At 41.0% G+C, this 60,948-nt stretch overlaps 3 protein-coding genes across 5 annotated transcripts; all 3 read right to left on the bottom strand.

Annotated features, from left to right (window-relative positions):
* Positions 1 to 3,783: 3,783 nt before the first annotated feature.
* Positions 3,784 to 6,147, bottom strand: LOC119649712 (putative serine protease K12H4.7). Its single transcript, XM_038051986.1, has 9 exons — positions 5,714 to 6,147; positions 5,481 to 5,662; positions 5,058 to 5,290; positions 4,866 to 5,001; positions 4,668 to 4,806; positions 4,440 to 4,608; positions 4,251 to 4,383; positions 4,025 to 4,194; positions 3,784 to 3,969 (listed from the first exon to the last, which is right to left on the bottom strand). Exons 1-9 carry the CDS (start codon positions 5,927 to 5,929, stop codon positions 3,860 to 3,862), a joined length of 1,488 nt encoding a protein of 495 aa, XP_037907914.1. The 5' UTR covers positions 5,930 to 6,147; the 3' UTR covers positions 3,784 to 3,859.
* Positions 6,148 to 12,885: 6,738 nt separating this feature from the next.
* Positions 12,886 to 13,702, bottom strand: LOC119649200. Of its 3 annotated transcripts, XM_038051244.1 has the most exons (3): positions 13,417 to 13,702; positions 13,309 to 13,328; positions 12,886 to 13,241 (listed from the first exon to the last, which is right to left on the bottom strand). In XM_038051244.1, the coding sequence occupies exons 1-3, from the start codon at positions 13,538 to 13,540 to the stop codon at positions 13,191 to 13,193; spliced, it is 195 nt and encodes a 64-aa protein (XP_037907172.1). In that variant the 5' UTR covers positions 13,541 to 13,702; the 3' UTR covers positions 12,886 to 13,190. The 3 variants fall into 3 exon arrangements, with proteins under 3 accessions (XP_037907172.1, XP_037907170.1, XP_037907171.1); XM_038051242.1 differs by having other exon boundaries at positions 12,886 to 13,328; positions 13,417 to 13,696; XM_038051243.1 differs by lacking the exon at positions 13,309 to 13,328 and having other exon boundaries at positions 13,417 to 13,692.
* A 5,502-nt stretch (positions 13,703 to 19,204) lies between these two features.
* Positions 19,205 to 50,958, bottom strand: LOC119648874 (G protein alpha i subunit). Its single transcript, XM_038050765.1, has 7 exons — positions 50,653 to 50,958; positions 26,483 to 26,667; positions 26,270 to 26,391; positions 26,028 to 26,192; positions 25,869 to 25,963; positions 19,741 to 19,929; positions 19,205 to 19,676 (listed from the first exon to the last, which is right to left on the bottom strand). Exons 1-7 carry the CDS (start codon positions 50,771 to 50,773, stop codon positions 19,486 to 19,488), a joined length of 1,068 nt encoding a protein of 355 aa, XP_037906693.1. The 5' UTR covers positions 50,774 to 50,958; the 3' UTR covers positions 19,205 to 19,485.
* Between the last annotated feature and the right edge of the window lie 9,990 nt (positions 50,959 to 60,948).

The following is a 60,948-nucleotide window of genomic DNA, read 5'->3' as shown; positions in this document are numbered from 1 at the left end:
TTATTTCTATCTTCAAATCCAGAGACATTTAGCCATGATCCAATGACGAGAAGGAGATTCCTCCGAAATTTTACCTCAATACTTTATGTGGCATGTTGCGCCGCCATATATAACTTTCATATAATATCTACTAGATTCTCCGAAGTGCCCCTACCGCGCAGAGCATTCTAGATACACCCTTGTTGATGCTATCAGAAGCCTCCTTAAATCTATTCAGTTGGGAATGTAAGCTCCACACACACAGCTCCAAAAAGATCCGCAAGGTATTTATATGGCCAGTATAGGATAATGGGGAATAGAAAACAGCCTTTCAATGTGTTCTCTGACATGTTTCAAGATAATTTTACATATTATCTTTGTGACAGCACCTTATTGACTTTGGAAGTAGCAGAAATTTGATGAGAAAATCGACATACTTCCCACACAAGCGTATTTACCAAAGGACTTAGGCGTCTCCACATGGAATTACCTTTAACCAGATAGACCACATTCTCATCACCAAAAAGGTTGCCATCCACCATCTTCGGCATGAGATCATATCAAGGAGCAAATTGTGACGACTACTACATGGTAAAAAACATTCAGAGCTGCCCAATCACAAGGACCCACGGAACAAAAAACCAATCCACTTCGAAAATTCCAGGTTGGGAAACTGGTGGTGAATAGCGGGAGACTAGAAAGCAAAACTGGAGCAAGGATTAGGTTCTATTATTCTTTAGAATTTCACTAGGAAGCTCATAGATAATATCTGGTTTGACAAAAAACGCGCCGAAGAACAACAGTGGATGAAATGGTTGAATATGAATCCCAATGCCGGAGAAATGGCTGATGGTCAATACCAGGAAATGCTTGACAAGAAAATGAGGCATGCAGGCAACATATATAGCAAAACCTAGGTAAAAACAACGAAAAAAATTTGACGGCGAATTAAAGAAAAAAAACCCTCTGTAATATCAAAAACGAGCAATCATTGGCGTCTTATTTCAAAGCATTGTTCACGAGAACCTACAAAAATTTTGGTCGAATGAAGTGCTCTAACACACTTCAAGGCCTTGATCCAATATGGATTGTTACGACAACGATTATTATTATTATTATAATCGGAACATTGAACCGCCAACATTGGAAGAAATAAGAGTCAACAATCAAATTCCAAAAATTAAACAGGGCGTCAGGCATAGATGACATCCCTGCTGACAAATCGAGCGGTCCATGGACCATAAAAATTCTCTCCACTTGAATTCAATGAAAGATTCCGCAAGAGTGGCCAAAAAGTGTGATATGTCCTATCCACAAAAAAGCTGACAAGTTGGCATATGATAATTACAGAGGTATTTCACTGCTTTGTACTATGAAATCTTTACAAAAACTTTAGAGACGCTAATTAGACTGTAATCCGATAAAATATTTGATGAATATCAAGGAGGTTTTCGGACTGGCAGATTGACAACAGTCCAGCTATTTACGTTCAAATAATAATAATAATCGTTGGCGCAACAATCCATATTTGGATCAGGGTCTTGAAGTGTGTTAGAGCACTTCATTCAAGTCCGTAACGATACATTACACAACACTAGAGGAGACAACGTGGTCTGCATTGCGCTCGCCCAAGATAATTACCCTAATTTGACTCAAGTACTCATTCACTTCGACTTGTATCCGACGTCAAATTACGATACAAATCCCACTGCCACCAGTGAGATTTGAATCGCGACCTTCCGTACGACATCCTTGTGTTCTAACCACTCAGCTATCCGGACACACATATTCAAATATGTACTAGAAAAATAGTGGAAGTCAACATCGACGTCCATCAAATATTCGTTGACTTCGTACCATAGTATTAATAATAATAATAATAAGTAATAATCTCGCAATGCTGCCAATGCCGAATCAGACACCTCCATGAGTTGTATCAAATATTTGACGAACCTGCAGTCTGTTGGATGATGCATTCGGAATTTGAACATAGTAATCCGCATCCGCCGCTGGACGTTTTTCAGATCTGTTTCGTCCACGGCAATATTCCGAATGCATAAGACAGTGAAGGGATAACGAATACATTCAATACGCTTATTTTATTCTTTCCCGAGAGATGCGATTTCAGTACCGGTTTTATAAGTCGTAGGGATTCAGACAGCAAGACATCTTTCAGAACTTCAACTCGAGCATCGGTTCCTTGTAGAATGCCTAAGTACATGTAGAGGGCTGTCTCAGTCATAGCTTCAATGTGGAAGTCACCAATGCTATGTCCGCCATGCGGCTAGTGATAACCTTTACGGCTTGGATTCAACATTTGTCTAATCTAAATTCCATTCGACATACGACATTCAACATACAGGTTGATGTCATCTAAGTACATCAAGTGTGTCAACTTACATTTAGCAAATCATGTCCTCTAGCATCATTCAGTAGCCATGAAAAGGGGTTCAGCGCCATGCAAAGCTAAAAGAGACCCAACGAATCCCCCTTCGTATACGGGTTCTGAGGTATTGACACCCTCAGATGAACGCACTGATAAGGCTGTATGCCACCCTTCCATGACTGCCGTCGAACTTCATTAGTGTCGGATTAATACGATACAGATGTAGGACCTCGATTAGCCCGGTATTCAGTACACCGTCGAAAGCCCTGGGATAACCGATATAGCAACTAAAGAGGATTCTTTGGCCTCTAGTTGCTTGTCCTACAACTACCGAATCGATAATGAGTTGCTCTCTGCAACCTCTTGAACCAGCTCGACTGCCCTTCTGCTCCTCGGACAGGATGTTGTTGGTCTGTTGTTAGGCCAGGCCTGGGCTCCTCCAGTTCTTCGAGCTGTTTATGGCTCGTCGAACTTCCTCTTCGGTAACATCCGCAAAATTCATGCTAGGCGTATTGGCATGGCGGTTACCTTCGGCGGTGGTCCACTCAGCATGCTGGGCGGGTAACCTCCAAAGTCCACCCCAATACTTTTTCTCTTCCGTCACCGAAAACCGTACTGTCGGGACGCTCTGTTGGGATTCGTTGAGAAACTTGAAAAAGCTCCGCTGGTTGCATTCCGGACACGTCTGGAATGACTTTCACCATACCGTCGCAACCGACTGCATATGACGGAAAGTTTCTGCTTTAATATGTCCAGAAATTCAACTGGGGATGGCATAGTTTCTTTAAAACTTCTGCACTTTATTTCTCACCAGTCTGCGGGCATTGCCAGTGCAGATTTGAATCAGTCTAGCAATGTCCTGTCTTAGTAAGTCCCGCCGACGTTCCCGACGAATTTTCATGGTGGATCTCTTCGGTCACTCAATACCGTGAACGCGAATTTTCTGACCGTGCAATCTGATAGCCGTAACTGGACCACAATACACAAGTGATTGTAGTTGCATCAGCGACATATCAGCACATAGTCGAGATGCAATCTCATTATTGATTTGAGATAGAATTCCCAGAGTTGCTGGAGATGCATAGAGCCTGGGAATACCTGGTCTATGCAAAGGATCCATTTCCGAGAATTCTATACACGCTCTTTGTTGTTCGTCCCGAACCGCAGCGGAAACCTCAGCTGGACCATGGAGAAGAGTGCTTCGGCGAGTACTGAAACTGTTTTTCGAAAAACTTGTTAGCACTGATGAAGGGAACAAGTGGTTCCCGAAATATCGGTATTTGCAAGATAAAATATTCACGAACGAAAAAGAAGCAACAAGTTTTTATTATTTCAGATAATTAATCGTTGGAAACACCGCATAATTTCACTCAGATAGTAAAATAACCTTCAAATGGCGATAATAGAAACAGTGAATACTATGAATAGTGAAACACTTTATTACTAACTATTTCCAATGTGTCACAGCATAAAGATCAACTTCTACATACAAATTCAATTTGTCAATAATGTCCCAATGTACAGTTCAATTTTCTTACGGGCTTCAACAAGTTCCGGTAGATCAGTTGGCGCCGGTTCGTACATATTTGCGCAATGTGCGGTACCTGCAAGTGAAAATTGTTGTAACACAATCCAAAAATTTGGAAAAATCCAGCAAACCTTTGATGAAGATTGTCGGGGTGTTGGGATTTTTCGACTCAGTCAGCCCCAAAGCATGCCAAGGGTCAATTGATCCGTGCACATACAAAACATTGGTGGTCTCGGGATCAAGAGCGCCATAATCGTTATTGGTTCTGTTCACGCCTGTTTCCAACACTTTTTTCGTAAATCTGGAAATATTTTGCGTAAATATGTCAAACATTTTGAATGAAGCCATTAATCGTACATTGGCGAGTAGACATCCGCGCATTGACGGATAAAGAAGTCTGCATTGAACCTGTTTCCAAAGATCGACTTATCGTTTTCCGAAGTTTGATAGAATCCGAACTCGGTGCATGTTTGGTAGACCCATTGGCGACCTAAATTGAAATCAAGGTTGAGGTAAATGGTTCGAATTCATTTGGAAGTTACAAACCTCCTTCTGACATTTCAGAGTCCCACGAGATGTCGACCATCTCTTTAATCATTTTGTCATATTTAAAGTCCAAACAGGACTCATTGTGCTTTTTCAGTATCACAGAATTTACTGCCGCGAGCCTGTCGATTTGGGGCCCGATTGTAGTGTTTGTTAGGATGTCGCATACCTGAGAGAGATTCGTTAGAATTATTTCTTTTGGGTACATTCTAAGTTCTAGTTGTTTACCGTATCAATGGTAACATTATTTTCTGCTCGATTGTCCTTATTATATTGGACGACATCTGCGAAATTATCCGCCAAGGTCTCGAATAAGTTGGATATGTCTAAAGCGTTCTCAATTGACTTCTCCAAGGGGTCGCAAAGCCTATAAGTTAGTAAGCATGAAGCATGTCCCAATTATTAGAACTGCCAGAGGAAACCTACTTGAATTTCTCAGTCAAACTGCGCTGCCCGATCATATGCTTGAGTAATATCTCGATTTGTGCAAAAGCCTGTTGCACGGCCTCTACGCAGTTGTCCGAATACGTTGCTAGCGATGTAGTCACTACTTCGAAATATTCTGAAAGGAATCGATAGCATAATCACTTTGCCAAACGAAATTTTGCAAACATTTACCAGTGAAGTCTATTTTGGCGAGCAATGGGCCGCTGGAGCTGATCGAGCCATGAATAAGGTGGGGATATTTCTTCCGTAGCCAAGCGGCTAACGACCCTGGGTACGATCCACCGAAAGCAATCCATTTTGCATCCGTTACGTTGTAAGAACTTTTCATCGCGCTGATAAAGCTCGCCAAGTCAGCCAGCGCTTGCTCAGACGAGAGGTATTTCAAGTTCTTTGTGGAGAGATCACTGCGCGATGACGAATCGTCATTTTATCTTTATATACACCCATAAATGTAACATAATACGCTTCCAAAGATTCAATCGTTTCAACAACACGCTTAACCGCAGTCGCAAAAGATTTATTGAAGTTCTTTGAATCAGAAATGATAAAACGAGAGAATCTTTGAAAGTGAAGGGTGGTTGCTAAGTTGATCACCTGGTCGGACGACTTTTTCCGTAGAATCGATGCTCCAGCTGGAAGCACAAAGCGTTGAAATTCTTGGCGTAGTGGATCCAGGCTCCTACTTCCATCCACTTCTTGTTAGCTTCCCCTTCACCTCCGATCATGAGGAAGACAGGGCCTCCCGCTTTGTAGTGTTCCTTATTTACGAAGTATCTCTAGGAAGGGCGTTTCGTAAAACTGTGCTATGAATAAGTAAAGAATCTTACCTGAGACCATTTTGCATCATTTGTAGGATCGAAGTGGTCCAACGTCTGGTTGAACCAGAGCTCCTCCACAGACCCTAGCGAAGATGTCTCTGTTTTGTTACTTGGGTTGCCTAAATTACCTCCGCGTTGCCGCCCTCTTAGGAAAAATTTCCAGCCCATGCATTGCGGGAGAATGCAAAGCAACGCAATTGCACACAAATTTGCAATCAAACGCATTTCGGGGTTACGTCCTTAGCGCCGATTCTTCCTTACTAACTACGTACTTTTGCGATTATGTGAAAGCAGAACTACACGGCAACTACCCCTCGACCGGGCTTAAGAGAAATCTTCGATCAACTGACCCTACTTCGATAGAATCTAAACTTAGAAAAAAAGCCGACAAAAACCAACTAGTGCGGGACAATGTCAAAGGCCACCAACTTGTGCTCGTAAACAAAGTGTTGACGGCTGATAATCAGATTTCCCGGTATCGAGTCTCGAAGAGTGTTCGAAATAGAATGGAATAGAACACTGGTCCTCAAACTGTCGTTATCATATTGGATTCTTCATCCACTGTTCTGACTTCAAATTTGAATGTAAGGCACTCGGCGCAGAACAGTAAAGAAGGAGTGCAGGGAGCTCAGGAAATCGGTGGGAGAGCTGAAATGCATTTCAGTTAGCCGCGAACAATGACGCGCAAGTGTGGTTGACACACTATATCCCGCCAAGGGGTAAATGGCAACCAATATTAACAGTACCGGAAAAAACCGTGTTCAAAGTTTTTAAAGATGTTTTTCGTTCAAGAACGAATGTATTTTTAATCTTTATATTATATCTTTATATGTATCTCCCCTTCGGACACCACCATGTCCTGGTGGGAGAGCAAAAACACATGAAGATGGAAACAAAGGATTGTAACTCTTCAAGTTGTAAGAAGTCACAGATTTCGAATCTACCCGCGACTTTGAGAAATCAGGTCGTGGCCGGGGTACGGATTTTGGAGGCCTCATCTAATTCATGTTCGCCCACGGAAAAACTAGCGAAGGCGAAGTTTCTTCATCATCATCAGCAACGGCGCAACAACCGGCGTCCGGTCTCGGTTTTGCGCCGAGATCCACCAATTCAATATCCCTAAAAGTTTCTTGGGAATGAGGATATGAACGTTGCTGCGCCACCAAGTGGGGCGATATCCAGAGAAATCGGAAGAAAGCGGAATTTTCGGCGAAAGGTGAGGACAAGCTCGTAATCCCTGTGAGATCCACATTGAAGCGAGCAGACCTTTCAGTTAGTGGCGATTTTTATATTAGACTGCACAAACTGGCTACAAACATAAGAGTTAATCAAATTAACTTGCAGCATGCTTAAACTTCTTCCTATCTGCTGGCGGCAAGGCTGGCAAAGTTGCACTGTTGACTGTTGTTATATATTTTTGGTTCAAGAGTCATGGGTTCATTTTAACAAGGGGACTAGGATCTTCTTCGATGAAAAATCCTCGAAACCGAGGACCTGCGTTCTGACGTCAAAATTGTTAGAGGCAACCATGCTGAGACAATTCTGTTCCCGGGACCTTGTTGCAGTCAACTTACAATACCAGGTTAATGGTAAGACGTCATAGTCGCCTTTGCTTACTTATCCTATGCTTCTTGGTGTCCTCCGCCGAAGCAAGAACTAAGGGATCTGCTAGTGTATGCACGCCTATGGCCGCATCAGACATCAGATTTTTGGTGCTGATGTGCTCCAACTGCAGCGGGTAGCATCACATCCACTAACGGAAATCTTGCGTAAGTCTTGTCTTTTTAAACATACAGCAACATATTGTAACATAAACTAGATATAAAAGAAAACAAATTTCATTGTTCACCGTAAAATATTTCTAGCCATACCTGTCGTGACTTCCAAATTCCACGAGTTGTCCACACAACGTGCAACATGAAGATGCCATTTTAAACGGATATTTTCACACAATACGGAAAAGCAGATGATCCTGGACGGCGTTGGTTTCCTCTGACTTCCGCTACCCCTCTTTCTTGCAACAAAGACGATCCTGGACCCCGGTTGATTTTCTTGGACCCCTGCTACCTTTTTTCTTGCAACAGGATTCGTATTGTCAAATCGAACTGCGAATTCCCTCCCTGACTAGGGCTTTTTGTGCGACTTTAAGGATAAATGGCCTCAGTTTCTCGGCAATTGTTCTCTACCAACACAATAAATTTGCAATAAACAAAGAAAATTATTTTGAGCACAATTTTTCTCCGATAAATCAACCATAAATTGGAAAAATTAGTTTGAGCAAGTTCATTGGAGGCATAGCGGTATAGGAGTTCTGTTGCAGCGCTGACTTATTCCCCATTACTCGTGGGAATCAAATCGGGGGCATTTTTTTAAATAATATTGATGGGATTCCACTAAGTCATGTTTTAGGACAGAACGTCGTCAATTTATACCGGGTGACAGTGAAAAATAATCGAGTTACTCTATCAATTACCACATGAGTTCGATGTGGAGTCTTTAACAAATCGGCCTGAACAAAGCAGCAACTCGAATACTTCACCTGTAAGGAACTCCATGAACTCAGTGGTGAGGAGAGGCTCAGATACTTTGGATATCGACGCAATTTATAATGAGGCTTTGACCGCATTACATATGATGAGATTCTCCTAGACGTTAGACCAAAGAACCCAAAACTAAAGTTTACTTCGGTAACTACCAACATCATTACTGCCGTTGACAGAATAATCAACATAAAGAGTCGAACAGTTAAGAAAGGAGATTGGTCGCGTCACGCAAACACTTCTTGGAAATCTATCACCAATTAAACTACCATCTCGTCAATAACGTGCCAATCAAAGAAATCCTGGAAGTGCTGCACTTCACTTTCAACGGAGGACATACAACACCTGGTTCTTCCAGAACCAAAGGGAATTTTATTAAAATATCAGCAACTCAGGTCAGGGGAAAGTAACCTCTATCTGGATCGGGCAGAAGACTTCTGGAAAAGTGTTTAGAGCCAACCCAGCCATTGGAATTTAGAAGCAGCGTGGCTCCTTATGCGTTCATGCGAGGCCCTCTCCGAAGTAATCATGTGTGATTTAACTGAAGTTTACATTGAAGCAGCCCTTGAAAAGGTACGTAGTTGGAAGGCACTAGGAGCTGATAAGATTCAAAATTTCTGGCTAAAGCAGTTCAAGAGCACCTACAGGATATTGGCAAATCATTGCAATCAAATGATTGCCAAGACGGAACTACTTCAACCATTTTTCACCAAGCGGGTGATTTTTTTCATCTTCAAGGAACATGGTGCCTCTGTCGATCAATTACTGGTCTTCCTACCATCGACAAGGTTCTTATTTCAGATCCCCGCCAACATTCCAAAATATTTTGATGTGCACAAATTGATAGCCAAGGAGCATCCAGCGGTGCTAAAGCCGGGTATAGGGGTATATACCGAAGGTGGGAAAGATGAAAATTTTAATTCTAACCCAAAGAACTTCAAACAAATTAGCTTAACATCATTTCCGCTTAAATGCTTGGAGAGAATGGTTGAGCGCCACACTCATGGGACGGCGTTAAGGTTGCATCCACTAAATGAGAATCAACATGTGTGAGTCTGCTTTTTATTCTTTGGTTTCAATCTAAAAGAGAGAACTATGAGAGACGAGTAGGTGATTGGAGTGTTCCTGGATATTGAAGCGGCTTTTAACTATGTTCTCTTCCAAAAACTTTTTGATGCCCCCAGAGGGCATAGTGTCGATGATATTTTAATTAAGTGTATCTAGACTATCCTAATTCAGAGATTACTGTGTACTCTGACAACAAAAGCAACAAAATGTTATCCTTACTTTTGTGGAATATTTTGATCGACTCACTACTACATGCACAGCAAAATCGTAGCAGTTGACCGAGATCTTGAGTTGTTGCCTCAGGCATCGGCTTTCAGTAATCCCAAATAAAACCACAATTATAATACAAAAAGGAAGAAACTAAATGGTCTTTTCAGAGATGAGGGGTACAGCTCTCCGAAGAAGTGAAATATCTGGGAATTATTTTAAGTAAGAAACTTCTTTGCAACAAACATGTAGAGGTAAAGATGAAGCAAGCTGTCACAATTTATGGGTTGTGTAGGCGCACAAGCGGTAGTAATGTGGATAAATGTTCTTAACGTAAAGCCATGCAATGAGGGCATATTCTTCTGTTTGTTAGCAGATATAAAGTTATCCTCAAACTTAAAGAAAACTGGGATGAACCAAAAGAATGTCCGACTGAGTATACTGAGGTCATCTACATCAATGGCCCAAAAAACAGAACAGAGCTCTGTAGCAAAAATCTACTTTCCGGATAATAATACTTTCACGTTGAAATGCAGCATTCGGGATGATTGACGCACGTTTGAAGGATACGCGGATTTTAATCTGCTGCAATAGTCAAGGTGCTCCAATGGCGTTGAGCAGTGGTTTGATTACCTCAAAAATACCTCAGAAATGAGGAAGCCTTTTGAGCTCTATATATATAGATTCAATACGGTGATACTACTCTGGGTGCTTGGACACTGTGGTGTAGAGGAAAGTGAAATCTCCTGTGCCTTAGCAATTTCTAAATTTGAAAATTATTAGAGAAGAAAAAGGGGTTTTCCTTGGCATTTGTAGGAAACCCCAACAAACAACGGACGAATCCTTAAATTTCGAATAATGATACACAGATTGTTCTCAGTTCAGAAAGATTTATAAAGGTGAAGGAATATGCCATCGCCACCGGAGTTGGGAACGGCTTCCATCGATCATTTAAAACCTCATAAAGAAAAGAATAAGTCCGGGCTTCGACAAAATTCGTCAACAACAACCTACTCAGCGGCTGCGTCAACAATTAAAAGACTAAAGAAAAGGTTGTAAAACGACTATTGAATAGGCTGCACTCAAATAAAACCAGGCTGGGATCCCCACAGAGCGAAAATCGAAAACTGAAACATGAATCCTGCGCAATGCAATATACAAAGTAACGTGTCCAGAATGTGCAAAAAGTTACATAGGACAAACTAAAAGGCTGATTTCAGCATCGGCGAAGGAAAGCAAAAGGAAGAGCACATCTCTGGAGCTACCTGTATGTAGTTAAGAAATACATTAGCAGCAGGAAATTAGGTGTACAAGAGACCATGGCAATCATACAAGAGCCAACATATGGTTCTCGAACATTTATTGGCCAATATTCGCCTTAGGAAAATTATTAAAGCAAATCCTTTCAAAATCACACATCATAATCAACCTCCCGATCTATCCCAGTTCCTTCTCTAAACTAAATCCCGTAGTCCACAGGTGGCAAATTTAGAAAAGATTTGCTGGAAGAACCGAGTAGGACATGAAACGGTTCATGTAACCGCGACAGCAGCGGGCAGACAGGCATCGAAACTGACTGTGCAGATTTGCCTATTACCGGTATGGCTAATATAATTAACAATCAATCAAGGTTCCACGTATATATGCCTACACTTATTAATCAAATCGCAGCCGATAGCCACTCAGATTCCCAAGAAGAAGTCTCTCACTGCACTTCCGAAACTAATCCTGTAGTAGGGATCATACGATTCAAACTTATTTTCAAATAAAGTTTCAATAAATAAATATTTTCAAAAAACTTTCCGTTAACGAAAGAAGCTAATTTACGAAGCTATGGCAGACTTGTTTGTCACACACCGGACATAGGAAATAGGAATCCCGCATCTAATATAACAAACACTATATTTTGCTCCCTTACAAGGTCGGTGTAGAGGCCAATGCCGTAAGTAAACAACAGCCGCAGGCATGTTATTAGCGACAGCGCTGATAAAGCCCACCGGCCAAGGTGGTAAAATGGTTATACTTCGTGCTTTGATGTACCCGGGATCGTAAAGCTCGTTTGGTTCTTTTATTTCCTCAAAAGCAACTAATAATCTGGGCCTGAATAAAATCAACACAGCCTAAGTCATGGATTCACTAACGACAATTCTATCGAATGCGGAATTTACGATTAGCAAGTTCAAATGAGCAGATAAAGCTGATCGATCCGTTGTTTAACTTGGCGAAGCATTCGAGAATATTTTCGGTTATCATGTCCGAAGGCGTAATCCTTTATTGGATGGATACTCTCCGACAAGGTGCCACTTAAATCAACTAAGGTCAAGACAGGTCAAAGATATCTACAGCAGACTTCCAAAGCTTTTTTCCAGCGATTTTTCAATGCGGATAATCCATATGGGGAAGTGGTTTACCCCAATAAGTTTGAGATACTATACCAAGGTTCTGTGATTCGTGATGTAAACAGAGGGTTTGCCGTAACACTGCCCGTTAAGGGCGAAGCTATCATACCACCCTTAAGGAACACCAGAAATTGGATATTTTTTGCTTCATAAAATTGGAGCGGCGCGTGGACAGAGATCCTGAAATAGGTAAGACGCATCACAATGCTATGAAAGAATACATTTACTTTCATTGGATAGGATACGGGCGTTTATTACCTTCCTCATCATCCTATGATTAAGCAATACCGGCCGGTGTAAGCCCAAGTGGCAAACTACATAATGTACCCAAATTGCTGGACGATTTTGCTCAGATTCTCCAGTTAAGATGGAGAAAATATTAGTTGCCGGTCTTAGCAGAAAAAGAAACGATGTGCCGAATAGTTGCCACAGAAATTTTCAGCGTATTTCGTAGAGCCTAGCTAAAGATAGGATTCAAGAGTACGTTCTCACGATCCTATCGTTCGGCGAAAGCTAGGCATTTGTTCATCAGAACGCTCTACCAGTTGATCAATTTTGGAAAGATAAAGAATTTAAAGGAAGATTTCTGCATAGACCACTTATTGAGCTGGGTTGAGACGACTGTAGAAGCAAAGACCATGATCAAACAAATAACGAAAACGTTGAGGTTAGCTTATTTCAAGGTGTGGTATGAGCCTGTTACCAAGAAGATACTAAGGAAGTAGGTTTGTACGAAATCAAGCAGGATTTTATCTTTTGGAAGCCCAAAATGCAAACTTCAATAAAAAAAGGAATAAGGGATTTCTCCGGTCCACAGAGAAGTCAGTACTATAAGGAGATCACTTCGCCTATATGGGGGTGAATCTGGTAGATCAAGGAAAGACAGTTAAAAATACTTACCCATCCGCTATCTATCTATTGTATATGGCGTATATGTATATATATGTGGAGTAATAAAACTTCAAGGTAACCATTTCTCTGGAGTCTATTAGACGAAACAATCAAATTTACATTCAGGTAAAGCTCGTACTTTAATGAAATAACGCCAATTGTTGACAATTCAATTTCGCTTCTCTTCCTCTCGGGCCTGGTCCAACTTCTGCTTGAAATCATTCTTCATAGCAACCACTCGTTCGTTCTCCGCCACATTCTTTCTGAAAGCGTTACTTGCCAGGTGCCAAATCTTGCGACCACCCGCCTTCAAAACACTAACTTCATTGGATGTCCGAATTGTTTCAAATACATTTAAACTTTTTGCTAGAACCTTGAAACCTAAACGGTTAACTTTTTGGGAGGCGCTCTCCTCGCCGCCTTGAGACGTGCCTGAAAAGAATTTTTTCATGTTCACCATGTCGTTATTGTGCACGTGATTGTTTCTAAGAAAATTTACGCTTTCATTTGCTGTTCTCCCTATACATTTTTCCAGGGATTTGTAGAAGAGAAAGCAAAAGGTTACACGGTCCGTATCGTGGAAAATCTATTTATCATCCCAACTTACCAAATATTTCAGCTTTACCGTCGTGAAGGTTGCGAATTTGATAGGTATTTGTGATTTTCATTGACTTAAGGCACTGTCGTCCTAGCAAAAAGTTTTTAGGTATTAACAATGGAGTTTGAGACATTTTAACTTAAAAAGAATGACAGCATAAATATGTGTAACTGTTTTTCACGTGCACGGACTGCTGGGAAACAAGGCCAAGCGATGTAAAATTTAATTTGACTAGTAACCACAAAACAAATTTAGTCTTTGCCTACTTTGTGAGTCAACTTTGAGTGTGATAATGCAAAGCTCTCTTGGTTCCCCCTCTCAAAAATCGTTGCTTTTCACTAAACGGTTCGGCGTAGCCAAAGCAGGCAGGGGCAGTCCCATCAGCCCTAGCCGAAAGGCGTAATAAGTGGAGTAGTCACGCTTATCTGTGAGTGCCACTGCGTTAGCTAAGAAGGAACCTTTGATTACTTTCGTCACAGAAAAATATTTACCGAGTTTTTACCAACTTGGAATTTTTAATGTGAAGTTTTAAAATGCGCTGAATAGCTTCATGTAAGCAGATATTGGGATCTCTCTTCTTTATAATTTATTTATGCCCCCTCATATCTTTTTAGCACTCAGTAATGAAAATAGAATTCGTCTAGATTCTAGACGACTTGAATTTAATTAGAACAAAAAATATCGTTGCTGTTCTGGGGTGGTAGCGAGGAGGACGGGGCAGCCACCCAGTTGGCCGGGCCAAAATCGAGTGGCCGAAGAGGACCTCCACGTGGTGGTACCGGGAAACGCTGTACTCACTATTTTTTGCTGACCGCGATACAGTGGCGAATGCTGCAAAGTCCTAATTAGGGCGATTAAACACGAGTCTGCACGGGAACTCATATCAAAGGTCAGGAAACCTTATCAGTACTCATGTAAAACCACAGAGACGTGGCTGTTGCTTTCGTAGCCAAACTACTCTTACATATGAAGAATATTAGCAGACGTGGGTTACGCAATTTTCAAAATTTATCAATATCTGCAACAATGAAGACATGTTTGCCTACTGCCAACATTCCAAAAACCTTCACAGTGATTTCATAGAACGATTCCAAAACATTTTTAATTCGGAATACCAGATTGGATGTTGGATCCTTTTTCAAAAGTCAACACAACAACATCATCCCAGCTGGAAGGAGAACTTATATAACTGACGACAAACCAGGAAATAAAGATGAGATTCAAAAGCGGTTACCAAGAATTTTGGCTACAAAAGCCACTCCCGCAGTTGTACCCTGGGCTGTGGTCGATCGTTCAACTATTTTTGATAGAATTTCCATCGTCATATTTGTGTGAACATGGATTTAGTGCTGTGGCAACGTTGCTTACTAAAAATAAAAATCGTTTACATGTTAGCGAACACGACGACTTTCGATTGTTTTTGAGTAAATTTGAACTTGACATCAACAAACTTGTTAAAAATCGTCAGATTCATCATTCACATTAAATTAGTTTTAGCATTAAAATTGGTAGTGTTTATTTTAATTTGAATAAAAGATACTCTAAAACTATAAAGTTAGGTTCCAATTGGAGGCTGCTGAAAAATAATCGATTATCAAAGTGGACGTTAGACGAAATTAGTTTCACAACCTTCTTAGACTCTAGAGACTGTGGTTTTAAACTTAACCTCAATATATTGAATTCATTGCAAATCATCCAAGTTATTAGATGTTTCGGACGCAAAACTTTTATGTTAATAGCACTTTCAAGCTTCAGACACCAATTATAAACAACCCTGTAGCCTTAGCAAACAAAATATTATTTGCGGATAACATTAACATCACATATGTATATGGTTGCCTGAGAAAAAATCAATGAATAAGTATCCCAACGTTAACGTATTAACGGAGATGTCGGCGTTTAAAAAGATCTTCCCATTTTCCTCAATTTCAATAACCCTCTAAACTCGTAATGAGTAATTTCGCTCGTTTTCCACGATTCTCAATATTAAGGAAGATATCGACATTTAAAGCTTTTCAGAAGACTTCTTCATTTATCGTCAATTTGCGTAACTTCTTGATCTTAAACCCAGTGGCATGGGTGTAGAATGAGGGGAAGCGAAACCATAAAATATATGTATAACTATTTATACATCTATGTATTTACATATGAAAAATAAATAATTTCGTGAATAAAAAAAATAAAATTAAATAAAATAAATAAACAAAATCATTTTAATATGGCAACTGGTTTGTATTAAAATTATTTGTGTGTGATTGATGATCTGTCATCGAAGTCTTTTAGATCGCATTCATTTGAAATAATAAAAAATTTGTTTTTTTCTTATTCGCTAGTGCTGATATTTTTATTTTTGCAAAATCCGATATTTCGGGAACCACTTGTTCCCTTCATCAGTGCTAACAAGTCTCTTTAGCACTGATGATCCCGATATTTCGCGAACCACTAACAATTCTTGTTTAGCACTGATGAAGGGAACAAGTAGCTCCCGAAATATCGGTTTTTGCAAAAATAAAAATATCAACACTAGCGAATAAGAAAAAACAAGTTTTTTATTATTTCAAATGAACGCGATCTAAAAGACTTCGATGACAGATCATCAATCACACACAAATCAATACCTTCACCTTCCGCTGATTCATTGAGGACACCACTCTCAATTTGAAAACTATTCAACATTACTTTTAACTTGAAATCACATGCACTTGCAAATTTTCAACCCGCAAAAGACTCTACTATCCAATATTACTCTACTGTTCAACAGTACACACCGCAACATATATTTAATTCGATCGGAACCATTCGACCAGACCAATACACCACACCATTCATCATCAACTAATTCTGCTGCTCCGGAAGCAAATCTGAAAACACCTTCATCCCGTTGCCTCCATATAATTTATGAATTAGCGATGAACGCTCGACAACAAAATGAATTTTTCAATGGAGCATCATACAGGCAGATTTTAAAATGCCTCTTAAGGAATATGTATCGCGAAGAGGGCATTTTAAGTTGCTGTTCTGTTTTTTATTTGCTAAAATGCTGTTAAGAAGCAGTGTTTTGAGCCGTGTTGTGATGATTGCATACCTTGTAGTGGGGATGGTACTCAGTAAGGGGAGCAAAGATAAAACCAGAAACTAAGCCGTAATCAAAATCCCAAGCCAAGTTGTGTCTAACGTGCTGAGGACCAAATGGTTACAGGTGTTTAAAATGTGACCATGTACGGTGAACTCTAGATATCAGGCGGCTCCTTGATCACCTTGTCTCAGCGAAAGAGGGCTTTGCCGAAATTGGCTTACTTTCCCCTGAAAAACAAAGGCCAATCACAAGTAAGTCCCGATTGAAACGATCCAAGTCTAAATGAGGGGGCAACCCTGACCCCATCGATGGAGAACCTGAGTTTAGACTCAATTTTTCCAAAAAACAACCTCCTGTCAAACCACAACCCTGGGTTGTGTCAAGGTTGAGGGAAGAGGAACGTCCGGGGCATCTGCGGTTAACAGAGGCGAAAGCAAACGGCAACGACTAAGTCTTCATCTAGGCTATCGAAGCTGATACGTGGGTCTTATATGCTGACAGCAATCTATACAATTACGATATTGAGTAGCGGGATCAGCTTAGGAGGAAACTCTGTTGGAAGAATTCCAACATCAGTATGAGAGGATCGAGACTAATAGAAATCCTCAACTTGAGTTATGAACCTACGTTCCTCAATGCGGTCAGGCGACATGATTCTCCCCTTCAGATGCTGCCCGACCTCTTCGTACTCAGATTCACAGAAGCCTGCGAACGCTGTACCCAGGAGGCCATTGGATAGGTGTTTTGAGGATAGTACAATGGGCCTAACCAAAATCCTGAGTGCTTAAACCTGCGGCTTCCCCCAAATAATTAACGAAAAGATTTCTCCGTTTTTCTTAAAAAATTTACGCAATTTTCCGACCCTAGAACCGGAATATCATTTTTAGCTCCTTCTCTCCTCTAAATTGGGGATCACGAATTTCGCCAATTCTGCCCAAAAATTCATATTCAGATTTTGCGCATTTCATGAATTTTTGCAGCTCTTCTACCCCAAACGCTTGAAACACTTCAAAACTCCCGCATTTGATTAGCTCTTATTACTGTACACTTCTTTTCATAGAAAGGAAAAGTTTGGGTGTCTTTAGTTTCCCAACTTGCATGTGAATTTCCAGAATAATCTGTTGCTTTATTGTTACATTTGCCGTATTGTCTGAAATATAAAAAGGTAGTCCTTACTCGCATAAAGACCATTGCCTGACTTATTTATCTACAAACAAGGTAAGCGACGCTTTCAAAAAATACGGCGTTATACAGCAGTTAATCGTTCGTTTTTGGCGCTCGTATACTTCTTCTGTAGACGAATCAGTCCGGTTACTTTATAGCAACACCTCATATAAAGCCGGGTGCAAGTTGAGACGCAACTTGGTGAGGTCAGGTGACTTATCGTGACTTTTTGTGAAACAAGGAAATGAATGCAACAGCGATGTTCGCAGACGGTTGCAAAGGTTCGTGTTCATGCCGCGATTGCGACCTGCATTGATTGAAAACTAGCAAATATTGACTCCTTGATGAATCTAGGTACTTCAGAAAATTTTGCATAGATTACTTAAAAACAGATTTGATCTTTTTCATTAGAAAAATCGTCCTTAACGATAAATATCGTCATTTTTTTTTTAAATTTGTTTTCCAAAACCTTCTAAAATTCGATATTCGAAATAGGAATCAGATTTCCAACTTAAAAAACGTTCATTATTTACACAGTATATGTGGCGATAGAACTGCGACTCAGCTTTGGCTGACTATTTCAACTCGTTTTCTGCGCAAGATTGCGTTTCGACTTGCCCCCGGCTTAATCCGAATGACGTGGCTCTATGCATGCCTTACTCTTTATTTATGCATGGCTTACGCTTTCTCTGAATAGAAGAGAACTTTAGGGAGTTATACTTCTAGAAACGACAGGGACCACGTATATGGAATTACACCTTTTAACTTTTGTTCCCCATACGTTCAAGTGCGAGTTAATATTAGTTTACCAACTGTTAATAACTGTTAATTTGTCTGGATTGCAGGTAGTAAAAAACTCAAGTAAAAAATAAAATAATTTCTCCAAAATTGTTCAGTGGCCGATCCAATATGAAATTTAGAGAAGATACATAATTGCTTACCTCAACTCAACAAACTTCCCACAAAAATATCTGAACACAATAAATGAAAGAAAATTTATAAACATCAACTTAAATTATTATTTGTTTCACTTTACATATTACAGAAAAACAAATGCATATGTAGACCTTAAGTTTTAACATGATTTCAAATCCATAATGACATTAAGAAGTTGATGTAAAAAGTAGAAAAATATCGTAGTTATACATCGTACAAAAGAATAATGGATCCTACATTGTATAAAAAATATCAAAAAGTTTATTTTGTCATCATCATTTCAATATTTCAAAGATAAATGAAACTATCTTCAATGGAATTTTGTAATTGTCCTCGTATCAAAATAGTGTGCATTGGGGTGAAAATGCTTTCTTGTAATAAAAGAAGAGAGGATATTTGTACATCATTACGAAAAATGTGCGCAGCTTACCGCATTTGTAAAGTGAATAAGTTTGCGTCCTTATTCAAATGATATACAATCGTTAAAATGATATACAATTGTTAAGATGATATACAATTATTGTTGTAAACTATTTTAAAAAATCTATCGCATTTTCTCATCATTTTTAAATATCATATCATTAGTATTAATTTAAACTAGACGAAGAAAGGCCTGCGTACAATTTCACATTAAAATACTACATATTTCAATTTTCTCTATACATTTATTATATACTCGTAGCTAATATGTAACATATTGTTCATTTGCGCATGCATGTGTCGCTCGTTTGATCCATTTCATAGTCCAAACGATACTCGTAATTTCTTCAAGTTCTAAAAAATGTCATTGGGTAAAATTGTACCTACGTATGTATATCATTAGACCTTCTTTTCATTTATGCATCATTTCCTTCTGCAACATTTTACACATATAGTTAAATTCGATATATTACTTTATGAGTCTAAAATAGTCCACAATCTTTGAGATTGTTCTTAATAATGACATCTGTGACGGCGTCAAATACAAATTGGATATTACTTGTATCCGTTGCGCACGTTAAATGTGTGTAAATCTCCTTTTGATCTTTTCGTTTATTCAAATTTTCGAATTTCATTCTAATATAACTCGAAGCCTCTTCAAAAGTGTTGGATCCTGTTTGGAGCAAGGCGAAGCTCAATAAAGATATGGTTCACCATGAAATTCAGAGAGGTCTTACCTGTGTATTCTGGGAAACATATTGTCAACGGTGATCGCGTGATTTTCTCTTCAAACAAATCCTTTTTGTTTAAGAATAAAATAATTGACGTTTCGACAAACCATTTGGAATTACAGATTGAATCGAAAAGTTTCATCGATTCAATCATTCGATTCATTTCCTCATCTTCGGCAAGTACCAAGTCGTACCCTGTAAGGAATAGGTTTTTATTGTAAATGAAACCCAGTTTCAAATAAGTATACTGAATGATAGCGTTGGGGATGTTGGGGATGATCGCAGCATTAAAGACAAGCGGCCAAAGGGGAGGGTAGGGTCCCAGGGCGAAACGTGGATTGGTACCCACGATGGAGCATAAAACCTGGGAAACGCCTGCTGAGTCAACACCAACAGCTCTACTACCAAACCCTATCTCCACCTTCACGTGGTGACCGCTGGGAACTCTTTCTTTATGAAAAACTGCAGATGGAGAAGGATGAAGGCGAGTCTCCCGTGCCTAAAAACGGGACGAATTTTACAATGACGAACCCGGAAACGACAACGGATTAACGATTTGCGCATTTTCTCATGGAACGTGCGCTCCCTGTATAGAGATAAAGCCGATGAGCAGCTAGCCGATACCCTGTGGACAGGGACCGGTTTCCTGGAGAACAGGCGCTACACCATATATTATAGTGGCCATCCAGTAAACCATGTGCTCGGAGTAGGTTTCTTAGTCAGCCAAAAAATGAAACCTGCTGTTATCGGCTTTGAAAATATAAGCGAAAGGCTATGCACTCTGCGTTTGCGAGGCAAGTTTAGAAATATAAGCCTCATAAACATTCACGCCCTTACCGAGGAGACTGCAGAGTCGGAGAACGATACCTTCTATGAGGCAGTTGAGCGGACCCTCGAAGCCTGTCCCAAGTATGATATCAAAATCATACTTGAACATTTCAACAATCAAGTATGGAAGGAGCCCGTATTCAAATGATACGTCGGCTCGCAGAGCTTACATAGGGATACCAATGATAACGGACTGCGGATTATTCAATTAGCAGTGCCACACGAAATGGTTGCTGGAAGTATCTGGTTTGCGCGGAAAGCAGTCCATAAACATACATGGGCGTCTCCAGACGGGACCACTTTCAACCATATTGACCACGTGTTGATCGAATGCCGCCACCTCTCAGCCTTGATGAATGTCAGAGCATATAGGGGGGCCAATATAGACTCGGATCACTACCTCGTTGCCATGGTGCTCCTAGCTCGAATAACGACACCACCCAGAATCCCTTCTGACAATCAGGTGAGAGTTAATACTGAAGCCGTCCACATCACAGTCCTCCGCAACACCTAACCGCAGTCAACAGAGATCCTGGAGATGAAGCATCAACAAATGATCTTGACAATCACCTGAAGAATGTTATCATAAATACGGCCACAAACATACGGTCCCATGCATAAATAGGGGGATATCATGCAGTGCAGCAACTATAGAGGTATCACGTTGCTGAGTAACATCTATAAGATATTCTCCGCTATCTTGCTAGGCCGGATAGCTCCATATGCCCAGAACATCATTGGCCCATACCAAAGAGGCTTCAGTCCAGGCAAATCAGCAACATATCAGATTTTCTCTCTGCGGCAAGCGATGGAAAAACTGTTGGAATATGGACATCAGTTGCACCATCTTTTCATCGACTTTAAAGTCGCCTATGATAGCATAGCCAGGGCAAAACTGTACACGGCCATGAGAGAATTCGTTATCCCGATGAAATTGTTAAGGCTGACTAGGCATTTGTTGGTACCATCGCAGATTCAGCGAAAAAACTACCAGATGTACGATCCCGTGTAAATTCGCGCCTACCTCAAAAAACTAGCTCCCCGGGGGACCTGGAGACGGCCACCCAGAACCCAGCGCCACGTCGCCTAACAATTTATGTCCCTCTCAGCAGGCGCAGTTATCTTGTAGATAATGGTGCGGAGGTTTCGGTTCTTCCCGTATCCCGGCACCATCGACTATTTTCTCAATCTTTAAAACTTGCGGCGGCAAATTTCTCGCCTGTTAACACCTACGGGTAGAGGCAAGTGGACGTAAGTCTTGGCTTGCGTAGGACGTTCCCGTGGCGATTCATCCTGGCGGATGCCAGCTTCCCTATTTTAGTCGCAGACTTCTTGTGTCAGTATGAGTTGCTGGTGGACTTGCAGAACAGGTCCAGAACATTACTGACTCTCGTGTTCGAGCACTCCTCTAGAAGTTCAGCCAGATTACTACTGAATGTAGTCTCTCTGAACCAGTGAAGCACAATGTGTAACACCACATTAACACTACTGGTTCCCCTATCTTCTCAAAGGAGCGTCCCCTACCATCCCAGAAGCTGGCTATTGCACGGAAAGAGTTCAAACATCTTATGCAATAGGGTATGTGCAGAACCTTCGGACAGCTGTTGATCTTCCCCACTCCATATGGTCCCTAAACCAAATGGCAAATGGCGTCCATGTGGGGATTACAGAAGGCTAAACGCACAGACTGTTCCAGACCGATATCCTTATGCGCTCATCCACGACTTTGCGCATCATCTCGCAAACTGCCGCATTTTTTCGATCTTAAATTTAACCAAGGCGTATCACCAAGTCTCTGTAGCTCCAGAAGACATTCCAAAGACGGCAATATGCACACCCTTTGGACTTGGACTCTTCGAGTTCACACGGATGACTTTCGGGTTGTGCAATGCGGCGCAAACCTTTCAAAGTTTCATTCACTCGGTCCTGCGAAACCTCGACTTCTCTTTCGTATATTTGGATGATGTTTCGGCCGCTTCTTCCTCAGAGTCTGAGCACTTCGCCCATCTCGAGTGTATTATTCAACGTCCCCTTGAGGCCGGTTTAGTCCTAAACATTGATAAATGCAAGTTTCTCCAGACAACCCGATCCAGACAAGGTGCAAGCAATCACAAGTTTCTTAGGTATGCTAAGCTTCTATCGTCGTTTCCTGCCCAAGGTCGCCCAACATCAGTCCGTTTTGAACGCGTACTTGTCTGGCCCCAAAACAAAGGACACACGAGAGATTGTGTGATCTGAAGAGGCTGTCCGCGCGTTTGATAAATCTCGACAACAACTGGCTAATGCTACACTCGCCGCATACTTGAGCATTAAGTACTTCCGCTTCTCCCTAGAAGGCAGGCCGTTCACAGTGTTCACGGACCATAAGCCTCTAACGTATGCTTTGAAACAGAAGCCCGACAAAGCGTCCCCTCGTCAGCTTCGACACCTTAGCTTTATAAGCCAGTTCACGTCAGACATAGAGCACGTGTCCGGCAAGGACAACATAGTTGCTGACGCTTTGTCACGTGTCTCCGAAGTTAACATCCCCGCCTCACTCGACTTCTCGGCTATCGCCAAGGCGCAGGAGAATGCAGCAGTCCTTCAGAGCCCCAAATCCAACCCCAAATACTAACTTCGGGAGTTGCCCATCTTCGGCTCGAATCTCTCTCTCTGCTGCGAATACTCGGAAAAGGGACCCCAGCCATACATTCCGGTCACCTTTCGCAAGGAAGTGTTCCGACGTAGCGCTTCCAGGCATCAGGACGACAAATCGGTTAATCACTGAGAAATACTTCTGGCTCTCCATGAATAAGGACATCAACTCCTGGATCAGAGAGTGCATCGCATGCCAGTAGTGTAAGGTCACCAGGCATGTAAGAAAAGAAGTGGGCTCATTTCCCCGCACTACCAAACCGTTCCACACCATACAACTCGACATCGTAGGTCCTTTGTGAGACTCGCACGATTTCAAGTATTGCCTTACAACCATCGACAGGTTTACGCGGTGGCCTGAGGCAATACCTCTGAAGGTAATTACGGCGCAATCTTGTGCCGAAGCCCTGCAGTGATCATCACTGACTAGGGACTGCAATTTGAATCCACCCTTTTCTCGGAGTTAGGCGACCTCCTGGGATTCAAACGCCAGCGAACTACGGCGTACCACCCGCACTCTAATGGGATGCTAGAGCGTTGACACCGGACGCTGGAAGCCACCACTACGGCTCGCAACGATCCGTCTTGGACTCAGGTCTTGATTCTCGTCCTACTTGGCCTCCGAACAACCCGCCGAGAGGAATTTGCTGCCAGTCCCGCGGAGCTGGTATACGGAGAGAACCCAAAGCTCCCAAGTGATCCGGTCTTCGACAAGAGATCGGGTCTCACAGCCTCGGGATTGCTGCACCTGCTGAAAGACAATCTCCACCGCCTTAAAACTACACCTCCCACCCGACACACATCTCTACCTGCCTGCTGAAATTTATTTCGAATGTTGTTAATTCGATTGACAGTTGCCACTGCCGGTGTTCTCCGTGGCGGAGTAGGCCTTAATTTATCGAAAAAAATAATTGAAGTTAAAAAAGTTGATTTTTACATTTGAATTTCAATGAAGCAGAACTAATTATAAAAAGTTGTGAAGTTTTTCGACTGAGAGAGTCTCGCTAATTATTCTTTAACTTTGAGAGAGTCTCGCTATTCATTAACTCTATATTAATAAAATTATTTACGCTGAGTTTCTACGTTTATTTTAAAATGCCAAAGTTTCGAATCGAAAGCAGTTGCTAGTGGTATTCATATCCAATATCTAGAAGAAAATTACAATCAAGACTTATCAAGACTAAACTTCCTCATTTTTAGGATTTATCGAGAACATCGATTCATTCAACGAACAATAAATTACGAAATGCCCTGATTTGTTTAATTGGAAAAAATAGATAAATCCAGAAACATGCGCACTTGAATTGCATTTCTTTGGCAAAATAAGTTTACTCTACGTTGAAAGTAATGAACAAATATTAGTGGTACAGTCTACCCCAGACATAAGAAATTCATTGACTAGGGAACTAGTTTCAAATCATTCTTAATAAAAAAAATACGTGAGCAAGGGGTAGTGAACAAAATGAAAATTCGTCTAAGCAGGACTAAGGGCCATCGGAGAACAATGAATTAAGACTCAATGGGCTTGGCGCAGACAGACAGCAATACGTAAACTAAAAAGCAATGCACGAAACATGTGATGCGAATGGTTTCGGATAACTTCCTCAATGCAAGGTAATCGAGCCGATTAAATTTATAATTCTGCGAAAGTACATAAATATAGCGACAGAGTGGAAGGAACAGTAGAAATCGAGGTGGATGAATTCATATTTCATATTTATTCTGGATAATCGATGTTTGAAATAGGCTCTGTTGGCTGACAACAACCGTGCGCGGATTTCATCATCGTAGTTGACTAAACTTTGAGACCGTTGATAATTTCTCCTATCTAGGGTCGAAAATCACAACCGATAACAGCTACGACGATGAAATCCGCGCACGGTTGTTGTCAGCCAACAGAGCCTATTTCAGCTTACAAAGACTGTTCCGCTCGAAACGTCTCACCATAGGGTCAAAGCTCTTACTGTACAAGACTATGATCTTGCCAGTCCTCATGTATTCCTCGGAAACTTGGGTTCTTAGCAAGAAAAATTGCGAACTCTTGGCCGCGTTCGAGAGAAGAATCCTCCGAAGAATTTTTGGCCCCCTACATGAGGATGGACGATTCCGTAGCCTACTCAATGACGAAATCTATGAGCGATACCATGACCGTCCGGTTGTGGATAAAATCCGGCTCAATAGGTTACGGTGGGCGGGTCACTTAATCCGTATGGATGAGGATGATCCCACCCGGAAAGTCTATAAGGGCAATATCTATGGTAGAAAAAGAAGACGAGGCAGACTCTGCCTAAGATGGAGCGATGGTGGGCCAGGACGCCAGACAGCTTTTAGGGATATCGAATTGGTGGACCTCGGCGCAAAACCGGGATGTCTGGAGTTCCTTATTAAGGCAGGCCTAGACCGGATACCGGTTGTTGCGCCGTTGATGATGATGATGAATCGATGTTTGACAAAGGTCATTCATTTTTAACTTGTTAAAATTTTGAGATTAATAACATACAAAAGTGTACACTCCAATCGATTTATTTCATTGCGAAATAAGCAGAGGGCCACGGATTGATGATTTGAATGTAGGCGGACGCAATCGAACAGATAAGCACCGAAAGTAGAAAGATTTGTATCTCTGGCAAATTCAGTAGGACTTTTATATTCAGTTTATATCCAGTACTTACCTGATAAAGCCACACAAAATATGATAGCCGTCACTCCTTCGAAACAATGTATCCATTTTTTCCGTTCCGACCTTTGACCGCCAACGTCGAACATCCTTAAAAGTTTAAAAAACAGATATTGTTAGAAACCATGTCCTTTTACAGGTAACAACAACTTACTTGAAATGTAATCCTTTAAAACTGAAATGTGTTTCAACTATTCCTGTTGTTTTCACTCGTGTTCGAAGTACATCTTGTTGTGTAGGAATATAATTTTGTTGGGATATTCTATCTAACGAATTCAAATAATAAGCTGCCGAGTCATTCAGTTGATATTCGCGTGAACTGTATACAGAAAACAAGGTGAAAATGGAAAATAAACATCTGGTCATGTCCAGCAACTTCATGTATTTTCAATTTACCGCTGAAAACATTGTTGCACACCAGGATCCGCCCATAATTTCTTCATAAGAACAACTAATTCAGGCATCAGTACACCCTCCTCTGCTGCCGATGCATATGTAAAAAATTGTCGAGCAATATCCTAATCAATGGGAATTTAACGAGGCAGTAAAGTTTTAATGCGTTCAATTCATTAAAATTGAAAATTGTTCAATCGTTCTAATCATACACACCGTTTTTGATGGATCGGCAAAATCTATTCTTAATTGTCCCATAGCTCTTATAATGGCCATTAAACTTTGTATTGTATTACTGTATACTACGGGTCGATATTGTTCGCATTCCTCTTGCGAATATCCGGTCTCATGAATGATTTTCATCTGCTTTACAATCGTCGATTTACCTGATTCACCGGCGCCTGTAAATTCATAGAATATTCCCATTAAATTCATTCTGTTTTCGTTATGATCTGTAAAAATTCTTGTTGGTGTGAGTAATCAATGTGGATAGATAAATAGTAGATATTCTTCGAAATAAACATTTTCACTTTGCAGATAGCATTTGTTGTTTCGAGTATATATAGATCTACTGATATTATTGTGTATTCTGTTGATTTCATTGTGGTATTCGTCTTCAGGACTTCGGATTCTGAATGAAATAAATTGAAGAGATTAAGGCTTTATCGAAGTCGCTTTCCCGACACACCTCTAAAATACTGGAACTGGGTCAGACGATTTTGGGAGCGAGACTATTAGCCAATTGCGGGGATGATTGCGTGAATATGATAAATGACATGTGATGAAAGTTTATAATCGCGGGGACACCAGTTGACAAGTGAGTCATGATCTTATGTTTAGATGTTCATTCTAAATTACTTAAACGATTTCTAGATCTGAACATTTATCTATGATTCACATTTCAAATGCGACCTTGGTAAAAGGTGACGCATGTCGTTTAAACAACCAAAGGGTGGCGTTAGATAAAGATAACATACTACGACAATGCCATGCATTTTATACTAACTGTATTGCAAAATATTCGGCCAAGGCTATGCATCACAGCTTATATCCATATTCTGGATACGTTTCATGCTTCATACATCTGTTATTATATTTAGCAATATCAAACACCCACTTGGCACATTTGGCGCATTTGATTGGGTTTCTAATTATGATAAATGCGTATTGTCCACTCAAGTTTAGAGGGACAGCATTGAAAGATTTTAACTGAAAATATGTTTGAACTGCAGACTCGAGATTTTAATGCCTCTTTTGCTTCTAGTTCTTTCGTAGATGTAGACTTCCTAAAATGCATTTCTTATCTTCGAAACCCCTCCTGAAAATTTGTAAAACCATCTTCCTTAGAAGGTAAACTTCAAGCTAAGCGGTAGTCAGGAATTGCAATGTAATTCATGAGGATGGGGGAATGGACCAGAGGTAAATCGTATCGTGAAAAGAGGGCTGTAATAATCCTCTAATGTAAACCGTCATGGGGTCATTGAACACGTGGACTACAAAGTGCCGCTATACTCATAGAATCACATATAAAAACAGTAAAATGAATTGAAATGGAGAGGATGTCTGCGATAAACGACTTGGTGAAACGGATATGAGGACATAGCTCATTCAAACAACACAAACTCTGAATAAATGCATCAGGGTGCTTCTACTTCGTGTGATATAAGGACACCATCCCTAAGGTGAAAGAAACGTATTACAGCTTAAAGGTGAATGAAAGCTATAGAACGAGCAAAAAGGAAGAAGAAGTGTATACAACGGCAGAGGCGATCTATATACGAACATAAAGCAGAACTGAAAGCAATGAAGCTCGGGTCAAAAACCTGATGGGGGCAGGTATCTCATAGATCTGGCGGATCAACGGGAAGCGTTCGTCTCTCTGAAAATCGTAGTAAATACTCAGTAATAAAATAAATTCCGAAACAGGGCAAAATAGTTTACAAGAGCTATTCTGTCTTAGGAATCGACTTGGGAAACTGCCACTGGGTCTCAGTTTACAATGCGCATTCCACTCGGGGCAACGCTCACGCCCCGAACATGACTTCCAGGGAAAAGCCCATGTCTCTTCAAATTGCAGTGGTACTCATTGAGTACTGGTTGCCAAAATCAACTTTGGAACAGGATAAGGTAATCGAGAAAAGACAATCTATTTGAGATATGAAGGGGTGGATTTTCTACTTAGACCCAGTTTACGAACAGCTACCTAGAATGCGTTCCACTCGCCCTCACAACGATTTCGGTTGGAACACGGCTAACGTTTCATAGCTTATGAGCGTTTTGAGAGATAATTCAAGGTTCAAGATTGGGATGGTGCCACTTTCCGGTTGGTCGGAGCTAAGGATATGGTGGGTAAAGTAAATAAGGTAATTTAAAAAAAATGACTGACGGCTTCGTCAACTCGTCAGGCGCTGCCTCACCTCTGTCCTGGGAGCAGCGCAAACAAAAGTGGCGACAGATAGTAATCGCTCCACTTTAATATAATGGCAAACACGACATGGGCGCGAATTATATTGAAGTGAAATCCGTCGTATGTTCAGACCTAAACTAGGCCGAAATTAATTTTTTTGTTGAGAATGCAAGGAGTCCTGAGTCCACTTCCAGCTAGTGGTCTGGATACCAATGGCCAAAATAAAAGGCTCAAAAGCGAGTGGTTCCAAACGGGACTGAGATGCAACACGAACTGAGAACGCTATTGGACCAACCTAAAAGTTTAGATAGTCAGAGTGAAGAAGATTGTTAAAGGCAAACACGTTTTTAAAACCAAAACTTGCTGACCTAACACAGAAAACGGCACATCAAGGACGATAAGCAAGTAGGAAGAATACAACCAAACATTCAATGCAATAAAAATGAGATTCAAGGAGGAGAAACTGCAAAAATGAAGGCATCGCAAAAGAAGAAGACTAACTAAAATTCCGATCAACCCCATTACTATGTCTGCTGTTCACTCCTTTGTGGAATATGAAGCATCCAAGAAGTATGTTTCATTATCATCCCACATAAGGCAGTGATCTGATAGACCTACAGTAGCGGATTCGAGCCCAGAGTAGAGATTGAGTGGTTAACAGTCAATCATCTCAACCTCACCTAATGGAACATATACAAGAACGCGGAAAGAAAGACTGAAAAAAACCTTTTAAAGGCCACTTTCCAGATTTCAGGGATGAAAACGAGTGGGAAAATTCAATTATATATATTCGTTTTGAGAATGATGGGGTCCTAAGTCCGCATCAACTTAATGCAGGATCGGGCCAAGCTCTGGTCAATAAGGCGAATTTGCGCTCAATATAATTCGTAAGCATGTCGTGTTCTACGAATTATATAAAGGAGCACTCAACATCTGCGAGCCGCTACGGTCACGCTGCTCCCAGGGCAGCGTCTGACGATTTGCCTTTGCCCTGGTAGCAAACCGTAAAGCCCCCATCGCTTCCAGTTATATATGTAAATCGGTCCTGCGAAGCAAGGGAAGTAGGCACGACTGGAAATTAGCGAACTCGTTTGTAACTTGACGTAAGGTGAAATTGAAATAATTTTGGTCTTACAAACCGCCTGGTTTAGATGAAACCCACTCTGTGCTTCTATAGCAGGGAGTTCTACTCATGAAACAGTTATTAGTAAAAATATTCCTATGGGCTAGAAGCAGATAAGAGTGGCTTTCGTATTAAAACCACTGCGAAACCAGACCCAAATCACAGCTTACATATCAATCCAGCCTGACCTCTTCCCTTGTCAAAACTTTGTTGGTTGAGGAAGACATAAGGGGGGCACTGATATTTCACCCACTGAACCCTAACCAGCATGGAAATAACTCAAAGGAGGAAGCTATCATAGTCCTAAAGGATTTATGAAATTTATGAATTATTTATTTATATATTTATCTTTATGAATTATGAATTGATTTATTAAAATAATCTTCTTTGAATCTATGGTATCAGTCCCCAAGAAGCGCAGTTTAAAGAACACTTTACGTAAACTACTAGGATCATTGTTGGAAGGTAAACTAAATCACATCTATATGATAAGACTATCATCATCCTATTACCACTACTGTGGGACCCTGAAGTAGTCCAATTGCTGATCATGCTAAACAGGACAGGGTATAGCGTCCGTAGATATTCTCAAAATATCAATATGCTCATTATGGGCCAATTCCTATTCACTAAGCATTGCACTCAGAAGGGTGGTTTGATTGCGAAAATCTTACGATAAACCCTAAAAAAGTTAGCTTCTTAGCCTATACCAGAAAGAGAAACCTGGACAAATTCAAACTGCAATTTATTTTTGGAGAATAGGTTCAATTATCCTGATCTGAGAGTGATACTGGGGGCAAAATTCTATCGGATCAAATATCTTTATAAATAGCTTTAGTACGATCCAAATTTAGTGCAGCTGATAGCTTTGTCCTGGATGCGTTGTTACAGTTGGCACTCTAAGACTTTATAATAAAGGTAAAAGCAAGGCTTGCGGCACATTGACTCCAACTAAATACCATCTCGGCACCTGTGGCCCACATACAAGGGGTGAACGAATTACAAAAACAGTTTAGAAAATGGGCAACGGTTGCCAGGGTTACCAGGATTCCTCAAAAGTTAGCGATGGTAGAATTTCCAGAAGAAATATGCCAGCAACCCTAGGCCAACATCAAAACGCTATGCGGTTAACCTGTGCATTAGGAGCTATTTAAAAAAATGTACATGTGCTTCCAATCAAATAGCTAACTTTTTTTCATCTATTGGATCTCTTCAAATCAGGTATACATTGGCGTGGAAAGGACATCGAAAACTCAAGATCCTCACAATGAAATATTGGACCCATTTGCAAGAACTGGTTTCCAATCACACCTAAAAAAGTCTGGTGCTTATACTATACTGAAAATCCATCATGCAGACTTTGCAGTGAGCAAGACGGGACAGTCCCGCATATCATATTAGACTGCTCAATACACTTGCACGGTGAGTGTATACTACATGGCGCAGTAGTAGGGCATACGATTACAAGTTGTCGAGGCTGTCGTAGTGGATCACCGAATTCAATCTTACATAATCTACCCATCCACCCATCTTAGAAATCAAGATAGACTGTAGCGAGTTGTAAGTGGGATCAGTAAAATTAAAGAGAATACTCCGCGAAGAAGTAAAACCATGGAATCATTCGTTAGATGTATTTTACATTCGTTGCATATTGAAAAAATAAGATTTTACTGCAATGGAATAAACAACCGTGAGAAGTTCCCTCTGATGACATATATCGTGATCAGCCGTATCAGAAGACCTAGCGGAATTTGGAAACGTGGGGGCGGATCGATACACATAACTTAATTATCACGGGATTACCGTGACAAAGTACGGGATGTACGGCATAGTGTACGCAGTAAAAAAACGAATTCCACTTTTGCGTTTGTCAAGAAATCAGAAGACATCAGTTGCACCATCTTTTCATCGACTTTAAGACCGCTTGTGATAGCACATTCAGAGTAAAACTGTACACGGCCATGAGAGAATTCGGTATCCCGACGAAATTGATCAGACTGACTGGGCTGACTATGACCAATGTGCGAGGCCAGATAAAAGCAGCAGAATCACTCTCAAGACCATTCGACTTCAACAACGATCTAAGACAAGGGTATGCCCTGGAAAAAGTGATCCATGATGCTGAAGTAAATGCAAGGGCACGATCCTCTTTAAGTCCACTCACCTACTGGCCTATGCTGACGATATCGACATCATGGGAAGAAGGACCCCCAGAGCGAGCAGGCGGCACGAAATCTTGGGCTGCACATCAATGAAAGCAATACAAAATATATGGCGGCAACATCAGTACCAAAAACCAGCCAACCAACATCCAATCCATCATATATGCTGATTAACACCATACTTGGCATGCAGGATATATCAAGTCACAGAAAGACCCGTGTTTTTCTACAGAGACAAATCTAGCACAGAATAAAGCTTCCTTTTCACAACGACTGCCATAATTCAACCCTTGTCCTGAAAGCATTGTTGCTGCCGGTACCTTAATACCTTATGAAGGAAGAGGTGAGGCTGACAGGGTACAGGCTTCAGCAAAATAGCAAGTCAATAGTTAGAGAGGATAGGAATTTTTGAAGGCATGAATCCAAAATTTGATATGTAAAAAACATTAGGTCATTACAACGCTGTATTTCAAGCGAAAATTTAACTAGTAGATCTGTGTGTCAGGGAGAATTCACGGAAGGGGTAGGCTCATATCATCTCAAACCAGATTTAATTTTGTGTGGGAACGCCTGCAATGCCCGAAATGCTTGGTGGTTAGAGTACTTGGCTTTCGCAGCGGAAAATCGTGGTACAAGTCTTACTGATGGCAGATGGGTTTCTAACGTGACTTCTTCTTTTTCTTCAGCCTTTGTCCCGTTCACAAGCGGGGTCGGCTCGATCATCATGTTTGTAACGACATTCTATGCATTTTCTTGGTCGACCTGTCGCGGGGCCTGTCACCAAGAGAGATCAGGTAGGATTTAGCATAGTAGAATAACTCCAACTATACTCTATTTATCTCTTTCCCTGATCTCAGCATTTTATTTTTTGTTTTACTGAGGATAGTACAGAGTACGTTGCCTCAAACCCTCCTCCTTTACCTGGGCTTGGGACCAGCATACTATGTTTCTATCGCGACTGCATGTTGAATATCAGTCGACTCAGTTATGAATGGAGTACATGGGTCAATAATAAAATAAAGATAATAATCACGGACGAGCACAGTGTTGACTACATTACCACCTACAGGGTACCGTAGTGCTGTAGTGTGCTGTAACGATCGGCCCAAATCTAATTGGATTGTTGCAAAAATCTCAAAACCCTGGCAATTTATGCCGATGCAACGTGTAAGTATACAGCGTGAAATAAAAATATTGAGAAAGGGATTACAGACACCCTTTGTAGGGCCAGAAATTGAAATTCGAATTATCGAATCTGCGGCGTATCAAGACAGCCGAAATCTTGTACATGAGTTGAACCAAGTTGAGAACACTAATAGGTCCAATAAATCGGTGAGTGCCCTTTATGGAAGAATCCGCACGCGATGGATGTTTTATGTTTATAGCGGATGATCCACCTACCGATTTCAATTTGATGATTATGCCGATTTTACAGATTGTTAAAACTTCCATGATGCGTTAACAATTTAGTTTATGACTAAACATCCACAAAGAAGGTCACTTTTCGCTTACCAAAGTTGAGAAATATTAAAAACATATTTCCAAAGCGGTGAGCCTTCAATGCAAATTGTAAAAAATGTATATTCAAAATTCAGTAGAAATGAAGAGCCTTCATCACAATATGTGGTTCATTCTATAAAGCTGCGTGAAATTGGTTCGTTGGACAAAGCAACGCATTCCCGCACTCGTCCGGTTCGCTCAACCGAAAACATGGCTACTGTTGCTCAGAGATTGCGTGAACATCCATCAAGATCAACTTATATTCAGCCAATGGACTGAAGAACGCTTGGTTTAAGATGAGCGTTTTTATCGATAAGTCATCTTTTCAGATGAAGCTTATTTTCATCTCGGGGCTATATTAACAATCAAAATTGTTGGTTTTGGAGGTCATAAAATTCACACGTAATCATGAAGAAATCGGTGCATCCACAACAAATGACTGGCGCGAATTTTGGTCGAGTGGTATCGTTGGATAATGAGGAACAGGCCATTGTTACAATTAATGGCGAGCTTTATCGCGTCATGTTAATCGATTTTTCTATTTCACCAAACTTAAGAGGATGACACCTATGACATTTGGTTTCAACAGGGCAGCGCTTCGTGTCACAAAACCAAACTTACATTCGAACTATTACGCAATGTCTTCAAAAATCAAATTATCAGCCAAAATACTGTTGTCAATTGGCCGGCTAGAAGCTGCGATTTGACGCTTTTACGCTAGGGGGGCACTGGGATTCTATTAAGGATAAACATTTCACCAACCGTCCAGAACCAATTGGAGAGTTACTATATGAAATCGAAGTTACCATTAACGGGCAGAGCATCGAAGGCATCGATTAGTTTGTATATCTAGGAATCGTTGTTTATAGCGACGGTGGCACCGACCTGGATGTCGCTCGACACATCAACAGCGCTAGATCCTCCTTCGTTGCTTTGTCTAAAATCTGGAAATGCAATTACCTTAACACCAAAATTAAGTTGAGACTAATTTTCTTTTGGTGTTGCTATATGGGAGTGGCACATGAAAAGTGACCACCACTGTCATTCCAAGCCTTTATAAACATTTTTATGCGACATATAATCAAAGTACGATGGCTTGACACTATTTCATAGAAAGAACTCGGTCCGTGTAAAGGCCCGTCGCCCGTAAGCGATATCATCGGAAGGCGGAAGTGTAAGTAATGAGATATAACTATTCGTCTGAATAATTTTAGTACAAAACCCCATTCCTTGCAAATAAGATTTGATAAGTGCACAGATAGCTTGATATAATGAAAAGCTATTCCTACCATGAAAGGATCGAGAGCTCGTATAAAATACATTGCATATCTGATAACTTGCACTCCCAGAATTCATACTGGAATAGATTATTCGTACTAGGGATATAAATACTATTGTGAAATTGGTGTTCCAATAGAAGAATAGAATATACCGTTATTATCACATGGCTTATGAAATGTAACCTGTAAAGCGCAAGTCTGTACCGGCAATTCTAAATTGTTTCAGCTTTTACAATAGAGTGTATAAAACTATTTAAGAGACTGGAGATGTTAAAGGCATCTATCGGTCGGGCTGTCCCCGCATGGCTCGAACGCCGCAAGTCACCAAAGCTAAGAATCTAAGCAAGAATTTTGCGAAATCCGTACCGAAAATAGAAAATTATGCCCCGAAGGATGAATGCCTTGCAAAAGTTCCTCAGACGAATTATTAAAAGAGACAGTTTTGAAACAAGTCGGGAAACCGAAAGCTTGACGCTTCAGGTATAAAAGGTTTCCTTTTGTGAGGGGCATACCGTAGTTGTCCATTGGCTGATAGCATTGACTCGAGATATTTAAATTGCTCAGTGTTATCAGCTGCAGTAACCTGCCTAGAACGGAGTGACTTAAATATCTCGGGTCAATGCTATCAGCCAATGGAGAACTGTGTATTGAAGTTGTTTCACGCATTAATGCGACCTAGACGAAGTGACATTCCACAACTGATGTTCTTTGTGATCGACATATCAGCGAACGTTTCAAATCTAAAATTTACCGCAATGTCGTCCGTTTGTCGCTCTCTATAGTTGTGAGTGTTGTCCGACTAGAAAAGACAATGAACGGCGTCTCGCGATAATGGAGACGGAGATGTTGCATTGGACTGGTGGCATGACACGTTTTGATTACGTTCGAATTGAGGATATCCGCGATCGATATGGGGTTGCACCGATCGTAGGGAAACTCCGAGGAAGGCGTCTTCGATGGTATGGTCACGTAATTCGCGTTAACGAGAATTCACTTATCAAGATTTCTCTCAACATCGAAGTCAATGGTAAGCGACTAAAAGGCCGGCCGAAGCCAAAACAACGGTGGCTTGATTTGCTGGATGGGCATTTAGAAGCCTCAAAATTGCAAAAAACATTTGATAAAATAAAATGGCGGAACCGATCACGACGAGCCGACTCCGCTTGCGAACGGGACAACGGCTGAAGAAAAAGAAGATGTGAGGAGCGACGAATGCATGACAGTCACATAGTTAAAAATTCCAATGCTCTCTAGTTTTTAGAAAGCGATTTAAATAAATCATTTGATGGCAGACCCTGTATTGATAATAGTCAACCTCATACACGAACCTCGAATCTAAAATTTCAACCGATGCTCAATTATTTTCGTTAATTATGACGTCAGTATTTTATTTGCATGGCTTTAGAAGCAGTAAATTCCTGCGAAATGGTTTGAACTGCTACAACTTTGGCGTTGATGGCCGGGTTTCCATGAAATTTGACATGTGTATGCGAAATATGGTCCTCTATGCTGCTGTGAAAGTTGGTAGTCCTAAGATGAATTTAAGAGGGTTTTTCAGTAAATTTCCAAAAGTTGGTAATATACTATTAGTAAATTTATTTGAGCAGATATCGGAATGGAACATATTTTGAGGCCTAGATTTCATCTAAGCGCACCATCCTGATTTTTGGGTTGGGTGGTTTCCGAAAATGACTCCTGTCTCACTTTAAGTGCGTACATTTTGGCTCCGTACTCGCGCACTTTGCAATTCACGCCAAAACTAATGCCAATTTCGGAAAGTACTAATCGAGACCTTTCATTTGATGCCCTAAACGACTATATCCGGTGATTTTTTTTTTAAATCCCCCCCTTTCCATATATGGGGTGCCTCCCTTTAAACTCCACCTAAATTTATATCACTCGGTGTATGCATAGGATTTCATAGTTCCCATCTATTCACCAATTTCGTTCGGATCGGTTTAGCCGTTCTAGAGAAAAGTGCGTGTGACAGACAGACAGTGAATCGATTCTAATAAGGTTTTGTTTTAAACATGGTGGAAATACGTAAACATCTTTTGATGAAGCAGGCAAACAATTTAAAAATCTTGTCTACCGATGAAAAAACTTTTTGCTTTTGCATGCAAGAAAATTTTAACAAGCAAAACGATAGTTATATGCAAGATAATCATCTAAGAAAAGTATCATCACCCGACTACAGCCATGGTTTGGTGGGGTGTCTCTTACGATGGGGCCACGGACCTGCATTTCTGCGAACAAGGGGTCAAAATAAAGTAAAGTTGACCAAGAAACGGTTTATAGGAAGTTGCTGAAAAACCACTTAACTATTTTTTATTCCAAAACCAGTCGTGGACTTTCCAACAACACTCCGCGCCAGTCCATACAGCGAAAACAGCCTGAACGTGGCTACAAAATAATTTAATTTTGAAGAATAGCCCCATGACAATCCTGATTTGAACCCGTTAGATTACAAATTATGGACAGTCTTAGAGGACATAGTTTGCCACAGAAGATAGCTTCGATTTGTGCTGCGGTCTATTTTCCAAAGGACGAGGTAAGTACGGCTATTGATAATTGGCGAATCCGACTTATGGCACGAATGAAGACCAAAGACGGACATTTCGAATCAATATTTGGATTTTGTATACAATATATATCAGTAAATAAATAAAAAAAATTGGCCCAAAAACATTTATTCTTCTAAATTTGATTGCATAAAATCCGTGTTACAGAATTTACGTCCCTACTATAAGGCCTACAAATAAGTTCTGTCGGTTTTTTGTCTAAATTTGAAGCTTTATTGTGAAAAATTGGTTATACATTCATTGTTCAAAGTATTGCCCAACGCTAGCCACAACTTTCTTCCATCTTTCAGGCAATTCATAGATACCATCGCGCCAAAAATTGGCCGGCTTGGCCGCTATCCACTCATCGAGCTATTTTTTGAGTTCGTCGTAATTGGAGAAGTGCTAGTTAGCCAGGCCATACTGCATTGACCGGAACAAATAGTAATCAGAAGGAGCAATGCCTGGAGAGTACGGCGGGTGGGGTAGGAGTTCCCATTTCACCGTTTCTAGATATGTTTCAACGGGCTGTGCAACATGTGGACGAACATTGTCATTTTGCAAAATAATTTTATCATGCCTTTGCTGATATTGCGGCCGTTTTTTCTTGAGTTCGCGGCTCATTTGATGTCGGTAGAGTTTGCCCGTGACCGTTTCGTTCGGTTTTAATAGCTCATAATATACCACACCCAACTGGTCCCATCGTATACACAGCATGATCTTCTCACCATGAATATTCGCTTTGGCCGTCGATGATGAGGCATGGCCGGGGTATCCCCACGTTGTCCGACGATTGGGATTATTGTAATGGATCCACTTTTCATCGCCAGTAACTATTCGATGCAGAAAACCCTTCCTTTCTTGTCGTTGGTGCAGTTGTTCGCACATGAAAAAACGACGTTCGAAGTCTCTTGGCTTCAGTTCATACGGAACCCAATTTCCGACCTTTCCGATCATTCCCATTGCTTTTAAACGGTGAGAAATGGCTTGCTGACTGACTTCAAGTCTTTTTCCAAGTTCTTCTTGCGTTTGCGATGGATCTTGGTCGAGCAATGCCTCTAATTCTTCATCTTCAAAAATTGTTGGCCGTCCGGCGCGCTCTTCGTTTTCCAAGTCAAAATTGCCACTTTTAAACCGTCCAAACCACCTCTGACACGTTCGCTCAGATAGAGCATGTTCACCATAAACTTCCACCAAAATGCGATGACTTTCGGTTGCTTTTTTCTTCATATTGAAATAATGAAGTAGAACTCCCCGCAAAAACACATTATTTGGTGCAAAATTGGCCATTTTCGTTGATGAAAAAAGTATTGTTGTTTACACTTCAATTAAATATGATAATTTATACTGACGTTTGTGCCTATTGATAGTATCAATGGATCAATTGAATAAAAAACAAGCTACGCCATCTATTGTGAAAACCGACAGAACTTATTTGTAGGCCTAATAGGTATAAGCTAACAACACAATTTTCCGAATGTCTCTGTGTTTCTATCGGTTGACTCTGTAGTACTACGAACCGATAAATTGATGTGGCGCATTCCTTTTATGTGGAATTTATGCATGTTCACTTCGCTTGCTCAACAATCCCTATTGTCTAATATTGTTTCTGCCCCATTTTTGGTCAACGATTATCAATCTTTTCATAAAGCAATCATTTTCGTCCGGTTTGGCAAATGAAACGCACTTGTTCAAGCAGTGCCTCATATAATTCTAAGGGTGGATTTCATTACTAAAAAAGACAAGTGCCAACAGCGAGGCGAACATACCTCACACATGCTAAAATAATGAATATACTACAGTAAAACTAGCATATTCGATACATTAACATGGTGATGATGATGTGTATAAACAAAAGCCTTTAACCAAATTGCACCGTTGACTTTGTTATAATAGAATTTCAGGAACAAAATACATATCATGGAAAGTTTTACGAAAATAATTCCAGACATTATTTCTTTCTATAATTTTGGTCCCCTGATTAACAAATAAAATTTGAACCAGAATATGTTCATCTTCATGTAATATTCATAGAGAAGCCTTAGTCATCGGGTATTCAAAATTACCTCGAATCTTTCTTGACTGAAATATTATTTATAAAAAATTCAAGGAACGAACGAAGCAAATTCATATTGATCCAATCTAGCACTAAAATTATGCCAAATGAACACAAATGATATTACGATTCCAAGGCAATCGAACTTGGCTCCTTAAAAGGAGATGAGCAAAGGCAGAAACTACTGCTTTCATTCAAATAGGTGACGACGTGCGTATTAACATGTTCATTGCACGCCCCAATCCGGAACCCAGCAAGAATCTCAATGGGTGATATGGCCTCTATGGAAAGTGTTCTGCAGACTGTGTTGCGTCACACGAGCCCAGACTTTTTCCTCACACGTAATTCAATAATTACAAGCAATTTTCCGCATAATCCAACAAATTCACGTTGCCCCGTGCAACTGTGTGGAATGTTTTCTCAATTTATTAAAGCCATTTAGCAGTTCAATTGAGACCCTCTCGAGCCACTGCCCATTCTGATATCAATGGCATTAACAATTTCATTCAATTCATATTCACGAGTCAAATAGAATTGTGCATTGCATACACGATCCAATTTTTTCCATTTCCATTACTATCGTCCCTCACAATTTCTGTCAAGCTTGTGGATGAAACGTACCGACTAGATTTTCCCCGTAATTAATTCATTGCACTGCTCACCCCCGGCCGTAGTATTCCGAACAATGATGCATTTGTTCTTCACATTTGTGTCCGCATCTTCAAAAGGCAATCGAAAAATTCGGATGACTAACTATAAGCGTAGTACGTAGTAGAAGAAACAAGATCATCGCGCACAATTATTGGTGACTGGCAGAATGAGGAATCCATTGAAAATTTCCAAGTTCTTGAGTCATAGCGGTGCGAAAATCCGATGATTGGTAAATAGTGCGAAGTAGCATCTTTGATCCGGGAGCAATGATTCGCGTCAGATTTGAGGAAAATCTAGAAACCTAGAATAACGAGCGATGCATACGGCCATCCTGCAGTTTTCTTTCCAGGTGGGGGTCTATGTAAACTAATAATAAGATTATTTTGCAACGTGAACATTTCATGGACCATTCGATTTTCGGTTGCGGCTTGAATGTATTTTCCGCAGAAAGTACATTAATAAATTGGAAATGTTTTTGGAAATTCGTTTTCGCTTAGCAACAAACAACCATTTATTATTGAAATTGTTGCATATAATGAGTTCGCATTTTAAACCGAATGTTGTTCGTGGGAGCAACCATTCTAGAACACTAGCGGGGAGCGCAATAGCAGATCTTGGGTACTGCGTTTCAGGATTTCGAGGCAATAGTGGAGAATTCTGAGTTCAAAGCAAAAATTAGAGTGTTTTCAACTGCACAGGAAAGTAGATTTTCAACAATGAAAACTGTAAACATCAATTTAGGCGAATTCAACAAGAAACATTTGAAGATACTTTTGGAGAAAGATTATTGAATTGAACACAGGAATGCAATAACAATCTTGCGCTATCATTGTACTTTTTGGAAGTTGAGAGGCTGCCAGCTTACCCAAAAACAAAAAACAAGTCAGGAAACCGGAAGCTCGGCGCTTCAGGCAAGAAAGGTTTTGTGTATTTCTTAGTACGTAGCACGTAATATATCCATATATTATGTGAGAGTGTCCAGTTTCGAGTGATATTGATATTCATAGTCTTCCATTGTCAAAGAAGCAACAAATTTGAGGTATTATAACTTTGTTAGTAATAGTGCGATTTCCACCAAACTTGGTAAGATCATGCTCTATATTATAGCCTATATCACTGCAAAATTTCATGGTACTAGGATGAACTTAAGGGGCGTTTCTAACCAATTACAAAAAATTGTAGTAATATACTATTATTAACTTTATTTAAACAGATATCGGCATACATGGAAGGTATTTCGGAGCCCAGGCACCATATACTGGCAGCCTCCTGATTTTTTTCAGATTTTTCGGTTTGATAGTTTCTGAGAATGGCCCCCTTAAAGAAGTGATCACCTTCAACCCCCTGCGCTCCCCACCCTTCCAACGAATGTCAAAACTAAGATCGGCTTTGAAAAGTACTAATCGAGACCTTTAATTTGATACCCCACATGACTATATTTGATGAAAAAAAATTTTACACCCCCCTTTTGCATGTATGGGGACTCCCCTTAAATTCAACGTAAAAGGATGTAATTCACTGTATGCGTGAGCGTTCACAGTTCCCACCTTTCTACCAAATTTGGTGTCAATCGCTATAACCGTCTCCGAGAAAAATGCGTGTGACGGACAGACAGACAGACAGCAAACCGATTTTAATAAGGTTTTGTGTTTACACAAAACCTTAAAAAGGGCTAGGGAGAATTAGATTCTTCTTGAATGGAATTTTAATATTTCACTCGAATTTCAATTATTCTCGTTAATTATGACGTCAGCATCTTATTTGAATGGCTTAGAATGCTGCACGAAATTAATAAGTTTGAACTGCTATAACTTTCCCACTAATAGTTGGATTTTCATGAAACCTGCCCTGTGTATGCACGAGGCTGTCCTCTATGTCGGTGCAAAATTTGGTACACCTAGGATGAACTTAAGGGGAGCTTTTAAGTCAATTTCTAAAAATTGATAATATACTATTAGTAAATTTATTTGAGCAGATACCGGAATGGGACATCTCTCGGAGATTAGATTTCACATAAGTGTTTTACACAAAACCTTAAAAAGGGCTGCGGATAAATAGATTCTTCATAAATGTGACTTTAATATTCCACGCGAATGTCAATTATTCCGGGTAATTATGACGTCAGCATCTGATTTGCATGGCTTTGGAAGCAGTAAACTCGCGCGAAATTGCTAAGTTTGAACTGCTATAACTTTGGCGTTAATTAGCTGATTTCCATGAAATTTAGTACACATATAGGAAATATTGTCCCCTATGCTGGTGCAAAATTCGGAAGTCCTAAGATGAATTTAAGGGGGGTTTTTCAGTAAATTTCTAAAAAGTAGTAATATACTATTAGTAAGTTTATTTGAGCAGATATCGGAATGGAACATATTTTGAGGCCTAGATTTCATCTAGGCGTACCACCCTGATTTTTTTCGGATTCTTAGGTTAGGTAGTTTCCGAAAATGAGTCCTGTCTCAATTCAAATGCGTACATTTTGACTCCTTACTCACGCACTTTGCAATTTATGCCAAAACTAATGTCAGTTTCGGAAAGTACAAACCAAGACCTTTCATTTGATACCCTACACAACTATATCCGGTGAAAAAAATTTTTGAATCCCCCCTTTGCATGTATGGGGAGCCCCCCTTTAAATTCCACCTAAATTTATGTCACTCGCTGTACGCGGGGGATTTCATAGTTCCCATCTGTCCACCAAATTTCGTTCGGATCGGTGTAGCCGTTTTGGAGAAAAATGCGTGTGACAGACAGACAGACAGACATTGAATCGATTTTAATAAGGTTTTGTTTTACACAAAACCTTAAAAACAAGTCAGGAAACCGGAAGCTCGACGCTTCAGGCAAGAAAGGTTTTGTTTGTTTCTTATGTAAGTATATTTGAGTGCAGAACTATTCCATTTGTACGTAGTCTGTTATGTGCATGCTTTTGTCGGAATACTCACTTTTGGGTTGCAGTAAATTTACACGGAAAAGAGAACTTTGAGCTGCTATAATTTTATGAGTAATAGTACAATTTCGATCAAACTTCGGGATATGCTTCATACTAGAGTCTACATTACTGAAATTTATATAACCCTAGGCTGAACCTATTCTAATAAATTTCATAAAATACATACAACTACTATGATATACTATTATTTACTTAATTTGTGTAAATATCGATATGGAGAGCATTTTGAGGGCTGGACATCATGTAGAGCAGCTTCATGTTTTTTTTAGATTTTTCGCTTTTGAGAATTGGACCGTTAAATAATTTTAACATCCCCCTCCCCGCTTTTCCACCAAATATCAAAACCAATACTGGCTACTAATCGAGACCTTTCATTTGATGCCCAACATGACTATATTTGATGAAAAGAAAATTTACACCTCCTTTTTCCATGTATGAGGATTCCCTTAAACTCAACAGACAGACAGATGTAACTCACTGTGTGAGCGTTCGCAGTTCCCATCTTCTCCCAAATTTCGTGTTAATTAGTATAGTCGTTTCTGAGAAAATTGTGTGTGGCAGACAGACACAACCGAAACCTTAAAAAGCTCGATTTTATACAGAATCGCCCGGGAAGTGAAGAGGGATGTCTCTAGGCTGATATAAAGGATGATAATCTACGATGGAACTAAAAAAGCTTCAAGGTGTTGTACCCTAAGAAACGCTTACTCAGGGAAATATAGCCGACAAGAAATATAACAAAAAGAACATATCTACAAGGCGAACCCTCGAGTGGCTGCTTGTTTGCCAGGCAGATTTGGATTGCAAACTCCATAATCAGCGCCAACGACATTGATTTCGATAAGAAAAGTTGAAAAACATCAACAAATCGATAAGAAGTAAAAGCCAGCTGTAAATGAAGTAATCATTAAGTAACTTGTTTTTATAATTATTTTCAATTGGAAAATTAGCTGAACAAAGGGAGGATTACCCATATATAATTCAACTACTCTCTATTGGGTTACTTTAGAGTCGGAGACTGGGGGGCAGGCGTAGTTCCAAGCACATACGATAATCGAAGGAGCAGCCCCACACTCCCCTTCTTAAGGGATGACAAAAATGCCACTCTAAAGCCCTCGGATTCCTTCACAAAGATTTCCGTCAAATGCTGACTAGCTCTGATCCAACAATTCCAGAATCAAACCTTTGGCGCGCAAGTCTGCCGGTCCTCATTACCAACGATATTGGAGCGACCTACCTCCCAAATCATTCAATCGGCCAAATTTCAGCAGCAACTGGTAGAAAGCCCATATCAAATGATGTAATTAATAATAATAATCGTTGGCGCAACAATCCATGTTGGATCAAGGCCTTGAAGTGTGTTAGAGCATTTCATTCAAGACCGTAACGGTACACTAGGAGGCAATGCGGTCAGCATTGCGCTCGCCCGAGATTATTACCCTAATTTGACTCAGGTACTCATTCACAGCTGAGTCGACTGATATCCGACGTCAAATCACGATACAAATTCCACTGTCACCAGTGAGATTTGAACCGTGAGCTTCCGTACGACAGCCTTGCGCTCTAACCACTCCGCTATCCGGACACACAATTGATGTAATTGGTGTTATTTAGTGCTGATTTTTTCCGAGTTCTTGACGCATGAATGGCATCAGGATTAAGTAAATTAGTCCGAGCAAATCAAATCGTGTCTGCGCGCTAAATATTGGCACCCTCACAGGAAAGACCGAGAAACTCGCATGAGCCTTTCGGAAAAGGTGCATTGATATTTGCATTCTACAAGAAACTCGATGGTCCGGTGCCCAAAGCTGTGACGTAGAATGCGAAATTTTGGTAGCCCACACAATACCGTGTTGGCGCTGCCATCTCATCTTCCTACATTTTAGAGTGGGAATAGTAAAACATAGATCAATTATATTCATAGAAGACGCCAACATTTTACCACCGCAACTGACTGCAAAGCCGTCCGCCATGAGACCATCGCACCTAGACATTGGTCATTGATTGCTATCTTGCGAATGGTAAGAAAGAAGAAATGATCTCACGCAATTACCAATCATTGCGAATGTAGAAGAATCGTCGAACCAAACTAAGGACACGATCCACAAAGCGGCCTATGCAACCCTCGGAGTCACTAAGCCAGGTAAGCAGTTCATCAACTGATATACCTATCTTTGGAATGACGATGCTACAAGTTTTTCAATGATAAAACGCTGGCCAATTGCCAAAGTCACTAGAATGCCAACTGGGGAATAAAGAAAGCGTTTGCTGTCGGTCCATTATAAAGATCTTTACGATAAACTGGACACTCGGAATGGCGAGGGAGATCTGTTTCGGCTTATCGAACACTTTTGTTGCGTTAAAGACAAGAACGATACTTAGATGGTGAGAATATTTTAAACAGATTTTAACGGAAGAATTTGTTCATCCACCACTTCCTCAAGCATTGCCGACATTTGCAGCCATTCCGTCTGTCAGCGCAACTGGTGCTCAGAGGGGCGGGGAGGAAAACGGGGCGGCAACCCCGTCGACGGAACCAAAACCAAGTGGCCGAGGAGAACCTCCATAGTGGTGGCACTGGGAGACGCTGCATCGCATTGGCTTGCCGGCCGTGATGCAGTAGACGAATGCTCAAAAGGTCTAATTAAGGCGATCAGACTCGAGTTTGCACGGGGACTGATCTGAAGTGGCAATAGCCACGAAACCTGACCAGGGTTATACTGGTACCATGGGAACCGGGATAGCCCCTGAATTCACATACTTCAGGTGAACTCCTGTTGTAGGCGCGTTTAGCAGCCCTTTCCACCCTCCTCTTTTCAGGTCTGACTGGAACCTCTTAGCACGTTATAACGTTTATCCGTAGTGAATAGGAATAACGCCATATTTTACAGTGACAATGCTAGGACTCACATTACTGCACTCACCCACAGAAAAGTTACGGAGCTAGGTGGGCAGCAGTTGGTTCAGCCCCTGTACATTTGGTTTCTCCTTATTTCTTTTCAACCCAACCCAACTCTTTCTCCAAACCTACTTGGTCAAGTTCCACAGCTTGATGAGAGAATAAACAGGCATCATCAGTACAGTGGAGCGATTAGAGGGAGGAAAGATGACATCGTCCATTGAATCCCGTGACGTCTTTCAGTCGAGGCACCATGGAGGACATCATTTATAATGAGAAGAAAAATATTGGTGACAGAATGCAACCCTCCCGGCCTTCGCTTCTAACCTAAAATTCCGCTGAGATTTTATTGCATTTTGCAGCGTCGGAATCTTATAGCAGCTATTAGTTTCTCAGGAATACCCCTCCTAAGTACAGCTTTGCAGATACACTCCTTGTTGACTTTGTAATTAAACCTTTCGTCTCAACCTATGAAAAGCAAATGAAATGGCAACCTAAACTTGACACGAAGTTCTACAATGACCCGGTGTTGTGGTCAATTTAAGAACACCAACGACTGACCGAAGTTCTCGTTTCACATTCAGCTGTACATTACCGTAGATGAGACGTGAGAACGTCCCTCACACTGCCATCGCACAGATTAGTATTACGTACGTTGTGCGGTATACTGTAGTGAAAACGTAATTTGCGGTAAGTTCTGCTTCATTGATCAACGCAATGTTAGAATTCCTTCTGTCATGGGGGACGGTTCCTTGCACTTATCTGCTTTTTCATGGCTTCAAAGCTGCACATCATTTTCACTTCCGCTGCTTGCTTTCATCGATCTGTCTCCACGTTTCCATAGTCGTGACGGCCTTCGGGGCGTGGTTGACAACTTAACCCGCGTTAGAATGTAGAGGCATTTTTTATGGCGGCCCAACTGACATTGTGACAGGTCTTGTGTTCGAACAGTGCGTCGCCGAAATATGATACTTGCGGAGATCTACAGACCTTTAACCGTGAGGACCACCAATGCCTTTCTATCATATACAACGGCAAATGTGTTGTGCACAATGTTGTCAGAACCCACTTTGCCATTTAGATCACCATCAGAAGGTCATCTTTAGTTAACTTTCCCTGAACTGCGTGTAGTCACTTATAGGAGGCACCTCGCTCTTCTATTAGGTTGTTGCAAATGAAATGTCGGATTTTTCAATGAAGTGAAGTTAGTTATGATTTTAATGTTTAAAACTGCCGCAAGGTGACTCTGGTGATATGGGATAATTGAGTATAAATAGTCGTTCTTTCGATCAAGGAGTCATTTCAGTTTCAATCGTCATTGAAGTTCCAAGTAAAACTCAAAGAAAAAAGCATGGAAGGGAGTCAAAAATGTCTACTTTTTCTATATGAATTTAAACTTGGTCACAACGCAGCGGAGGCAACCAGAAACATTTGCAGAGCATTTGGAGCTGAGGCAGCAAACGAACGAACGACACAGCGGTGGTTCGAAAAATTCCGATCAGGCGACATGACCCTCCAAAGTGAACTTCGTAGACACCCAGGACCATCGATCTACAACGGCGAGTTGCGTTTGATAGTGGAATCTGATCCCCGATCATCGATTCGTGACATTGCAGAGAAAATAGGCGTACACTATTCGACAGTATCTCGGCACTTACAATAGCTTGGAAAGGTGAAGAAGCTTGATAAGTGGGTTCCGCATGAACTCAACGAGCAAAACATGGCGCTGCGAATGGAAATATCCAGTTCTCTACTCAACCGCAACAGGAACAATCCCTTTTTGCGCAGAATAGTGACATGCGATGAAAAGTGGATATTGTACGACAACCGTCGCAGATCAGCGCAATGGCTAGATGCCGATCAGCCTCCACAACACATGCCAAAACGGAGCCTTCACCCGAAGAAGGTAATGGTAACTGTTTGGTGGTCTGCATCTGGAATTATTCATTATTCGTTTTTGGAGCGTGGTGAAACAATTAATGCAGAGAAATATTGTGCCCAACTTGATGAAATGCACGAGAAATTACGTGTTCAGCGGCCTAGATTGGTCAACAGAGATGGAGTGATACTGCTCCATGATAACGCCCGACCTCATGTTTCCAGAATGACGGTCCAAAAATTAAATGAATTACGATATGAGACTCTTCCTCATCCACCATATTCACCCGACCTCTCGCCAACCGACTACCACTTTTTTAAGCATTTGGATCACTTTTTGGCGGGGAAACAATTCAGCAATGAAGTAGCTGTCAAAAGTGCCTTTGAAGAATTTCTTAGCTCTAGAAACCCAGACTTTTACGAAACTGGAATAAATGCCCTTGTATCTCGTTGGGAGAAGTGCATTGAAGCTGCTGGTTCTTATTTTGACTAATAAAATTAATTTTCATAAAAGTTATAGTTTTTTGAAATTTTACTCAAATATCCGACATTTCATCTGCAACAACCTAATATATTGCTGCGTTGTGCTTCTCAACCTAGACTGGAAACTCGCAGTCATGATCCAAGATTGTATGATTTTCGGTAGCAGTCAACAAAAATCTGACCACGGATCCGTTACCACTAAGCTTTTCAAAGTTAAAAGCACAAGGCCACAAAAGAGACTGTGCCTTCTCCAGAGATCCACACCGCACTTTATTTAAACTCACAGCGATGGAATTATCCCTCCTTGGAGAAAGCAAGCATTCTGAAAACAACCGATACGTTGTCAAGGAACGGGTGCTTATCACAACTAATATACTGTTTTCGATTGGTACAGATGGTAGCCGACAAATCAGTCCCTATCTGAAATATCGTTGATGTTTCGGTAACAAGGAAATTTGTAAGTTGCTCACCCACAAAGTTCTATCCCTTTTAGTCGCCCTTTTTGAAAAGTCCAAAAATAAAAAAAAAAACATTCATCTTCTCTACGAACGCGGGTACCTTCTAATCCTCCTTGTGTTAGCAAAATGTTAGAATCGATCCTATAACGTCCATTCAGTCGGTTTCCCGCTTTTGACGTTCGCAAACTTTTACGAACCAGAGGATGTTTCCCAAGGGATTCTGCCCGGAGATAATTTAAAGACCAAAGCCACGTTCTTAAGAGGCAGGGCCCCTTGAATGGCTTCCGATCCTTCCACAAACATTTTCGTCTGTCGAAATTTCTCCACTCGGTTGCCTCAAGCTTTAAGGGTGAAATAATTGTATGAAGATTATTGCGTCGATTAAATCCAAACACGAAGGTTCCAAATTTGTCTCGGACTATGCCTCCTCGGCATCTTACATCGCGGATAATTTCTGTTCTGTGAAGCCATGACAAAAAGTGAAGTTGGTTGGGGAGCTATAAGAAAAGACGCAAGATAGAGTGAATCGACTATAATACTCCTGCTCACTCTGGCTATACCTGGCCTTTCCCTGCTACTGCTGAGGACGACTATGCTTTACCCATTCCACGATGATACATCCTTAGACTGTCATTGGTCAATGAAATTGTTGAACTACCTAATGCCGAGTAAAAGCACAGTCCTGTCGTAAATACTCGGACGAACGATACTCATACTGTTGTATAGGATATTGAATTGGACGTCAAACGTATCACCCATTTTGATATGCACTCAGGACTTATTAAGCCAGAGGTTGTCGGAACTGATTTCGCACTAACTACAATTGTCAGCTTATATGATGATACTTTTCCGGAAAACAGAACCTGTAGGATATGCAATTCCTTATTTTAGAATGAACACAAAGGTGGAACCAAATATGTTCTTCCAAACGGCCGACCTTGGTCCTATCAACAACAAAGACACCAACATATGATGCTGCATTACTTATGATCGGGGAAACCCTTACTTCGGAGATCATTCACCCAATTCACGAACAGATCAGTCATTCTGAGTCGGCAAAAATCCAATCTTTGCTAGATTTACACAAAGCTCAAGAGATTTGCAAGAAATCACGGTTGCATCAACCAAAACACTGACTAATGTTTGCGGTTAATTTAGTTTGACTGAAATCTTGGTCAAAAAGGTCTTTCTCAGTTGAAAGGTCTTCAGGTCATTGTTAAAGTCTTAAGGGCTAAACGGTTTTAGTAACTGTTTTCTTCGTGGGCTCCTTTCAAAAGGACAAACAGAATCCTATAGAATACAGAAGAAATTTTAGCGAATAGCCCGATGGACTCGTGTATTCGCTTTCATCTGCTTATCTAACTCGTTCAAAAGAAAATTGACCACAAATTAATGCACGAAAGGTGTGTCTACGCCGGCCATAGTCAATGCGGCAGACACCCATGGACGTGACTTCGATGATGCGCGAGAGGGTTAAGCCCCAATGAGAGAGATTGCAGCCGATCGAACGGAGAGCAGAATATTTAATTAGTTCAGTGATTATCGTTATCAGGCTGGGTCTAAACCCACGCCCCTAATATATAGTCGTTGACCAGAATTAGTCCCAAAGGCTCATCTCGGGCAGCTTGCATTCGCGTCCCCTCCGCTGAGCACCACACGGCCGAGAAGATCTCATTACGCAATGGGAGCCCCGAGCGGTCCGTATAGCTCGCTGCCGTTGACCGCGGTGGCCCCAATGCAGCAAAAAACACAAAAACACCAACGGCGCCCCAATTGTAATCAATCATTTCCCACATTAACATCGCCAGCTCTCCGTTCGCGTCTGACGTTTCTACTTTCACATTTCCATGCATTTCCCGTACGCAACAAAGGCTCTGCATGAAGCATTTCCCATTTTCGCAACGATTTCCACAGTCTATCCCTACTTAACAGTCCAAATTTCCGAGAAAACATAAGAAACATGAAAAAGACGCACCCAAAAGCAGCAGTTTCACTTCCGAAGCGGCTTTTTCGCCATCCGCACGCAGCGCCCTATCGATGTTTTTCGAACGTTCCGTGGCCTCCTTATCTCGCGCCGTACTCACAGCACAACCCATTTTCCCGGCTAATTACACGCACTTGTCACGTCTACGCACTTTTTCACACACTTGTTGCACTTTTGCACTCGAAAATGTCCTGAATTTCAATAAAACTGCAGACCGAAGTCGTTACAAATGTGAATCATCCGCGAACAGCATTACAAAAAACAACTAAACAAATGGCAAAACTGAGCGAGAGCGAAAACTCGACACCAGACAAGTCGGAAATGCGTGAAGTTGGCCGCGCTCGAAACCGACACTGAGCGAAAAACAGTGGGCAGTGCAAGCGGGTGAACCGTTAAGTTCAAATTTTGGAACTATTTATTGTTTTAATTTAAAGTTTGGTTAGTTGAAAAATATTACATAAATAATACCTCATTGGCAACAGAAAAAAATCTGTTTGAGGGTATCCATAAATAAAAATATGCAATCCTATTGGTTGGGAGTGTTTTATGGAAAGTGGAATTATAAAATTTATAAAAACAGAAACGAAAATATGTATCATCTAAACCCCCATGAAACGGAAATTAAGTTTTACTTTTACAACTGTTAGAATTTTGGGGGAAATATGAGGACGGTAACAGAAACTGCTAAACATGTAGGAGGAAGGTACCATTGAAGCAATTTCTCCAGAGAAACCGGCAAAAAATTATGCACTATCTCGAGATTTTCCTTAAGGAATGAATTCAGTGAACTGTTACGATATGCTGACTTGATATTATTTTTACGGTGATAATGGGCAAAGGTTCACACAAAAAAACTTGCATTTGTGTGGTAGTAATTTTGATCAAAGGGAAAAAAACTTACTCAAATCAACCTAAAGCCGAGATGGTTGAGGGGGTAGGGAACTAGCTTCTCCATCTAGTTGCTCTGGGTTCGAATCTCATGTTCATGCTCTTGTATTTGCTTCATTCATGTGAGTTTATAGCTTATGCAGTACTAAGTGTGATAACAATGAACCTGAAGCACAGTCTCACTGAAAATGAAGAGAAAAAAAACAATAGCATTAAAGAGACTGTGCGGATGACCTATACTCCATAAAGGGTTGAACACGAGATATACAACCTGTGCCAGGCTAAGACTAAGTAATGAGATAAAATAAACTACAAATTACTTTCTACTTTACAAGCTTTGATATACGAGGTTTATGTTTATTAACGGTTAAGTAAATAAATTGTTTTCCTTGTCCTTGTATACTTGTATCACAATGTTCAGTACTTGTGGCGAAGCCCAGCAGTGATTATTTCATATTAGATAAACGAAGCACATATTTCAACAGAAGGTAAAAGATAAAATAGATATAGATAGATAGATAGAACAATTAAGGGCGATTTATGTGTATATGGTAGTCAATTGAGCAGATATTAATACTCTTCCTAATATTTTTAAAAGGCAAATTGCTGATGCAACTAGACCTTACAATAACCAAATGGGTCAGCCGAAGACATGGTGGCCCTGGAGCTTAAATTATACTTTAAAAGGAAAAAAATCGCGTATAGACGATTCAGTGCTAGATCCAGCACCGCAAATTTTCTCCAATTTGAGGAGATCAAACGTCCGCGGAAGATGGTTGTTGCAGACGCAAAGCGGAAACGTTGGCATGAAAACCTTAAATAGCTTGATTTTCTGATTTTCCCAAAACTTATCATTTGGTGGTTTAGAATCTGGATTCTTAAAACGGTCTCTCCTTGATCTATCAGTCGTTCCGCAGCTGGTTTGACACTGTAATTCCCAATGTTATTTGCATAAGTTTTAATAAGATTCAGGCTATCTTGTCGTATGATTTATGCGCCACCAGGACGGTAAAGAGCCTCAAATCAAGGGGTTTTCTGGTCCTGGCGTCTGATGCAGTATTCATACATGGTGGGTCTACCTGTGCGGTGGTTGGTCCGGATGGGACATAAGTCTTACGTTTTTCTTTGGATGTCAGTTCAGTTTTGGTGGCTGAACTATTTGCCGTGCTTCAGGTCATCAAGGTGGTTTTCAGGATGAGCGAGGAAAAGGTTGCTATCATTACAGACTCTCTCCATACTTATAAATTACTCAAACCAACTACGCCATCGCATCACCTAGTGCCCAAAATACATACTCCCTCCCTTTTAAGTCTTTAAAAGTTCTATGGTACCCGGCGCATGCGGAGAACCCATTAAATGAACTCATTGTCCCACAAGTTTGGTTGAATCCTCCCCTGTAGATGTTCTGAAGGCAATTCAGGAATACTCCTATAGGGAGCCGGAGGATAACTTTTGGGCGATATCACAGACTAAAGGACGGTTATATTTCAACATTTACGCTGCTTTACCCATAATTCACCCGGAGGCTTCTCGTACGCTTACAGCTTCCGAAGAAAAATTACTGAATCGTCAAGTCAATCACACACATAACAACGTTTTTCTCAAAAGGTTTGGAAGCATAGATTTAGACAAATGTAACACTTGCATGGTTAGAGAAACTAAGGAATACAGAATCTTCGAGTATGAAGATTATGCCTGGTTTCGGGTTAAGTGTAGATAGTATAATAAGTTTTTAACCTTCAACCTCAGCCACGATCGATTCTACAATGCACTCTGTTTTCCCCGGATTTCATCTTTTTGTATACGAAAACTTATAATGCATCCTGGTCATCATCATAAACTACGATAATAATAATTGTTTGGCGCAACAATCCATATTGGATCAGGGCTTTGAAGTGTGTTAGAGCACTTCATTCAAGACCGTATTAAACTACGATAACGACTAAAAAACACTAACGTGCATCATCGTGTGAATTAATTTTTTCGACTTGAGTATTATCAACTCAATAACGACTAAACATTCATAACCCTAAAATATTAATAACTAATACCTATTAAGCTTGCACCACCTCCATAACCGCAGGTTCGATAATCAATTCAAATATTTTAGGAAACTTCAAAACGTCTCTCCCTCCGCGACTTGACAAAGCTGGCAGTCGCAATGATATCCGACCTCAGAACATTTTTTCTCTTGAAAAAAAGCAAACGTCCATATGAACCACTTTCTCAAAGTTGAGCGCTTCACATTCCACGTCCGTGACGAAAGTTCCGAAACCAAAGCTATTGTATTACCTTCGTTGAATCCACACCATCATATTCTTAAACAACCAACCAATCCAATCTGTTTTAACACTCAGTTGTACCAATCAAGCTTACTGGATCTGTCTCTCATTAATTAACTTCGTTAAGCCTAAAACTTTAAAAAGAGCAAAAACAAAAAGTCAACTGGGCTTGACAAAATCTCAACCATTATCCTCAAAAACCTCTCTGTAACCATCAGTCCCTTTCTCTATAATTAAATGTGTTGCTTCTTGATAGCCGCAGGACTCTCCTAATTCTCTCAACCTCCAGCTTCGCAAGATACCTATGATAGCCCATCTCCTTGAGATAAGAAAAGCTTCAGGCTGCGTACGACACGAGTAGCTTATAAGCTTAGTGACATCCAAAAATTCCATTTGTACTTTCGAATCTTTAGCTAATCTTTAGCTTTCTAGGCAGTCAGGAATCCCAAGTGAAAGTTCAGCAACAGCTATACCTATCCTGCTGGAATTTCAAAAGGATCCGTCCTTTTTGCAACCCTCTGCAAACCTTTCATTGCGAACATTCCCAAGCCCGCTCCTAATCACAACATTATCAAGATCCTCTAATATGCTGATGACCTCATAATTTACACCTCCGTGAAGGACATAATCTGCGCAAACCTATTTGAACTCATATTTGGATGATGATGATGCCAAAAATCTATCCCTCAACATTAATTCGCATACCTTTCGTTAAACAAGCTGTCTATCTATGCATCACTATCACCTCCAACTTATACTAAACTGTATACACGGCGGCATCAAAACACTATATCCTATCGTTCAGTTCAATAAAAATAAATAAACAATTCGGGAAACCGGAAGCTCGACGCTTGAGGTATTAATGATTTTGTGTATTTCTTTTATAAAAACATTTGGGTGGACATTTGTCCCATTAGAACCAAGCACGTAATATATGCATATATTGTGTGATATTGATATTCAAAGTCTTGAATCCGCACTGAAGCGACTTTGTTAGTAATAGCGCGATTTCCTCCTTTCCTCCTTGGTAGGATCATTCTCTATGCTATAGCCAACATTGCTGCAAAATTTCATGATTCTAGGATGAATTTAAGGGGGGCTTTCCAGTCAATTACTAATTGACTGATTCCTAACAAAACGCCGCACATCGATGACACGACTACTAGATATCCAGGTGATATTCCTAGAGTGTCTGGCGGATCGAGGTTAACAAGGAAAATTTCTTCCATAAGAATCATTTCCCGCAAGTCCTTTTCTCTATAGAAACAATAACCGTTCGTTCGACAGGGAAGAGTGATTCTTTAGATGGGTAGCGACTTTCATTCTCCATATGTCCCTCCCCACAAATAAAAAGGCTCATGCCGCTCCTAATCCTTCCCTTCCTATCCTCAAACCCTATTCCACACCTCTCCTTTCTCCTTCTTTTTAATCTCTTTAATCTTTCCTTTTTAGAATTTATGTACAACTAATTTAAACGTAACTTTTCATTATTTGATTTAAAATGTTTTTAGATACTTAAATTCTAAGTGATTTGATAGGATTTATTAAATTAGATAACTATTAAATTATTTCTGCTATCATAACAGACAACGGAAAAACGTTCCGTTCCCGTCAGCTGCTCCACGCTCGAGGGTTTTATAAGCGCAGTGGTCCCTCCAGAAGGTGAGTGCAGACTTCGAAGTCTCTAGGGGTGTTGGCCGCTGGCTAGGCGAGATGCAATGGTGGCCTCAGTTTGACAACAACCTCCCCTAGCAGACACAACAATCCAGTTTTTCTAAGACTGCTTCTCTGCTCGCGGAGCCGTAGGTTCTCCCCGTACACCAGATAAGCAGGGCTAACAGTAAACTCTTGTAAACTCTTCACGTACGGCTGTACGAAGGTCAAGTAATACGAAAGGCAGAACATGTGACTAGGACGAATCATTGCGTACCATGATAGCGGCCATCAGTGTCTGATGCCAAGGTTCCAGCACTCATATTGGACTGCGGATGACATGCAGTTCTCCGATGATGTTTGGAACCGAAGGGCTTTCCGAGCTCCGAGAGGAGAGCAATTCGAACTGCATTCCCTGGTCACACAAACTAATTTCGGAATCCACTCTCTGTGATATCCTTCAGAGGTATTGCCTCAAGCCACCGCTTAAACCGACCAATGATAGTGAGGCAATACTTTAGCTAAGCAAGTCTCGAGATGTATCGTGTGGTAGCAATTTGCTAGAGAACACACCTATTTCTTTCTTAGCATGGCTAGTGACCATAAAGTTTGGAGATGCAATGCACTCTCTGGCCCAAAAGTTAGAATCCTTGTTCATGGACAGCCAGAAATATTTGGTAGCCAACCGCCGGAGTGCGCAAGATTGTGCATTGAGCGAAATACTTGCATAAGGGAAGCGGCTTTCTGAGGCCTTTTAGCGTTTTAGGTAGCGGAAAGGTCGGGATAGCTTTCGCCTTGTCTAGGTCGATTAGGGGTGGTAAAATGGCCTAGAAATTTCACCTGCAGTTGGAAGAATTTGCTTTTTTAAATTTTGGAAGCTAGACCATGATCAAGGAATCGTTGAGAAATTCACTTAAGATGTGCCAAATGCTTGGACTTGGTGGAGGAGGCAATGAGAACATTACTTAAGTAGACGAAACAGAAGTCAAAGTAGCACAGATTGAATAAATCTCTGGGAGTTTGCACCGCATTGCACAGGCCAAAAGTCATTCGTGTAAACTCGAAACGTTTGAAATATGTGCAAACTCTTGTTTTTGGAATATCTTCGGGGGCTAAAGGTTTGCATTGGCGAGATCCAAGATCGAGAAAACAAGACAGTTTGCTAAGTAATGTGCAAAGTCTTGGATGAGAGGAATGGGGTACTGGTCCTGGTCATCGAAAAATAATTGTCGCTGTCAAAAATTGTTTTTCGATGCCGTGGCCCTCTGAAAACCATGTAGTCAACGTTAAGAACTAGACCGGCTTCAAGGAGACATTGAAAAATGCACTCGAGGTGCTCTAAATACTTGGACTCAGAGGAAGACGCGACCACAAATCATCCAAATATACGAAACAGAAGTTGAGGTTTCGTAGCACAGAGTGGATGAATCTGAATGAATGAGCCATCCTACTGAACTCGAACAGTCCGAAAGGTGTGCATATTGCCGTTTTTGGAATGTATTCGGAAGCTACAGAGATTTGATGGTATGCCTTGACTAAATTCAAGGTCGAGAAAATACAGAAGTTTGCGATAGAGTGCCCAAAGTCGTGGATGAGTGGTATGGGATAGCGGTCTGGAATGATCTGAGCATTCAGACGTCTGTAGGCGTCACAAGCTATCCATTCGTCATGTGGTTTAGGGATCATGGAGTGGCAAAGACCAAAAACAGTCTGAAGGTCTAAAGGTGGTAATGGACGCACCTTAGAGAAAAATGGGGAGCCAGTAGTGCTAATGTGGTGCTGAACATCGTGCTTAGCAGATTCAGAGACACTACCCTCGGTAGTGATGTTGCGGTATTTTTGAAGAAGTGCGCGAATACGTACGTCGACAATATCTTCAAAAACAATGGAAAGAGTGCTGGGTAAGCAGGATGAGATTTTTCCTGATGACCTAAGAGAAGTTGTGGGGTCAATGAGGGACCTATTATGGATATCCACTAGCAAACAATAGTGGCACAGGAAATCAGCACTTAAGATGGGTATACTGATCTCCGCGATTATGAAGCGGGAAGAAAACGTTCGTCCAAGTACTAAACTCAAGTCTAATTGCCTGTAGCCATACGTGCGGATCAACGAAGAATATGCTGCCGCAAGTTGGAATGATTGTGGTATTAAATTGTTATGCCGGGATACGGGAAGAATCGAGACTTCAGCGCCTGTATCGACCAGGTAGTTGCGCCGGCTCAAGAGGTCGTAGATTGTGAGGAGATGTGGTGCTGCATTTCGGGTAGCAGTTGCCAAAACAAGGCAATTGCAGGGGCTGGAACACTTTGTAGCCTTATCAACGAACTTACGATGGTACCAGCATGACCCGGTACTTGTCGAAGGTCCTGACGTCCTACTAACCCGCCCATTTCGGGAGGCGGATCTAGGCTTTGATCTAGTCCCATACCCCGAACGCAAAACACCGACGGCCGCTGCCAACTCAGAGACAATGGCGGTTAATGCTGCAGCGATCTGCTGTAGCTGAGCCACCTGACCTAAGTTGTCGCGTGACACCTCACCAATCATGGGTCGCACATGCACCTCATGGATTTTGTCCGCGATGACGGCTAACGTATAAAGAAGCCCAGAATCCGCACACGTCAGAATGGCCTATGTGCTGTCTGGAAGCCTCGGCAACCGCAAAGCCTGTAACAGCTCGGTGTCGACTTTGTCACCACCCAACTGCTTTATCTCACGCAACAGTTGACTTGGCGCACGGTCACCTAGCGTAAGTTCTGTCAGCGGTTAAATTTAGCCGCCTCACTTACTGACAAACCTTTTACGAGCTGCTTTTTTAATCGCATATAAGAGCAGTACTTGAGGACGTCGGCGACAAGCCCAACTGCCTCCTCGTCCAGCCCGACTAATGCGTAATTAAAACGAACGGCATTCGCTGTGACATCGGCCAAAGTGAATTGGGCCTCGAGTTGGAGGAACGATATTGCCAGACTCTTACGCCAAAACGGCAGCACCCGTACGGCCGCGGTAGTTGCCGAAGACATCGGTTGTTGTAGATTTTGTAGAAGTACGATTGCGAATTCTTGCTTATCCTTAAGTTCTTTGATTCCTCGGGCAATTTCGGAGATTGATGAAGAGAAACCATTTGCCAACGTCGTTCACGGTAGTCTTACTAAATTTACTATCGACACCAGTGATTGCTGTTGCTGCACCTGTGACCGTAAATGATGCTGTGGTGGCTGTTGAGATGGAGGCTATTCAGGATGCTGCACTTGCGGTTATTGCAGCTGTTTACCAAACGATTGTGCTTGCGCAGACTGTGATTATGATGCCGCTTGATGATTGGATATAGGCGTGAGAACTGCACTTTTTTTCAAAATTAAACTCGTAGAAAATTGATCTTCCACCCTTCCTTCTGGTATTTGGGGAACTTTGGAAACCTGGAAAATACTCGGGAAATACAGCAGTCGCGGAAGTTCACTTGTGTCTTTCTCCGTTTCACCCCACGAGCGATCGATTCGAGAATTCCGTTTTCCACCGACTTGTTTCCAATTTGATGATTCTTGCGTACGTGCGTTGATACGGGGTCACCAATTGTGGTAAACACTTTATTTTATTATTAAATTAATAGTTAGTAATTTAAAATTAAAAACCGTGAGGAGTCCTCCTTCCTCGGGCTTCTCTTGTCTCGAACTAACATCGAAGAACAATTTTCGCTGTTAAAAGTTGTTTTTTGATGTAATGACCAACTCAATTCGCACTTGCACGCGTGTAACACGCAAGTTGTTCGCTCCGCCACATCATCATCATCATCGACGGCACAGCAATCGATATCTGGTTTAGGTTTGCTTTAGTAACGAACTCCAGACATCCCGGTTTTGCGCCGAGGTCCACCAGTTCGATATCCCTAAAAGCTGTCTAGCGTCCTGACTTATGCCATCGCCCCATCTCAGGCAGGGTCTGCCTCGTCTTCTTTTTTTAATAGAAAGATTTCGCCCTAATAGACTTTCCGGGCAGCATCATCTTCACCCATACGGATTTGGTAGGATATTATCCAACCAGACGCTCCTGGTGTTGTTCATAGATTTCGTCGTTATGTAGGCTACGGAATCGTCCATCCTCATGAAGGGGCCAAAAATTCTTTGGAGGATTCTTCTCTCGAACGTGGTCAAGAGTTCGCAATTTTTCTTTCTAAGAACCCAGGTCTCCAAGGAACACATGCGGACTGGCTGGGACACCAACTAATTGGATTAGTATCCATTCTTTAAAAAGTTATGACTTGTGGTTCTATCCAAGGGAAGCGGGTAAATTGCCTTCCATTCGGTCCAGTCCCCCCATCAAGTGGATGGTCAGCTTAGGACTCTCTCTATATCCAAATTAAAATTAAGTTCTGCTTCCGCCGACTTAGTCCTGAATTTATTAGTCCGATTTTCGTTCGATATAATTCACACTCATCCCGTGTTAGCGAATTTATATAACAGAGCCACCATCACTCAACAACTACTTCGGTCAGGCTGAACCCAAGCCAGAGGTGAAGCAGCGTCTGATGAGCTGCCTTTGCCCTGGACGAGAAGGTAGGTCTCCCAAATTTAATTAGTTTAAGGTCTAAAATTATATCCTTAGATTTTTACGTTGAATATATTTTAAAATTGTGATCTTCATTCATTAAAAAAAATTTTGTTTGAATTTTGTACTATGTGGAGATTTTCAAATCAGAGACCAAATGTGCGATATTAGATTTTAGAGTCACCAGTGTATTGAACTTAGAATATTAATTATATTTTCTGATATGCGTCTTCTATTAACTACTTTACCAATGTGTCTACGGATAATTCGTATTTTATATGAAAATATAGAAGGAAAAACTAAACGTTGATCCCTAACGTCTATCTATCTGTAAATTTCAGTTTACGAAATCTGAAAAGAAAGATATTAATCATGCATTTACACTTACCGACCACTTTGAAACTCAAACGGCACGATAAGCCGAGCTGCTGTTCTGCTAACCACATTCCCCTCAAGTTCAAATTAGATATTTCTGATACTAATTGTATCTTTGGAAAGTCGAAAGATAAACTATTTAGCACCTCGATGAGAGTCGTTACAGTGGCGAACGAGATAATCTTTTAATCTAAATATTTACTCGACCAGACACCCCCTTGAGGTCGTTAAGAGTGAAATTAAGTTAGGACGAGAACAGTAGAGTCCTCCAGATCTCGATACTAAAGCTACATTTTACCAGAACGTCTGGCTATCTCCTAGGAACAAGACAAATTGAACTTGACGAGATGATCATGGTTTCAGGGGTTGGTCGGACCACATGTCGCTCTGCTCTGTAATTACACATGCCCAATTTAACCTAAAGTGATAGTGTCTGTGTCACGCAAGTCATTGAAAAATCAGAATTGCCCTTTTAACTTAGAAATTATTATTTATCACCAAATTATTGAAACTGTCAACATCTCAAGCATTGGTGCTGAAT

This window comes from Hermetia illucens, chromosome 2 (assembly GCF_905115235.1).
Source record: "Hermetia illucens chromosome 2, iHerIll2.2.curated.20191125, whole genome shotgun sequence".
Taxonomy (NCBI): Eukaryota; Metazoa; Arthropoda; class Insecta; order Diptera; family Stratiomyidae; genus Hermetia; species Hermetia illucens.
The sequence above is the reverse complement of the archived record's forward strand: the minus strand, read 5'-3'. Positions and strand labels throughout refer to the sequence as shown.

What these genes read in the sequence shown, in the direction of transcription:
- LOC119649200 (XM_038051242.1), bottom strand. Translation starts at nt 13,540, where the DNA reads ATGTCTCAAACTCCATTGTTAATACCTAAAAACTTTTTGCTAGGACGA. An exon ending in CGGTAAAGCTGAAATATTTG is followed by an intron (nt 13,329 to 13,416) that starts GTAAGTTGGGAT and finishes AAAAATGTATAG; the next exon opens with GGAGAACAGCAAATGAAAGC.
- LOC119648874 (XM_038050765.1), bottom strand. Translation starts at nt 50,773, where the DNA reads ATGGGTTGTGCTGTGAGTACGGCGCGAGATAAGGAGGCCACGGAACGT. An exon ending in AGTGAAACTGCTGCTTTTGG is followed by an intron (nt 26,668 to 50,652) that starts GTGCGTCTTTTT and finishes ATGAATTTACAG; the next exon opens with GCGCCGGTGAATCAGGTAAA. An exon ending in ATGTTTCCCAGAATACACAG is followed by an intron (nt 19,677 to 19,740) that starts GTAAGACCTCTC and finishes TGCTCCAAACAG; the next exon opens with GATCCAACACTTTTGAAGAG.
- LOC119649712 (XM_038051986.1), bottom strand. Translation starts at nt 5,929, where the DNA reads ATGCGTTTGATTGCAAATTTGTGTGCAATTGCGTTGCTTTGCATTCTC. An exon ending in ATAATGTTACCATTGATACG is followed by an intron (nt 4,609 to 4,667) that starts GTAAACAACTAG and finishes AATCTCTCTCAG; the next exon opens with GTATGCGACATCCTAACAAA. An exon ending in CCCGACAATCTTCATCAAAG is followed by an intron (nt 3,970 to 4,024) that starts GTTTGCTGGATT and finishes TTTCACTTGCAG; the next exon opens with GTACCGCACATTGCGCAAAT.